At 44.8% G+C, this 71,921-nt stretch overlaps 2 protein-coding genes across 5 annotated transcripts in view; both read right to left on the bottom strand.

The window, feature by feature from the left end:
- RBM24 (RNA binding motif protein 24) overlaps nt 1-2,334 on the bottom strand; it is an 11,442-nt gene extending 9,108 nt beyond the window's left edge. The window contains exons 1-2 of one of the 4 annotated variants that reach the window (XM_045002924.1): nt 1,659-2,334; nt 548-671 (exon numbers count right to left, since the gene is read on the bottom strand). In XM_045002924.1, the coding sequence (XP_044858859.1) occupies nt 548-671; nt 1,659-1,826 (292 nt within the window). In that variant the 5' untranslated portion in view covers nt 1,827-2,334. The remainder of the gene's footprint in view (nt 1-547; nt 672-1,658) is intronic. The other 3 variants (XM_045002925.1, XM_045002922.1, XM_045002923.1) reach the window with 3 other exon arrangements.
- A 50,541-nt stretch (nt 2,335-52,875) lies between these two features.
- STMND1 (stathmin domain containing 1) lies at nt 52,876-66,137 on the bottom strand. Its single transcript, XM_045004077.1, has 6 exons — nt 66,054-66,137; nt 64,486-64,666; nt 61,153-61,307; nt 60,441-60,450; nt 53,608-53,726; nt 52,876-53,151 (listed from the first exon to the last, which is right to left on the bottom strand). Exons 1-6 carry the CDS (start codon nt 66,135-66,137, stop codon nt 52,876-52,878), a joined length of 825 nt encoding a protein of 274 aa, XP_044860012.1.
- Nucleotides 66,138-71,921: the final 5,784 nt, after the last annotated feature.

Here is a 71,921-nt window from a genome sequence, read left to right as displayed (position 1 = left end):
GGACAGGGCATGAAATCAGTGAGTGGGTTTTGGATCTGATCTGGCCTTGAGATAAATCCATTCCTTTTTTCATTCAGTGCAATAGATTCCATGTGTTTTAGAAGTTCCCATTAGGAGACCGACTGTGTTAATAAGACTGGGCACATCTAGAAGTGCCTGTATCCTAGCAATAATCTTTTACCTCAATTATGCTGTACATTGTGTTTGTCATTTTATTCATAATATAGTGTCCAACAAAATGGAAATTCTGTATGGAGGAAATTTCTCAAAGGGGACATGCATTCCTCTATGTACAGTACACATGCACACCTTTAGTTTTTATGAAAGCATTTTTACAGCTAGCCAACAAGTTATGGATTACATACAACATTAAAACACACACACACACACACACACACACAATACTCCATGGAAAGTGGTGGCATTGCCTGAGAGAGACTTTTTTTTTTTTTTTTTATAATTTTAACTCAGACTGAAGTTTTGTTCTTCTCAGAAACTTTGTTGAAGGGCAGGGGAGGGAGAAAAGAGAGAAAGAGACTTTCCTCACCTGGTTGCATTATCCTTGGTTTTGCTCCCAGGTATGCCAGGTTCACATTGGCCTTCCTGCCATCAATGATAGGATTGGGATCTTTGCAAGCCCTTTCAGCAGCTGCTCTATCAGCCATGGTGACCTTAACAATATACAATGCTATGAATTAAACCACCTTTTCCATTGAAAAAGAAGCAGAATTCACCTTTTCACTAAAACAACCAGCTTCCCCCACCAAAAAAGACAGCATGGAAAATATGAAGCTTCATCTCCCTAGATGTTTTTGGTACAAAACTAATGGGCTTGTTTGAATAATTAAGATAAATCGGGTTTGTTTACATGAAGAGACTGAACTTTAACAGGAATTAATGAAAGGCCCAAGAAGTTAAAATGCATTAGTTAAAGCACATTAAATCCCCTTGTGTTAAGGTCATTCAGAAATAAAGGGACCTTAGTTCTTCAGCTTAAAACTCATTGAAGTACAAAAAATACCTTTATTTTCCATTGTTCTGTGCTTAATTGGTAAACAGACACAGAAATCAGGTTATTTTAAGCTTCCAGTTTGCTGCAGTATAATATCAGGGATGTGTACATGTATAGGAGCCCCCTGTACTACCACAGATAAAACTTCTAAGTCATATCAGTAAACAACCAGCTAGCCTAATTTGTTACCAGAAATCTGCACCTAACTTTTCATGTGCAAACGACGATCCAAATCCCCATCATTAGGGATTCCCGATCCTTTCCCCCTCCCTCAGAAAAATTAAATAACTCCTCAAAACACAGTACCCTCCCCCCCCCCCCTCAATCAGACAAACCCTTTATCTAGAGCTGCCCTCTGGATCTACGGTGCAGCAGCATGCTGGCCTTTGCCTCACAAGAAGTTTCTCTCCGGATTCAGGCGCTTATCCGGCTTCACCTGTCTTCCCACCCCCACAGGCGAGACAATGCTGGCTTCCCAGCTTGTTTTAGTTTCCCCAGAAAGCGGTCTGATCCCTCCCACCCACAAAGCGGATCCAAACTGAAAAACGATGCAACGTAGCCCCAGTACCACCCAGCAGCAAGTTTCCACCCGCTGGAAGCAGCAGCGGCAAAAACGATCCCCCAGAGAAACACCCCCACGACTTACAAATCCGTATCCCCGGGACTTGCCGGTCTGCCTGTCGGTGATGACTACGGCTTCCTCGATCTCCCCGAACACCTCGAAGTACTTGCGCAGGCTGGAGTCGGTGGTGTGATAAGGAAGGCCCCCGACAAAGATCTTGGTGTAAGTGGTGTCCTTCTGGGTCGTGTGCATCTTCCGCGTCGTTCGCTGGCCCTGCCAGCCGGACAGCTCTAGGCAAACAAACGGGGAGAGTAGTGCGCGCCTGGGTGCGTTTACACGTGGTGGGAGAGGGGCTTATTCCGGAGTGAAACCCCTTTTTCAACTACACTGCGTTCCCTTTTGCAAACCAATCCGCCGCTGCCGCCTCCTCCTCCTACTTTCAGGGAGAGAGCCCCGCAGCCTCCAGCAATTTTGAGGTAGGTGTTAGAAGAGGAGGATGGAGAAAGTCCAGTCTGGCAGCGGCAGCAGCTACTGGAGAGAAATGCAGGGCCCGGACGCTAACAACGGAGTGGCTTTTCCCTGTTTGCTTTCCCCTAAAAGCCGGGGCACCCTGGGATCCTCCGCCTCCCTCACTAGGGGCGGGCCCTTCTCCGCCTATTGGCCCGCTTGGCAGCTGGAGCGGACACACAGCTGTTGCGAACAGCTGGGGGGCTGAGTCTCTTCTCGTGTGCCCGGCAGCAGGGAAGGACCCGAGAGAAGCGCTGCACGCTCAGGTTTCCGCTTCGGGACAGGAGCCGCCCGAGCAGGAGAGGCGGATTCTCCCGGCCTGGTGTGAGTGAGAAGGGCCCTGAGGCTGCTCTGTGGCAGGGCTCGCTCACACCCTGGGGTGAGGTTTCTGCTTCAGCTGCCACTGTCCTGCAATATCGCCGCTCCCGCTCCTGTCTCCCCTGGCGGTGGGAGCATTGGACGCTGGTAGAGTAGCTTCCTCGGCCCTTCTCTTCACTCGCCCCCTTTTCCTTTAGCAATCACCACTGGAGAGAAAGAAGAGACCTAGAGAGCGCTGAGGGGCAGGGATGGGGGCTCAGAGCCCCAGGGGTGTCTATCACAGTCACAGGACTCCTCCCTGTGCCATACAGGTAGGGGAATTCGAGGTGGGAGATTGGTAGTAGAGAGGCAGGAAGGGGGAAAAGGTTATAGGAAAGAAAAGGACATAACAGGAAAGAAAGGTGAGTGAAAGACAGTTGTGCATCAGCGTAGTAGTGGGAAACCAAAGCTATTCACTTCTGCTCCCCCACACCCCTCTTAGTACTACTATTGACACTTCCCTCACTCCTCTGTGCTTATTTGCCCCTTTGGCCTTTTTATTTGAACCTGCTCTTGCTATAAATAGAAGTCACCTATCAATGTGCAAGTGGGACTTTATCGTCAAAATGGTGTCTACGTTGATCTCTCTGTAGCTTCCCTTACCGGAGTATGTGTGTGCCCTTTAGGATTAATGTACACAGTTTACCTGTAGAGGACCTCTAGCCCTTTCATTCTGCAGGCTGCTTCACACAACAAAGCCTTATGGCCCACCTCCATTCCAAAATTCTCCTACATCAAAATAGGTGGTTTTCAAAATGCTCCCATCCACACATCAGGAAGAAAGGCTCTGCAGACCTTTTGTGGTCTGTGATCTGCAGTTTAAGAAGTCTTTCCCTCTCTCTCCAGTGATCAGGTGTTCATGGTTAAAAAAGCTAGATAAATTCATGGAGGACAAGTCCATCAATGGCTATTAGCCAGGATGGGCAGGGATGGTGTCCCTCGCCTCTGTTTGCCAGAAGCTGGGAATGGGTGACAGGGGATGGATCACTTGATGATTACCTGCTCTGCTCATTCTCTCTGAGGCACCTAGCATTGGCCACTGTTGGAAGACAGGATACTGGGCTAGATGGATCTTTGGTCTGACCCAGTATGGTTGTTCTTAAGCCAGTTGGTAAATAGCCATATCTGTTTCCTGATTCAAAATATTAATGAACTTCCTGGGTAGGGAATCTGTTTGTCCCTAATACATGTTGTTTTTTTTATAATTACTTAATGTATGATTTACCTTGAGACAGCAAAGAATCCTGTGGCACCTTATAGACTAACACGTTTTACAGCATGAGCTTTCGTGGGTGAATACCCACTTCTTCGGATGCAAGCAGTGGAAATTTCCAGGGGCAGGTGTGTATATATAAGCAAGCAAGAAGCAAGCTAGAGATAACGAGGTTAGATCAATCAGGGAGGATGAGGCCCTGTTCCAGCAGCTGAGGTGTGAAAACCAAGGGAGGAGAAACTGGTTCTGTAATTGGCAAGCCATTCACAGTCTTTGTTTAGTCCTGAGCTGATGGTGTTAAATTTGCAGATGAACTGGAGCTCAGCAGTTTCTCTTTGAAATCTGGTCCTAAAGTTTTTTTGCTGTAGGATGGCCACCTTAAGATCTGCTATTGTGTGGCCAGGGAGGTTGAAGTGTTCTCCTACAGGTTTTTGTATATTCCCATTTCTAATGTCTGATTTGTGTCCATTTATCCTTTTCCTTAGAGACTGTCCAGTTTGGCCGATGTACATAGCAGAGGGGCATTGCTGGCATATGATGGCATATATTACATTGGTGGACGTGCAGGTGAATGAACCGGTGATGGTGTGGCTGATCTGGTTAGGTTCTGTGATGGTGTTGCTGGTGTAGATATGTGGGCAGAGTTGGCATCGAGGTTTGTTGCATGGGTTGGTTCCTGAGCTAGAGTTACTATGGTGCGGTGTGCAGTTGTTGGTGAGAATATGCTTCAGGTTGGCAGGTTGTCTGTGGGCGAGGACTGGCCTGCCACCCAAGGCCTGTGAAAGTGTGGGATCATTGTCCAGGATGGGTTGTAGATCCCTGATGATGCGTTGGAGGGGTTTGAGCTGGGGACTGTATGTGATGGCCAGTGGAGTCCTGTTGGTTTCTTTCTTGGGTTTGTCTTGCAGTAGGAGGCTTCTGGGTACACATCTGGCTCTGTTTCCTTATTTCCTCATGTGGGTACTGTAGTCTTGAGAATGCTTGGTGGAGATTTTCTAGGTGTTGGTCTTTGTCTGCGGGGTTAGAGCAGATACGGTTGTACCTCAGTGCTTGGCTGTAGACAGTGGATCTTGTGGTGTGCCCGGGATGGAAGCTGGAGGCATGAAGGTAGGCATAGCGGTCGGTAGGTTTTCGGTATAGGGTGGTGTTAATGTGACCACCACTTATTTGCACCGTGGTGTCTAGGAAGTGGACCTCCCGGGTAGATAGGTCCAGGCTGAGGTTGATGGAGGGGTGGAAGCTGTTGAAATCATGGTGGAATTTTTCCAGAGTCTCCTTCCCATGGGTCCAGATGATGAAGCTGTCATCAATGTAGCCTAGGTAGAGAAGGGGCGTGAGTGGACGGGAGCTGAGGAAGCGTTGTTCCAGGTCGGCCATAAAAATATTGGCATATTGTGGGGCCATGCGGGTGCCCATAGCGGTGCCACTGATCTGGAGATATATATTGTCATTAAATTTGAAATAGTTGTGTGTGAGGATAAAGGCACAGAGCTCAGCAACCAGTTGTGCTGTGGCATCATCAGGGATACTGTTCCTGACAGCTTGTATTCCATCAGTGTGTGGGATGTTTGTGTAGAGAGCCTCTACATCCATGGTGGCTAGGATGGTGTTTTCTGGAAGGTCACCAATGCATTGTAGTTTCCTTAGGAAATCAGTGGTGTCACGGAGATAGCTGGGAGTGCTGGTAACATAGGGTCTGAGTAGAGAGTCCACATATCCAGACAGTCCTTCAGTGAGAGTTCCAATGCCAGAGATGATGGGGCGTCCAGGATTTCCGGGTTTGTGGATCTTGGGTAGTAGATAGAATAACCCTGGTCGGGGTTCTAAGGGTATGTTGATTTGTTCCGGTGTTAGTGTAGGGAGTGTCCTGAGTAGATGGTGCAGATCAGCAGAGCCAGATGTGTACCCAGAAGCCTCCTACTGCAAGACAAACCCAAGAAAGAAACCAACAGGACTCCACTGGCCATCACATACAGTCCCCAGCTCAAACCCCTCCAACGCATCATCAGGGATCTACAACCCATCCTGGACAATGATCCCACACTTTCACAGGCCTTGGGTAGCAGGCCAGTCCTCGCCCACAGACAACCTGCCAACCTGAAGCATATTCTCACCAACAACTGCACACCGCACCATAGTAACTCTAGCTCAGGAACCAACCTATGCAACAAACCTCGATGCCAACTCTACCCACATATCTACACCAGCAACACCATCACAGAACCTAACCAGATCAGCCACACCATCACCGGTTCATTCACCTGCACGTCCACCAATGTAATATATGCCAGCAATGCCCCTCTGCTATGTACATCGGCCAAACTGGACAGTCTCTAAGGAAAAGGATAAATGGACACAAATCAGACATTAGGAATGGTAATATACAAAAACCTGTAGGAGAACACTTCAACCTCCCTGGCCACACAATAGCAGATTTTAAGGTGGCCATCCTACAGCAAAAAAACTTTAGGACCAGACTTCAAAGAGAAACTGCTGAGCTCCAGTTCATCTGCAAATTTAACACCATCATCTTAGGACTAAACAAAGACTGTGGATGGCTTGCCAATTACAGAACCAGTTTCTCCTCCCTTGGTTTTCACACCTCAGCTGCTGGAACAGGGCCTCATCCTCCCTGATTGATCTAACCTCGTTATCTCTAGCTTGCTTCTTGCTTGCTTATATATACACACCTGCCCCTGGAAATTTCCACTGCTTGCATCCGAAGAAGTGGGTATTCACCCACGAAAGCTCATGCTGCAAAACGTCTGTTAGTCTATAAGGTGCCACAGGATTCTTTGCTGCTTCTATAGAACCAGACTAACACGGCTACCCCTCTGATACTTAAGAGACAGGTGCAGTTCCTTTGTGGCAGTACCTTTCACTTCTAGTAGTGTCACATACAAAGTTATTCTATCTTGTTTCTTTTTGAGTTAGAAATAAAAAATATGTTAAAAAAGAAAAACTCAGCATAGACCGATATACAGAACTGGAAGGTTAAAGTGTGTTGAAAAGCATTATGGAAGAGACATTGTATTGCTATAAGTGCCACTCAATCCTAGCAACACTTCTGTAGTCAAAATGCTGTCTACGTTGACCTAATCACAAACTAACAATCTGATCATAAACAAATTGTGTTTGGACTGAATGTACCTGTTTATAAAACGTTTCTTCTTGGAAGCATTTTTTTTAAAGTAAGAAAATTTTTACCAGCTTTTACGTTAGAGGAACATGATCATTACTGGCATGAGATAGTTATCTTTGTATGCTTTTGGCTTCCATGTCAACTTGGAACATTACTTAGTGCTCTGAGACCCATGTCCAAACTTTTCAAGTTGTACATTTCAAATTGGATAGACTTCTGGGTATGTTGAGTTCTTTTCCCCCCAAGGCTTTGGAAGCCAAAGTTGTAGAAGACATTTTTGAATCATGGGGCCCTATTGTAATACCCTATTTTTTTTTAAACTCAAGCAGAACTCCTTATGGATGCTAAGGGGGAAATCGGCTTAAAAACTGACAGTATGACATGGCCTCAGGGGCTGTGCACATGCAGCCCTTTTTACCTGTATCCAGAGCCATCCCTAGGTTATGGCGAATCGGGGCAACTGCCCCAGGCCCCATGCTTTGTGAGAAGGTGGGTGGGGAGGTGAGGCTGGGGGCAGATGGGTGGGGGGATGAGGAGGAGCCACCCCCCAACCTTCCCTTCCCCCCAGTGCCTCCTGCCTGTCGGTGTGACTCACTGATCAGCACCTTCCCCTGTGCCTATTGCTGATCAGTTGTTTTGCAGCATGGGGGGGGGGAGGGAGGGGAGAGGAGCAAGGGCACAGTGCACTTGGGCGCGGGGGCAGGGTGGGGAAAAAGCAGGGCGAGGGTGGGAAGGGGTAGGGGAGGAGTGGGGATGGGAAGAGGCGGGGCTGGGCTGGGACCTTGGGAGAAGGGGCAGGGCCTGGGCATACTCAGGGGGGAGCACCCCCTTGGTAGATAGAAACTCAGTGCCTACGTCCCGGCCCCACACACCCCTAGGGACGGCCCTGCCTTTGTCATGTTCCATTGATTTCCTTGAACCTTCAGATAGGAGGAGTCTGCACCTGCAGATCCTCATTCAGCCTTGTGGTCATAATCTTTCCACTTAATTGAGGACATAAGGTGGGATCCATGAACAGACTTAGGCATTGCAAATGCTGAGTGTCACAGTGCCTAACTTTTAGGCACTTATTAAAATCACAGGAACTACACTGTGATCCACAAAGGTGAGTTAGTCACCCGGGCTTGCTATACAATGAATTGGAGCCAACATTCTCTATTTTGCAACCAGGATCCCAGTTCTGCAAACACTCTTGCACATGTGTAGCTTTAAGCACATGAGTTATCCCATTGAAATCATAAGTGAGGTGTAAAGTGGTGTTAATGGTACTGCTCATGCACATGCTTAACGTTAAGCACATATGTAAGTGTTTGCAAGACCAGAGCCTCAACTTACCACCTGAAAATACCAAGCAAAGAGAAAAGTACCAGGGGCTAAGCTTAATAAGGGTACAACATTCAGCAACACTGTCATATTAACTTACACAGCATGATAAAAATTCCTTTTGATGGGTACAAGATTTGAACAATCTCCCATTGGTTGATGAGGCTATATAACAGGGATGGGGGGGAAGTATCCACTTACAGTGTATGTTCCATAGTATAATGTTTAATAAAACAGAGCACACCAGGGAAAAGATGTCAAGTCTTGCTCAGAAAGCTTCTGCACTGGATTGTTTTCTTTCTTCCTTTTAATAGATCATAGTAGTTTTACTAGAGAGGCCTTGACCCAGAACAAATGTCTTATTGGAGTGAATTATTTGGGGCTGCGATGGGGAAATGACTGAATCAGAAACACTTCCACAAAATAAAGACTTTTTATATTAAATATTTTGCTCTCTTGAGTCAACGGGCTCATGTTTAGAAAGATCAGTTGTTTATGGTCTGTTTAAAGTTATAATCAACCTACTGACCATCCATGATAGGAACTGGCTAACTCGCACTCACCAAACACCCATGACAAGCAAAAACTAGGCCACCTGTGAGCAAGTGAGTTCTCTCTCATGCACCTGTCTCAATCGGGGAAGGTGTAAGTAAATCCAAGGAGGGAGATGCTGTATTAATTCTGAGGGGTGATGGGCAAGGGGAATTCAAGATTTGTCATTGGTTTATCTTTACAATATTTGTTACAGCATGCTCCTAGAAATATAGCATGGTTGCTTTTTGTTATAAATCTAAATAAATATACATAAAAGTAACAGGGGGCCAGTTTCCTATGCAGTTCAAGTTTCTGATAATTTCCTCTTTCCTGAGAAGCAATCATTTTCCATCTAAGCCCAGCTTAGTTCTTGTTTTCTCTGTAACTCTTGCCATGAGAGGACACCTTTGTTGTAAACCCCTCACTCAGGCATAGGCTTTAACTTTTTCTATACCCATGACTAGATCAGTCTCTGTGGGTACGTCTACACTGCAATAAAAGAGGCTTGGCACAGCCACGGGTGGCCCAGGTCAGCTGACTCAGGCTCACAGGCTTCAGGCTGCGGGGCTAGAAAATCGCTGTGTAGATGTTTGGGATTGGGCTAGAGCCCAGGCTTTCAGACCACACAAGGGGGGAGGGTCTGAGAGCCTGAGCTTCAGGCTGAGCTTGAACAGCTACACTGCTGTTTTGAGCCCTGTGAGCATGAGTCAGCTGACTGAGGCTCTGAGACTTAGTGCTATGGGTATTTTATCACAGAGTAGATTTATCATCTGTCTCCTATCCTTGCCTTCCATGCAAAGATCCGCCTGATCTTTTTTGTGGGGTAGTTTTTTAACTTTTGTCTCTCCTGCAGCTAACAAGTTCTCATATAATGGATTATTTATGCATTTATATGAGGTGCGGAGGCATTGGCTGTCACCAGCTTTTCTGTTTCCATCAATCACACACTAGCTTTGGGTGCATAATGAAACTTAGCATAAAAAGTTCAGCAGCATCCTTCCTAAAAATGTCACCTAGTAATAGAACTGAACAGGAATTTTCTAACTGAACAGGGTTTAATTGGAAAAGGACTGTTCTGGTCATCTACTCTGATCACCAGTATAACTCAGGACATAAAATTTCACCCCATGATTCCTAATTTAGGGATACTAAAGTTTTCAAATCTGCAATAAGGGCTTCCTGAGGGGTTTTGAACCCAGGATCTTTGGTTCCATAAGAATTAGGTTGCTTAGGCATTAAGCCAGATATTGTTCATGATGAGGATTCTTCTACAGGGAATTTCAGCTGGGTTTAGGTTTCTCTTAAGCAAGGAAACAATCCTTTGAGATGCACTTGTTTTCTTATAGAGTCACCAGAAATATCTTTCATATCATGTGAACTAAATCACAGAGGTTGCTGGGATGCATCCAAGGGGAGAATTGAGCCTTATCAGTTTTAGACTTTTGAACCCATTTCACACATGACCTTTGTTTTGGGGGAAGACAATGAGTAATGTCCTCCCTTTCACTGTCAGGCCTTTAGCCAAGTTAACAAGTTTGATTTGTTAATATTATCAATTTAAAACTGAAAATAATTTAGTCACCAATAACCCCCTAAATGTTGATTCATGCCCATATATTTTATAATTTATTCTGCAGACATCTGTGGCTCTTGTTTTCGTAATTGCCAGTAAACAAAGGTATATTTATTTTAAACAGAAACCTAATCCATGTTATCATTTGATTGTCTAATACAGCTATTAAATATTAATTGTGTGTTGATTAAAGTAGATATTTTTTTCTGAAACAAGTATAAGGATTATAATAATGGTTGAATAGTTAAACATATACAAGCAGGGGTGGCACCAGGCACCAGCACGCCAAGCGCGTGCCTGGGGCGGCAAGCCACAGGGGGCGCTCTGCCGGTCGCTGCGAGGGCGGCAGGCAGGTTGCCTTCGGCGGCATGCCTGCACATGGTCCGCTGGTCCCCTGGCTTCAGCGGGCCTCCTGCAGGTGTGCCGCGGGACTGGGGACCTCCCGCAGGCAAGCCGCCGAAGGCAGCCTGCCTGCCGTGCTTGGGGCGGCAAAATACCTAGAGCCGCCCCTGCATACAAGCTACAGGGTATTAATAGACTAATGTTTAAACAAATGTAACTGTGTAATGCTATTTAGCCTTAAGATCTCTATTATACAGGAGGTCAGACTAGATGATCACAATGATCCCTTTTGGCTTTATAATCTTATAAATCTATGGAGAGAAATCTGAGTTTGGGCTAGCACATTCACTGGAGCAGATGGACTGGATGTTGGGTCTTCCCTGGTAACATAACCACTGGATTATAGAATCACTCCCACACTTGATCCCTTTCTCTGGCTTAATGACTCTTTAGTTAACCTCAGTGGAACAGCTTCAACAGGAAAGAGTGCTGCATCAGACTATCCCATAGCTCAGTGGTTTGAGCATGCTCTTGAGGTGGGAGGACCATTCCCCTCCCCTGTTCAAATCCTTTCTCCTTCTCCAGCAGCCTGAGGAATTGAACCTGGGTTGCCCATCTCCCAGGTGAGTGCTCTAACCGCTGGACTGTAAAAGTTACAACATAGGGAGCACCACCTTCTCCTTTGGCAGTGTTGCATGGACTGACGCAAGTACCTAACTCATTCTCACCAGAAATGGCTTAGGTGCCTAGGCCGTCTGATTCCAGGAGAAGGAATCCTGGTTATGGATTGCAGCAGTCTAGACTTAGGCACCTATCACCATGTGAGGGGAGGGGGCTTAGAAAACACTCTTGTCCTTGATAGGACACTCCCACCGGCTAGTTTAGGTAGTTCCCTGCCTTGCATGCTGGCTTTTGTGGATCTCATGCTAAGGCACCTGTCATTCCCCATTCATTGTATAGGGAGCTTAAGCACCTAACTCAGGCTTTGTGGATCACAGTTTATGCCTGAGAGTTTCTAGGCACCTAAAAATTAGGTACTACAAAGCTGGGTGTTGCAGTACCTAAGTCCCTTTTTGGATCTGGGCCACTCTTCTTTTTGACTCTCTGGTCCTGACTATTCTCTCTCACTTCACGGTTATGTCCTTAAAGGATTTATTTTCCCATCATGCCCTTTTTGTGACTGACCCTTTAAATCTGACAGAACCACAGCCCTTCCCTCCCTAAGGTAGCCATTTTGAAACTGGCTTCTGCTTCCTAAGACTCCCTCTCCTCTACCTGTTATGTACTCTGTGTTCCTGTTGATTTTCCTTTCTTATTACCAAGGAGATGGCATGTTTTCATAGTACTACCGAAAATAACAGCAACAACCGTATCAATGATAGAAATACAGAGGATGGGAAGAGTAGAAATTCACTAATTTCACTTCAATGGCTACATATCTTGGGTAATAATTAGACATAGTAGTAGTAATGTAGGGGCTAAGTTGTATTCTTGATTACACCTGTACAAGCTAATGGAAATCAATGGGGCTGCACAGAGACGACAGCAGAATTTAGTCCTTGGTGTGAAATATACTTGGGAGATTAAGTGGCCCCAGACTGACATCTTAACAGTGGTGCAATGCAAATATTGCATAGTGTGTCCTCTCTGTGTTGCAGAACCCAGATACAGCTGAGTCTGTCTGTGTAGATCCCCTTAACAGAGAAATCTTTCACAGCAGAGTGTAAATTTTACTCATTGAACCTGGTTTTGAGCTCATTCTGTTCAACTCTGCTGACTTCAGTGCTGCTTCCCTCCCCCACCGCTGCGTGAAGTGGTTTCTGTCATATAAAGCATTTATAGTTTGATTCAGTGGCTCTCAGCACCCCCATTATACAATTTGTTCCTGCACCTCTGCCCTGTGTGGTGTTTGTTTGAGGAAACAGGACTCATTTACATCTTATAAATGTAGAGTTGCCAGGTGTCTGGTTTTTACCAGAAAGCCCAGTTGAAAAGGGACCCTGGTGTTGGTACTGACCGCGCCACTAAAAGTCCGGTCAGTGGCGCAGCGGGGCTAAGGCCAGCATATCCGGCTCCTTGGCACAGGAATCATGGCCAATGGGAGCTACTGGGGAGGTGCCTGCAGGCGTAGGCAACATGCAGAGCCCCCTGGTTCTTCTGCCTAGGAGCCCCGCAGAGACATGCCAGCTGCTTCTGGGAGCTGCCTGAGATAAGGACTGCCCAGCTGGAGCCTATATGCTGAATTCCCTTCTGCACCCCAACCACCTGCTCCAGCCCTGAGCCCTCTCCAACACTCCAAACCCTTCGGCCCCAGCCCTGAGCCCCCTCCAACACCCCAAACCCCTCATCCCCAGGCCCACCCCAGAGCCCACACCCCCAGCTGGAGCCCTCACCCCCTCCCACATCCCAAGCCCCTGTCCCAGCCTGGTGAAAGTGAGTGAGGGAGGGGGGATGGAGTACATGGGCAGTTAATTTAGATACTGCTGATGTTGCTGAGGTCCTTGATATTAAAAGCACAAACCTGTGGCTGATGATAACGTAGTGTAACTTAAATAATTGATAGTCATGCATCTGAAGATATAAATTAAAAGGCTGTCTAATGTTTCTTTTGGGAAAAGCAATAACATAGTTTAACTGAAGAAGCCCCAAAGGCTATCACCTGCAATTAATCATTTTTACGGAGGCATTTTATTTTATTCTGTCAGGATCACTAGGAGTAGACAGCTTGCCAGCTTACCAAATGTTACCAGCTACTGAATTCAGTGGTATCAACGTAATTGTATCGTCAGCCTCTTTATTTATTTATAAACACCATATGCCTGTCATGTCCGAGACCAGTGGATGTCATGTAATCATTCATTAGGATGCTGAAAACAACAAAGCCCCCCTGATTTTATTACACTCCATTCATTCTTGCCAATGCTTTATTTCAGCATGTGATAATGACCTGTGGGACATTTGGTATACAGTGTCACAGTATAACCAAATTAATATGTCTTGGATATTTGAACCAGTAATAATGTCATCAGAATGCTTGTGGCCTAAACCCTTACAATTATTATGTAGGATTGAGGACAAAAATCAAATACTTCCTCTTTTGTTTTCCTAGGAAAAACACAATCTTGGCTACTGGGAGTTGTATTTCTGTTACAGTTCCATAATGCCCTGAAACTGTGAAAGTATTCAACTGGTAATGTTAGACATTGCTTTGTCTTATCATCACATTTGTGAACAGTAAAGTCCCACTAAAAAAGGGAACAAAATGTCTAATCAGCACTCTGTTCAATATACATTACACAGGAGATAATCTGACTTTATGCTTGCAAATCTTAAATCCTATTATAGGTTGACTTGGTATCTGAAAAGTACACTTGCATTTTTATGTTAACATCTATGCGCAGGAGACATAAAATCATCATAATTTTATCCATTTTCCTGCCAATGTACAATTACTACCTATAGTATGTTCTCAAGTGCGTTGGCAAATTTACTTGGAAATTACTCAGTTTACAAGGCTTCCACCACTTTTCTTGGGAGATTATTTCTCCATCTTCACCGACTTTATTGTTTTGATTTTTTTTCTCTGATATCCATTTATCTAGCACCTGTTGCTGTAGCAGCCAGGTGATAATTAGCCTAGTTTTTTCTGTTGATCATTTTAAAGTTAAAGCCCCTAAACATAGATTGACAGGCCCTAGATTTGCAGCCCAGTGGGAGTCTTGCCTCGATAAGTCTGCAGGAACAGACTTAAGGTACGTCTACACTACCTGCCGGATTGGCGGGTAGTGATCGATCTATCAGGGGTTGATTTATCGCATCTAGTGTAGACATGATAAAGTCGATTCCCGATCGCTCTGCCGTTGACTCCGGAACTCCACCGCGGCAAGAGGCGGAAACAGAGTCGATGGGGAGCGGCAGCAGTCAACTCACCACCGTCCTCACGGCCAGGCTATTCGTGTAACTGAAGTTACGTATCTTAAGATGACACCCCCCCTCCCTCAGTGTAGACCTAGCCTTAGAAAGTTCCAACTATTCAGTGGCCAAAATTCAGAGCTATTGAAACTGTGGATGAAAGTCACCATGCTAGTATATGGCGATGTAATAGGTACTATGGGTGTGGCCTGAGATGTAAGATATGCCTCTAGGGGATTCAGAACACAGATAAGTAGGTGTAACTGGAGCAAGTTGTAAGTGGGGAAACCTATTGTATGGACTGAGGAAAAAAGGTGAAATGTTCATCATTACCCAAATAATAGGGGGCATGTGGGATGAGATGGACATATGGTGGTTCAGTGCTAGTGCAAGCTAGAGGTAGGTGGATGTCTAATGCCTGCAGAAAATAAAGCTGCCCCAAGCTGGTGTAACTGCGGAAGAGATCACACCACAGGCTGATCCTGGCAAAAATTCAAAGCTTCCATATGGTTCCACCCACATCATGTCACAGGTTGGGTGTTAAGAGAATGATCATTCCTAAGATCTGCAAAGGGAAATCAAGCAGCACAGAGGAATGAGTAACCTCAAATAAATGTGGTCTTGCAAACCAGCTGAGGTGCCAGCTGGAGAGTGAAAGGCAGAAGCTGAGGCTGGGCACTCACCACACACCTGCCTGTCCCAGCCACAGGCAATTGAGAAAAAGCTCTCTTAACAAATCTAAACGTCATTTTGAGACACCTGAACATTTATTTGCCACGTATAATGATAGCTGGATGGCTAAATACAATCCTCCCTCCCCCAGTCCCACTCGCATCCAAAGAATTGCATGCACACTTTCATTTTGGTAACTGACAGAGCAGTATGTGCTCAGAGCTGCCTGCTGGGGCAGACGCCCGTAGGCTGCACCACCACACCCACGTAACTTGCTCCATGGCTGCATTTTGTATATGCAGAATGAAGAAGCCTGAGATCAAAAATACTGTGGGTGAAATTCTCAGCTGCTATAAACTGGTATTAGCTCCAGCAAAGTCATGGAGCTATGGCGAGTTACACAATATGAGGATATGATGAGATAACTGCCTCGTGGATGAGGGGAAAGCAGTGGACATGTTATTCCTTGACTTTAGCAAAGCTTTTGATTCAGTATTCTTGCCAGCAAGTTAAAGAAGCATAGGCTGGATGACTGGACTATAAGGTGGATAGAAATCTGGCTAGATCGTCGGGCTCAACGGGTAGTGATCAATGGCTCCATGTCTAGTTGGCAGCCACTATCAAGCGGAGTGCCCCAAGGGTCAGTCCTGGGGCCGGTTTTGTTCAATATCTTTATTAATGATCTGGAGGATGCCATGGATTGCACCATCAGCAAGTTTGCAGATGACACTAAACTGGGAGGAGTGGTAGATATGCTGCAGGGTAGGGATAGGATACAGAGGGACCTAGACAAATTAGAGGATTGGGCTAAAAGAAATCTGATGAGGTTCAACAAGGACAAGTGCAGAGTCCTACACTTAGGAAGGAAGAATCCCATGCACTGCTGCAGATTAGAGACCGAGTGGCTAGGCAGCAGTTCTGCAGAAAAGGACTAGGGGTTATGGTGGATGAGAAGCTGGATATGAGTCAGCAGTGTGCCCTTGTTGCCAAGAAGACTAACAGCATTTTGGGCTGTATAAGTAGGGGCATTGCCAGCAGATTGAGGGACATGATCATTCCCCTCTATTCAGCATTGGTGAGGCCTCATCTGGAGTACTGTGTCCAGTTTTGGGCCCCACACTACAAGAAGGATGTAGAAAAATTGGAAAGAGTCCAGTGGAGAGCAACAAAAATGATTAGGGGGCTGGAGCACATGATTTATGAGGAGAGGCTGAGGCAACTGGGAATATTTAGTCCGCAGAAGAGACGAATGAGGGGGGATTTGATAGCTGCTTTCAACTACCTGAAAGGGGGTTCCAAAGAGGATGGATCTAGACTGTTCTCAGTGGTACCAGATGACAGACAAGGAGTAATGGTCTCAAGTTGCAGTGGGGGAGGTTTAGGTTGGCTATTAGGAAAAACATTTTCACTAGGAGGGTGGTGAAGCACTGGAATGGGTTACCTAGGGAGGTGGTGGAATCTCCTTCCTTAGAGGTTTTTAAGGTCAGGCTTGACAAGGCTCTGGCTGGGATGATTTAGTTGGGGATTGGTCCTGCTTTGAGCAGGGGGTTGGACTAGATGATCTCCTGAGGTCCCTTCCAACCCTGATATTCTATGATCTGGCCCTGTATCAAGATTAGACATAAAGGGATGTCTACACAGCTGCTGAGAGCAAGTCTCGCAGCCTTGCCTTAGCGGGTTATGCGAAGATAGGGTGACCAGACAGCATATGTGAAAAATCAGGATGGGGGTGGGGGGTAATAGGAGCCTATATAAGAAAAAGACCTAAAAATCGGGACTGTCCCTATAAAATCAGGACATCTGGTCACCCTACGCAAAGATAGCATGTGGACCTTCTGGCTTGGGCTGCAGCTCAGGCTCTGAAGATTAGGGGGGCGGGGGCTTCAGAGCCTGAGTTCCAGCCTTAGGTGAACATCAAAACAACAGCTACACAGTTACTTTTAGTGTCCCAGCTAGAGGCCCACCAATGCAAGTCTGTCAACCCAGGCTGAGGACTCACTCCCAACAGCTATGTAGACATACCTAAAGGCTAGTGTGCAGAAATACATTATGGTGGTAAATGACAGAAGTCACTAAACCCAGTGTATTATAATTGCAGATGATTAAATGGATAGTTAGCAAAAATTACCCTCAAATCGGCCTTGTAGCATAGCATATATCTGTGCTGGCCTAAATCAGGTATTTAGTTCAGGAAGCAGAAGGTGAATGTGTATGCACTTTGTACAGAGAAAAATGCATAAAATGCATGGACCTATGCAGCCAGCTATCATGTTGGTGGCACACAACTGGGGAACCTCTTCTGTAAGTAATGGTCACCTGCCCTGTGAATCCCACCCCCACTGCCGCTCTTGATTCAGCAATTGACTTTCATGCAGTTGCATCCTGCTCTACAATCTGTGCTTTATGGCCTCTGCAGAACTGACTTCCATCTCTACCTTAGAAACCGACAGGCTCTTATTTACACTTATAGGATGCCACATCCTCATTTCCTGACTTTAGCCTGTTTTTGTTTTAACAGAAGGAATCAAATCTTTTGAGGGACTTCTTGTATTGTTTGTACTATGCCATCCTAGCAAATGGAACTTAACTGTCACTCAGCCAGCCAGGCTACTCAAATATAGGACAAGATTGTCATTTGCCCTACAATCCCACAGGTGTGTGTGTGTGTGTGTGTGTGTGTAAGAGAACATGCATTGTTCACTTTCTCTCCTGCATGGGCTACCTGCCTGCTGGGTCCCAGTGTGGGCTGGGGGAGCAGTCTCCACAGGGTAGTTACATCTCTTCCCATGCAGGTTTCTGGACATGAATGGGAATAGATGGAATCTTGTATCTGTTCACTCCTTTCTCAAACATGCTGGCCAGTGCAGCTGAGCCAGCACAGAGGAGCTTCTGATATTACTTCTCCCTCGGATTAAGGGAAGGCACTGTGATTGAGTCTGCTTACTCAGCAGATTGTACAATTTCACTCTAGCCCAGGGATGGGCAAACTATGGTCTGTGGGCTGGATCTGGCCCCTCAGGGTTTTGGATCCGGCCTGTGGGATTGCCACCCCTGTGGCGCTGTGGGTCCCCCACCGCTCCTGGAAGTGGCCGGCACCACATCCCTGTGGCCCCTGGGGGAGAGGGGGCAGAGGGCTCTGCGCGCTGCCCTTGCCTGTGGGTACCTCCCGCGAAGCTCCCATTGGCCGGGAATGGGAAACCGCGGCCAATAGGAGCTTCAGGGGAGGTACCCACAGGCAGGGCCGGCTCCAGGAGTTTTGCCACCCCAAGCAGCCCCAAAAAAAAAAAATGTCGCGATCTGCGGCAATTCAGCAGGAGGTCCTTCTCTCCGAGCGGGAGCGAGGGACCCTCCGCCGAATCACTGCCGAATACCTGGATGTGCCACCCCTCTCTGGAGTGGCCGCCCCAAGCACCTGCTTGCTAAGCAGGTGCCTGGAGCCGGCCCTGCCCACAGGCAAGGGCAGCGCGCAGAGCCCTCTGCCAGCCCTCCCGCAGGGGCCACAGGGATGTGTTGCTGGCTGCTTCCCGGAGCTGCACAGAGCCGGGGCTGGGGCAGGCATGCAGGGAGCCTGCCCTGGCCCTGGTGCGCACTGCTGCCACCCCAGAGCCACTCCAGGTAAGTGGTGCTGGGCTGGAGCCTGAACCTCACCTGTATCCCTCCACCCAACTCCTTGCCCTGAGTCCCCTTTCTGCACCCCACCCTCCTGCCCTGAACTCCCTCCCACACTCTGCACCCTCCCTGCACCACTACCCTGAGCCCCGTCCTGCACCCCAATCCCCTTCCCTGAGGCCCCTCATACACCCTGCCCCAATCCCTTGCCCTGAGCCTCTTCCTGCACACCACACCCCCTCCCACACCCTGTGCTCCCTCCCGCACCCCCACCCCCCGCCTGAGCCCTACGTTCATGGCCCTGCATGCAATTTCCACACCCAGATGTGGCCCTCAGGCCCAAAAAGTTTGCCCACTCCTGCTCTAGCCCATATTGAGCTGATTAGTGATGATGTAGGAGTAAGAAGAGCATAGATGTTACATTTCAGCCAATTGTTTGTAAGTTCATCTATGTTTTCTGCTCTGGAGGTATCTACCGTATGTTATCACTCTAATATTTGTCATCTGAGCCCTTTCTTTAATCTCTAATTTATTTTGCAGTCTCTTGTTTTCTGTAAGTAAAAATATGTCCAAAACAACAGTGATTGCAAGATGGTATCTCTTTTGGGGCTACACGGAAAAACTCTTTTCAGCAATATTAACATCTTATGGCAATACATAGTGCCTGCAGTTCAAAAGGATCCTGTAGTGCTATACAGTCTGTATGAAATCACTCATCCACCACCTCAGTGTAATCACTTTTATATAAGCAAATATGACACCAACATTACATTGTTTAAAGGAGAGGCGCTGAAGAATTAACTTCGCCATTTGAAAGATAGTGATTTTTTAGGTAGACAGAATTATCAGTGTTGAAATTTGTCCAGGACACCAAAGTTAATGCTCTTACCCTGGGGGATAAAATAACATGGCATCTTTCCATGCCCCCCAAAGGTTAGAACTTCTGTTGTACATTTTATCTGAAAGATGACCCCTCCAGCAGCACATCGTGCTCCCTAGCACTGTGCTAGAGCATATTTTCAGAAGTGACTCAGGGTGAAAGAGCACCTTGCACTAATGCACCAGGGCTTCCTGCAGCACTGTAGCTTTTTCTAGAAATCTCAAATCCAAATGCTGGCAAGAATCCAACCCTGCTAAGCCTATAAGATCCAATGAGATCATGGCCCAAAGTGTTATGGCTTCAGAACCGCATGCTCTTCCACAAGCAATAAAAGTAGGCATTCTGAGCCTGCTGCCATTGAAACGGTTGGAATTTTGTCATCAGAGTTTGGCCTAGAGTAAATTAAAGTACAATTTAAATGGCAAGATAATTCATATTACACAACCAAAAGACAAAAATAAAAGGGGAGTTCTAGAAAAGTGAGGTTATATTTTGTAGCTGTCCTCTCCTTAATTACTCTGTTTGAATTTACACTGACAAGGGTACCGCATGGGCCAGATCTAGGCCTCTTTTAAGTTAATAGGTTTTGTCATCAGCTACAATGGAGCTAGTGTGTAGTATACAAAGGACAACGTCCTTACAAAATGTTGCTGTAGAACACAATGTGTTGGTGTAGATTATTTGTTGTGTTAAATACCTGTGTGGACACACTTAGACAGAATTAAAGTGGCCTTAATTTGATTTAGTTTAATTCACTATTGTACTGAGCATGCTACTGTATGGAGCAGAGACTTGGCCGATGACAGAGGCTAACAGAAAGAGATTGGAGGCTGCCCATCACAGGTGGCTGAGGAAGATATTACTCATTTCATGGAGAGACAAAATAACAAATGTCAGAGAAAGAGAGCTGATAGACCAGGACATGTTAGAAAATATCCTCAAAAGGTTCAGAGTGGTTGGGGTATGTATATTGTATGAAAAATGGGAGACATGGTAAGCAAGCACTGAAGGGGGTACCCAACGGAGGAAAGAGAAAGTGAAGAAGGCCAAGGAAGAATTAGCAGGAGACAGGGACAGAGGATATTGAATGTGCTGGCATCACCTGGGAAGAAGTACCACAATTAGTGAGCAACTGTAATCAGTGGAGGAACTGGACTGTCCAATGTGTCAATGGCACAGGGTGGGTCTAAGGTAAGGTTAATTCTGAATCACCACAGTAAATTGGATCCCTTCAGCACTTATACCTAGGAGTTTGTTTTAAAGACTACTTAGCTCTCATACATAGAATATTATACATTCCATAGTGGAGATAGGTTACATTAAACAGAATCAAGAAGAATTAGTAACACGATGAAATGTTTGTGTTAAAATGTGATGTTGTTGTTTATTTCCATGGGGAAGCAGATTGGAGGCTTTAGCCTATTAAGTGTTCCCTGGCTATTTTTTCCCCTACTTCATCTTCGAAGCTGAATAGGGAAATGAGATACAAGCATAAATAAATCAACAAGGTTTCTCAACACCAATAAACTAAACAAATGAAACATTATACTAGGTGGTGTTTACTTATTGATGGCATCTTCATGAATGCTCCTCTTTTTGGAGGGAAGGGAACATTTTTGTACTTGTTTAATTTTCAACTATCTTACTCAGGTTTTGTTAACATTGTAAAAAAGGGGCTTGAATAAAATATAGAAGCAAAATTTAACACAACTTAGAAATTCATGTGAAACACCGGGCAGGAAGAGGAATTGTTTAAGGAGGTATAACATAGGGGAAATAATTTCATCCTATTGTTCTTAGTTAAGGAGAGGAAAAACTAGGTAACAGGAAGGCTGATCTTATGGTTGAGGCATTGGTCTGGGACTCGGGAGATCTGGGTTCATTTTTCAGCTCTGCTAGAGACTCACTGTGTACCCATGTGCAATTCACTTAGGCCCTGATCCACCAAATACTTGTGCACATACTCTTACCCTTAAGCATGTGAGGAGGCCCACCAAAATCAGTGAAACTCATCATGCGTAAGTGTTTTTAGGATTGGGGACTTTATCTCTCTGTGCCTCAGTTCCCTGCCCTTTGTCTGTCTTGTTTGTTCATAGATTCCAAGGCCAGAAGGGACCACTGTGCTCATGTAGCCTGACCTCTCATATGACACAGGCCAGAGAACTTCCCTCAAATAATTCCTAGGGCAGATCTTTTAGAAAAACTTCCAAACTTGATTTTTAAAATGGTCAGTGATGGAGAATCCACCACAACCCTGAGTAAATTGTTCCAATGGCTAATTACTCTCACTATTAAAAATGTACATCTTATTTACAGCGTGAATTTGTCTAGCTTCAACTTCCAGCTGTTGGAACATGTTATACCTTTCTCTGGTAGATTGAAGAGCCCATAATTAAATATTTGTTCCCCATGTAGATACTTAATGACTGTAATCAAGTTACCCCTTAACCTTCTCTTTGTTAGGCTCAAAGGGCTCAACCAATTTAGCTTATCACTATAGGCATGTTTTCTAATCCTTTAATCATTCTCGTGGCTCTTCTTTGAACCCTTTCCAATTTATCAACATCCTTCTTGAATTAGAGCATCAGAACTGGACACAGTATTCCAGCAGCAGTTGCCAAATACAGAGGTAAAATCACCTCTCTACTCCTACTTGAGATTTCCTTGTTTATGCACCCCAGGATCACATTCGCTCATTTGGCCACAGAATCATACTGGGAGCTCATGTTCAGCTGATTATCCACCATGATGCCAAATCCTTTTCAGAGTCACTGCTTGCCAGGAAAGAATGGGCTACATTTTTTGTTCCTAGATGTATACATTTACATTTAGCCTATCCAAAATGCATATTGTTTGCTTGTGCCCAGTTCGTCAAGCTCTGTATCAGTGACCTCTGTTCTCTTCATTATTTACCACTCCCCCAATTTTCATGTCATCTGCAAACTTTATCAGGGATGATTTTATGTTTTCTTCCAGGTCATTGATAAAAATGTTAAATAGCTCGGGGTCAAGAAACAATTCTGGCAGGACTCCACTGGAAACACACCCATTCAATGATTCTTCCCTGTTTACAATTACATTTTTAGACCTATCAGCTAGCCAGTTTTTAATCCATTTAATGTGTACCTTGTTAATTTTGTATCATTTTAGTTTTTTAATCAAAGTGTCATGCAGTATCAAATCAAATGCCTTACAGAAGTCTAAGTATATTGCATTTACACTATTACCTTTATCAACCAGATTTGTCATCTCATAAAAAAAATATGAAATCAATTTGACAGGAGCTGTTTTCCAAAAACCCATGCTGATTCGCATTAATTACATTACCCTCTTTTAATTCTTTATTAATTGAGTCCAGTATCAGCTGCTCCATTCTCTTGTCCAGATTTGATATCAGGCCAACAGGTTTATAATTACTGGGGTCATCCTGCTTACTCTTTTAAAAATTGACACAACATTAGCATTCTTCAGTCTTCTGGAACTTCTACTAGGAAACAGGCTGCATTGTACAGCACCTGGTACAATGGGATTCTTGGTTGGGGCTTCAAGGTGCTTCTCCAATTCCACCCCTAATAAGTGTCAGGAAAAATGTCCTAGCTGCGAAATCTAGTAGGCTGTGCATATCCCCAAGGGAAGTCATGAGAGTTTTATTATCTGAGTCATTTACAATTAGACTGGGCAAAGTACAAGAAAGTACAGTCTAGGAAACCATGCTGCCTTGGCAAGGACAGTCTCTAATGAGTCATTTTCATCTCTAATTCCTATTCCAATCTGTGTAACTTCTGCTCTCACTGAAGTCAGTGCATCTCTAGAAGTGTCAGCCCTCATAGGGTCAGGTGCAGCAATACCTATGGCAGACTTTGTCACTGGGGGAGAAGGTATGGGAATCTTTCAGCAAACCTTTCCAAGCTCCCTGCAAGTTGAGATGAAGCTTATGTGCCTCCAGCATTTGCAGATGACTTAGACATCTACTGGGACATGTACATTTGGATACAATGCAGTGAAGACTTTTGCCAGCAGTGAGTTACTGCTGCTCACATCATCGTATGCTTAGGGTCAGTGTTCTGTGGTAATCTGCTTTGTAATTCCATGGTAGTACGTGTAGTGCTTTGTCTTTGTCCTGTCTCTTCCTACATTTTTCCAGACCCTGCGTCCTTTGAGGGAATGTAAAGCTCTTTGATGACCTTCTGCATTTGGACTTTTTTTTGGGTAAAGTCTGTCACCATCTGCAAGAGGGAATCCAAGGGGCATCTTCAAAACCGTTTAGTTTTTGTTCCAAACAGCTTTCCTGAAGGGGCTTGTGTACAATCACAGAACTATAGAAATGTAGGGCTGAACGGGACCTTGAGAGGTCATTTAGCCCATCCCCCTGCACTGAATGTCCTAAGCACAAAAAAAGGGCAAGATGCCTCTTCAGCCAATATCACTAGAGATAGAAGAACAGGTTATGCCCTCCAGGTGCAGATCTCACCCTTGCAGCACAGAAGTCACAATAGTCTCCAAAATGTCCCCAGACCTATGGAGAGCCAGACTCCGGGGCCTGGAGATCCATATGAGGGGACAGGCTGGGGGTGATTGTTCAGCCTCCCCATCACTATCTCCTCATTGGAAATCCACAGAAAAGTTAATGCATCCTGAGATTGCATCATGCTTCCCATGAAGAAGTCCGTGCTGGGGGACTTTTGCTCCCTTTCATTTTCAACAGGCAGTAGGAGGCAGGGGAAGCCCTGGCAGAATCTCTCCCTTGAAACCTTGCTGCCAAGGAGGTGGTTTCACAGAGCAGATGGAGAAGAAAAAGAGCAGGTGGACCTGGGTCTCTGGCAGATGCCACTTGATTTGGGGGGAACTTTGGGTTCTGGGGGCCTGGAACCCCTTTCCCCAGTACTGGGTATGTGGGGACAACAAATCTTCCCCCCTCCCCTGCCACAATGATCTGGGGAAAACTCTAAACCCCAGGATTTTCCTCCCCAGAGGTGTTTTTCTGTGAGCGAGACCAGTCCAGCCCCTGGAGATCATTATGCACTTATGATCTTTTAAATTCTGTGGAGCCTAATCCTGAGGTCTTTACTCAGGTTTTACTCAGCCCTCACTCAGGCAAGGTTGCACTGAGTCTGCGAGAGGTGGTCTGAGTAAAGAGAAAGCAAGGGCTTCAGGATTTAGCCCTGTATTTTAAAATCTCTAAGTGTACCTGTTGCCATGATAACTAGTGACTTTTGTCCTTGATGCCATTTTTAGCAGAACTTTGGAACTTTTGTATGACACGAGAATTTGCTTAATACAAAAACCAGTGCCCTCCTGCATTTGCAGTGTTCACACATCTATGTGCAGAGGACCATTGTGTCTGAATTAGTTTATGAGAAAAAGGTGAAATAAGCCAAATAAAATAAATGAGAGACGTGGGAATAAACATTTGTCTGCCTTTGCAAAGCCAGAAAGGACAAGTAAATTCCATAAAGCAAGGACTGAGACAGTCACAGAAAGACTATGCTTTGATAACACAGTAGCCAGAGTAGGAGCTGGAAACTTGCAGTCGTGGGAAGCTGACACCTCCAGCACTTTATGTGCAAGAGGCAGTTGTCCATCAGTTCCAAAATGACTCTGTGCATACTGTTATGACAGCTGTTGGAAACTGTTACGTCAGTGTACCCTTTCCCCCTCTTCGGGAATAGGAGATGCTATGCTATTTTGGATACGTTTAGTACTCTGCTTGGTCTGGATCACAAGTGAGTGAGAAACACTGATAATTTTAACCAAGTATTGCACAGACCTGTTTGTTTCTGACAAACATTTCTATAAGGAGACCATGGGAAGGATGATGATAACTTCTCTTCCTCCTCCACCTTCGTTTTCTCTCTCCCTTTCCCTGGCAAATAGTGCTGCTTTAGGTCCAGGTTCTGAGGCACTACTCCCTTCCAAAAGAAGCGAGTCTATCTGAGTTCTCACTTTGGCACCTGGTGGTCACTTCCCAAGCAATTTCTTAAGGCAGGGGTAGGCAACCTATGGCACGTGTGCCAAAGGTGGCACGCAATCTGATTTTCAGTGGCACTCACACTGCCCAGGAACTGGTCACCAGTCCAGGGGGCTCAGCATTTTAATTTAACTTTAAATGAAGCTTCTTAAACATTTTAAAAACCTTATTTACTTTACATACAACTAGCGTTTAGTTATATATTATAGACTTATAGAAAGAGACCTTCTAAAAACGTTAAAATGTATTACTGGCACACAAAACCTTAAATTACAATGTATAAATGAAGACTCAGCACACCACTTCTGAAAGGTTGCCGACCCCTGTCTTAAGGGATACTGTCAGTTTGGTACCGTCTATTACAAAAAATGAATTAAAAGTTGTTTCAGCTTCTACCCCTGCCTGAGTCCCACTGCAGTGCTGTGTTTTAACCATCACGTTTCCTGCTTTGCTCTTCCCTGTTGGTCTGTGATTTGCAGAAACAATGGGAGAAAGTGACTCGTTATACATGGGAATTAATAAAACTGACTGTACAAAATAAACAAACTGAATAAAATAGAGAAATTATCTGATCTTTCAATTATAGTAACGTTACCCCTAAAACATTGCAGAGAAGTATGATTTCCCCCCACTCCAAGTATGTAATTTCTCTTTTCTCCTCATTAGCGCAAGGAAAAAATGTCATCTGTGTCTCAGAAATTCAGCATAATGTAGTAAGCGGATGGGTTAAAGAAAAGTCTTCTGGTCGGCCTTAGCCCTGCAAGGAAAGTTGATTATCACTTGTTGACAGGAATGCAGGGCATGTCAAGTGTTCTTACCATGTCTATTTTAAATTGAACTAGAAGTTGTATTTTGAATTAGGACAGAGTTAAAATGCAAGGATAATAGTTCTGTCTTGCCTGGTGAATGAAAACTAGAGCACGCATGGTAGGGGCAGATTTTACTGTGTCAGGGGTATGAGGCTCTGATTTGATCAGTGTCCAGATGCCCTAATTTAAAAGACATCTGTGCTATTTTGAATGAGAAAATATTGATTGCAGTAACTCCAAAGAACTAACATAAAATTACTTGTCATCGATAACTGATTTAACTTCTTGCCCATTTTAGTGCAGTTATAAAGTATCCACCTCCTTTTGTTTAACTCAGTGTTTTACATGCTGCAATTCTATAATTTAGAGGCATCACATTGTTGCTTATGCTGTAGGTGTTAAATACTTAGTGGGTCTAAATTTCCTCAGATATACGTCAGTGACTGACGCTATTGAATTCAGTAAGTTACTCCAAAATAAAGTTGGTGTAAGTATGGTCAAAAATCAGGCCCCTCAGTTGAGTTTTCAACATGCTGAAATTAATTGGCCTCCTTCAGGTCTTTCTGAAGCAGCAGCAAAGAGCATCTTTTAATACCTCTTTCCCCTCCTGCGTAGTACCTGGCTGGCTTGCTCACTGCGTCTTTACCTTGTCCCATTAGCTGGAGTCGGTGGTACAGACCCACAGAGTATGTGTGATTGGCACAATCTTTCAAACTGGCTGGCCCACCTGATTGTTTTGGTTTGAAATGAGAGTTTTCCTTCTATCTGGACTGCTTGCTGTGGCTGATGAGCCCCTCCTGCCTGATAGAGGCACAGAGAAGTGAAGTGACTTGCCCGAGGTCACCCAGCAGATCTGTGGCAGAGCCAGGAATACAACCCAGGTCTCCTAAGATCCAGTCCTGCACCCTCTCCACTACCACTCTGCCTCAGTACCTGGCAGTAGTCACTATTTGATTTTGATATCTGAAGGAAATCTGGCACAGACAATGGCAGGTTAAAACAGGATTCTTGAGCATCAGGCTCTAGACCCTGTGTATGAGAAAAACATTGAGCACTGCTCTCCAGGCATTTGCCTCCTCTGGGTGGGAGCAGCACCTTGCAACACTGCTCATTTTTCACCCATGATGTCCAATCCGATCAGTGCTCAGCTCACTGTGCTGGAAATCAGATTGAGTGGTGGAAGAACGAGACGGTCAGAAGGCCAGAATGTTTCTGAGATGAGGGACACTGAAATGTTGATGGATTCAATATCCATTTGGTTTTAATCCAAGTCTGAGCTCAGAGGCAACACATTCTCTTCACCATGGAGACATACCTCCAGATAGACAGCTGCTTTGACATTTCAGGTTGGGAAATCTGCCCTCCGGGTACACATCAGATGCTGATACATGATGTCTTGACTGCTACACTCATGCGTGTCTGTGAGGCTGATATGCCTGTTCAAAGGTGGTATGCCAGCACTGCTGTGGTGTGGGTGCCAAGAAAAGATGGCTGCCTTAGGAAGCCAGAAGAGCACTGCAAATGCCACCTCTGCTGTAGCAAGTGTGTTCTCTGCATTGGCATGTTACGTTTGCTCGCACCTGTTAACACTTGTGTGCTAATAAATGGCCTCACTGTACAGGAAAATAAGACATAGGGCTTGTGATTACTTGTGGTTGCCAACAAACACAAATTGTACTACTGTAGGCACCTAGAAAACCCACTGAGTGTAAAAGTGTACAGTAAATAAAAGCTTTCATGGGCACTGTGGGCTTGATCTTTAAAGCTGCTAAAGACCTGCACCTCCCAGTGGCTTTAACTGGAGTCTTGGTGCTTAGCAATTCTGTCCTCAGGAGTTTAAATCAAGAACATGGCTGATGATGGCACCATATAATAGGGAATCAGTGCCTGAGTAGACAAGCGACTACTCAGAAAAATGATTGGACAGAGAGAGGATTAAATGCCGTAGTGCAAATTGTTAACATGTCTAATGTGTACAATAATTTAGGATGTATTGCTAAGCAGGCTGTTTCTGTACTGGTATTGTATCTACAATGTCTGCTCCATAGTTCTGCCTGCTTCTGGACAGCCAGGCCTGCAAAATATGTTGTAACAAATTCATTGTTAGCACAGAGGAGATGATGGTGGTTGTGGAGCATACCTTCTGTTTGTGCTTCTTGGCACATGTGAATAGAAAGACTGGTGATCATGTACAAGTTTAAACAATACTATTATTCTTTTGCTTTAAAACGCTGCCATCCCTCTATGGCAGTGTTTCCCAAACTTGGGACGCTGCTTGTGTCAGGAAAGCCCCTGGCAGGCCGGGCCGGTTTGTTTACCTGCTGCGTCTGCAGGTTTGGCTGATCACGGTTCCCACTGGCTGCGGTTCACTGCTCTAGGCCAATGGGAGCTGCTGGAAGCGGCGGCCAGTACGTCCCTCGGCCCATGCCGATTCCAGCATCTCCCATTGGCTGGAGCAGCAAACCGTGGCCAGTGGGAGCAGCGATCAGCCGGACCTGAGGATGGGGCAGGTAAACAATCTGTGTGTGTATGGTGAAATCAACCTTTACCGACATTTACCAGTAAGGTGTTAAATCCTTCAAAGCTTAGTTATCTCCCATGTTAACAATAAGTCAGCCTACCTATTGCGAACTTTTATTTGATAATCTTCACAGCCACGTCCAGTAAATCTCTCACAATCAAAGTGATTTTGAATTGAATCAATTAATGGTGGTGGGGTCATACACAAATGCTTTATATTATAGAATGGGTCAGTAGTGAATTTGGGACTAATGTTCACTGATCACATTTGACATCAAAAACTGAAAAACTCTGTCAGACAAAATAGCATACTGGATTCAGGATACTCAGGTTTAGTTAAAAAAACCACTGTTGCTTGGGTTTGGGTTTCTTTCTTTCTTTCTTTCTTTTTTTTTTTTTTTTTTTTTTGCGGGGGAAGTGAGGGGGGGTTGTTGATGGGAATCAAAACTGTAAATTTCCTCATCAGTTTGCAAGTATAGCCTAGTTTATAGAAGGGGATTAAGTTGCTGCATCATTTTTCCAGGGAGTCTCAATCCCCAGTCAATGAACGTAAGAGCCCAGTCCTGCTAATGCAGAACCACATGTGTAGTCCTGTTGAACTCAACACTGAGGCAGCCTGCGCTTTCCCCCCTTTTAACCACCTCCCTTTCAGTAGGAGTGAACTTCACCAACAAGGAGCAAATGCATTAAAAGCTGTTCTTGGATCCAGACTATTTCAAGGAAAGCCTGGGACAATCTTTGGCTCACAGCATACAAATCTCTAACTGTGTGCTCCTTGCCCTCAGAAAGCAATAAGAAAATACATTTAGTTGGCAGAGTGCAGTGATTTCAGGACAGATGAGTGCGGAAAGAGGAAAAAATATGCTTAGAGCTTCCCTTCTACTATGAGCCTGTGGGCCAGCTGGAACGTTTACAAGGCTCTAGGGTCAGCCAGCAGGGAGTTGCAATAATCTAATTTTAATTATGTGACAAAAGCATGAAGCATCATTTCAAGGTCTAACAGAGGAAAATGGCTCCTGCCTGCTAATAGACCTTAGATGGTAAAAGAAAACAAGCTATCCCACAGAATTTAGATGTTTCTCAAAAGATTAAATGGGATCTATCACAACTCTCAGGCCCCTTGCTGTTAGAACCCACACAATCACCAGGAAAAGCTTACAGATGTTAAAGTTAGTTCCCAGGAGGTGGTTGGGCAAAATAACAATACTGATGCCTCCCCACAACCACTCACCCTTTAAAAAAAATCCCCATAATCTGAAATGATCAGAAAACAAACTTCAATAATTATATTAAATGGGCCAGCATGAAATCCAGAATGTACACAAACCGATTTAAATGCACAGAGCTGCTTCAGTCTACATTCTCCAGCACCACAACATTCTTACTGCCCCAAACCAATAAAGCAGCTATTTTGCTGTTCCAAAACAAAGCACAGTAACAAATTAACAGAATTCAAATCCTCCTGCTCCACCCAGACCCCTACCACATGAGCATAAAAGGGCATTCTCTTTTGTATAACAGTAGGGATCTATTATCGACCACCTGACCAGGACAGTAATAGTGATGATGAAATGCTAAGGGAAATTAGAGAGGCTATCAAAATTAAGAACCCAATAATAGTGGGGGATTTCAATTATCCCCATATTGACTGGGAACATTTCACTTCAGGACGAAATGCAGAGATAAAATTTCTCGATACTTTAAATGACTGCTTCATGGAGCAGCTGGTACGGGAACCCACAAGGGGAGAGGTGACTCTAGATTTAATCCTGAGTGGAGCGCAGGAGCTGGTCCAAGAGGTAACTATAGCAGGACCGCTTGGAAATAGTGACCATAATACAATAGCATTCAACATCCCTGTGATGGGAAGAACATCTCAACTGCCCAACACTGTGGCCTTTAATTTCAAAAGGGGGAACTATATAAAAATGAGGGGGTTAGTTAGACAAAAGTTAAAAAGTACAGTGACTAAAGTGAAATCCCTGCAAGTTGCGTGGGCCCTTTTTAAAGACACCATAATAGAGGCCCAACTTCAATGTATACCCCAAATTAAGAAAAACAGTAAAAGAACTAAAAAAGAGCCACCGTGGCTTAACAACCATGTAAAAGAAGCAGTGAGAGATAAAAAGACTTCCTTTAAAAAGTGGAAGTCAAATCCTAGTGAGGCAAATAGAAAGGAGCACAAACACTGCCAACTTAAGTGCAAGAGTGTAATAAGAAAAGCCAAAGAGGAGTTTGAAGAACGGCTAGCCAAAAACTCCAAAGGTAATAACAAAATGTTTTTTAAGTACATCAGAAGCAGGAAGCCTGCTAAACAACCAGTGGGGCCCCTTGACGATCGAAATACAAAAGGAGCGCTTAAAGATGATAAAGTCATTGCGGAGAAACTAAATGGATTCTTTGCTTCAGTCTTCACGGCTGAGGATGTTAGGGAGATTCCCAAACCTGAGCTGGCTTTTGTAGGTGACAAATCTGAGGAACTGTCACAGATTGAAGTGTCACTAGAGGAGGTTTTGGAATTAATTGATAAACTCAACATTAACAAGTCACCGGGACCAGATGGCATTCACCCAAGAGTTCTGAAAGAACTCAAATGTGAAGTTGCGGAACTATTAACTAAGGTTTGTAACCTGTCCTTTAAATCGGCTTCGGTACCCAATGACTGGAAGTTAGCTAATGTAACGCCAATATTTAAAAAGGGCTCTAGGGGTGATCCCGGCAATTACAGACCGGTAAGTCTAACGTCGGTACCGGGCAAATTAGTTGAAACAATAGTAAAGAATAAAATTGTCAGACACATAGAAAAACATAAACTCTTGAGCAATAGTCAACATGGTTTCTGTAAAGGGAAATCGTGTCTTACTAATCTATTAGAGTTCTTTGAAGGGGTCAACAAACATGTGGACAAGGGGGATCCGGTGGACATAGTGTACTTAGATTTCCAGAAAGCCTTTGACAAGGTCCCTCACCAAAGGCTCTTACGTAAATTAAGCTGTCATGGGATAAAAGGAAAGGTCCTTTCATGGATTGAGAACTGGTTAATGGACAGGGAACAAAGGGTAGGAATTAATGGTAAATTCTCAGAATGGAGAGGGGTAACTAGTGGTGTTCCCCAAGGGTCAGTCCTAGGACCAATCCTATTCAATTTATTCATAAATGATCTGGAGAAAGGGGTAAACAGTGAGGTGGCAAAGTTTGCAGATGATACTAAACTACTCAAGATAATTAAGACCAAAGCAGATTGTGAAGAACTTCAAAAAGATCTCACAAAACTAAGTGATTGGGCAACAAAATGGCAAATGAAATTTAATGTGGATAAATGTAAAGTAATGCACATTGGAAAAAATAACCCCAACTATACATACAACATGATGGGGGCTAATTTAGCTACAACGAGTCAGGAAAAAGATCTTGGAGTTATCGTGGATAGTTCTCTGAAGATGTCCACGCAGTGTGCAGAGGCGGTCAAAAAAGCAAACAGGATGTTAGGAATCATTAAAAAGGGGATAGAGAATAAGACTGAGAATATATTATTGCCATTATATAAATCCATGGTACGCCCACATCTCGAATACTGTGTACAGATGTGGTCTCCTCACCTCAAAAAAGATATTCTAGCACTAGAAAAGGTTCAGAAAAGAGCAACTAAAATGATTAGGGGTTTAGAGAGGGTCCCATATGAGGAAAGATTAAAGAGGCTAGGACTCTTCAGTTTGGAAAAGAGAAGACTAAGGGGGGACATGATAGAGGTATATAAAATCATGAGTGATGTTGAGAAAGTGGATAAGGAAAAGTTATTTACTTATTCCCATAATACAAGAACTAGGGGTCACCAAATGAAATTAATAGGCAGCAGGTTTAAAACAAATAAAAGGAAGTTCTTCTTCACGCAGCGCACAGTCAACTTGTGGAACTCCTTACCTGAGGAGGTTGTGAAGGCTAGGACTATAACAATGTTTAAAAGGGGACTGGATAAATTCATGGTGGCTAAGTCCATAAATGGCTATTAGCCAGGATGGGTAAGAATGGTGTCCCTAGCCTCTGTTCGTCAGAGGATGGAGATGGATGGCAGGAGATCACTTGATCATTGCCTGTTAGGTTCACTCCCTCAGGGGCACCTGGCATTGGCCACTGTCGGTAGACAGATACTGGGCTAGATGGACCTTTGGTCTGACCCAGTACGGCCTTTCTTATGTTCTTATGTTCTTATGTTGTAGTATCAGCATAGGGCTTATGACAAACATACAAGTGAACAGTTTTGATTCCACTCAGTAGTGCAAACATTAGCCAATTTGTTACATTACATACTACAAGATGAATCTACAAGCTTCCTAAAGGATTTTACATTTTTGTTGCGTCTCAGATGTTTCAAACTTGTTTAAGGAGAAGCAATCAGGATCTTCTTCCCTTTCTTAGGATGCACTGATCACTTTTTATACAAGTTTTTTTCCTTAATTGCTTGTCCAGCAATTGTTCCCTCCCCCGCATGTGATGTGTTTATACTACCTGTTTTGCTTTTTTTCCCCTGCTGATACATGGGAGGTTTGTGCTCCAGTTTTGTTATTACATGATACCCGTCTAATAGTTTCTGACTATGAGACAGAATGTAAGCCTTTTCTACGTGTATTATTAGAACTATTTATTTATTCCCATCAACAAGTCATACCCAATTATATTACCAATCTCCTGGGCTTCCGAGAACCTTCCATGTAATAGCATATACTGTATCTGAGCTTGATGAAGTGCTCTAAGGCTATTCCTACTGCTACACCAATTACTCAAATAAGAGGAATATATTGATTACTATGACAGCTCTACCCTGTAGGATTTACATTGCTTATTATTTGTTCTCACATGTGCTAATCAATCAAGTGAAATAATGCATTGCTAAATTAGTGCGTAGCTTTGTCATTCAAGAATCATTAGCGCATTGTTATCAATGTAAAAAAAAGAGTGAGTGGGGGAAAAAAAGTCTTTTCATGAATCAGAGCAATCACCCATTTAAAATAGCTGCACACTAAAACAATATTTATCATGTTAGGCAGATGCAGAATTTGGTGTGTGTGGTCAGTGCACTGGCTTAGGTCTATTTTTAACTGGCTTTGTAAAACTGTAGAGAAAGTGGATCAAAGTATGCAGCATTTGTCTTCTAAATAGCCACTTGGAGAAAGTGCTAGGTAAAGTGTTTCTTTTAAAATGGGATGGGATAGACAGCGTTGTGAAGTGGGTGTAATACTTGTGTATGTGCCATGAAGATTATTTAATTTATGTCTATAGAGGAATTTAAGACTTTTGAGCTACTGCTGAATATAAATCTTCTTCTTACAGACTTAGTCCATCTATATGGGGCTGGCACTTTGAGTCCTTCTCTATTCCAGTCTGTCTTGAAGCAGTTTCTCGCAAACTTCACTGTCAATCAGATTCTTTGTATAGCACCCATCCATGTAATTCTGGGTCTTCCAACCCTTCTCTTACCCTCCACTTCTAAATTTAATAGTCTGTTTCCTATATATTTGTCTGATCTTCTTTTCATATGCCCAAACTACCTAAGCATGGATTTCCTCAGCTTTTCTATAATTGGTACCAACTTCACACTTGACAGCATTCATTCCAAGTATGGTCCATCCTTGTAACTCCAACCATCCAGCTTAACATTTTCATTTCCACTGCATTCAAGATCTGCTCCTGCCTCTTCCTCAGTGCTTAGCATTTGGATTCAGATAAAAGTGCAGGCCTAATTACTGTCTTGTAGATCTTACTTTTCAGTTTGATAGGCATTCTCCTAACATGGGTCACTCCACTCGCTTCTCTCCATTTAGTCCGTGCCTTTCCTGTCCTGCTAAGTACATTGCTGAGTTCACCAATTTCCTGTACTATCAAACCTATGTACTTGATCTTCTCTACCTTTGGTAATGGCTGGCCTACTGGATTTGTTGTCCCCAGTATCACTGTCTTCCTGCAAGGTGGTATCAGCCCGTATACTCTGTGTTACTTCTGCTGATTTTCATGCTGTTTCTTTCAAGTACACACCTCCATCTCTCTAAACCTTCATCCACTTCCTCTTTGCTCTCCTGCAGAAGCACTGCATCATCTGCAAAAAGCCACTCTGGATATTTTCTGTAAGTGCATTGAGCACCAACGTGAACGTCTGGATATAAAGGTAAGGTATAAGTCTCCACAAATTACTTTTGGGCCCATGGTGCTGTGCATCACTCGGTGGCTGCTGATGTGCTGGTCAAGTACACAACTTGGATTTTGTTAACTTTATTCCTTTATCTCTGTATCTATACACCACATTTGTTTTTTTAACACAAAGTGCAATTGAGGGCTCATGGACCTCAGACCCAGATCCACAAGTCTCCAGGCAGTCCTCAGTCTGCAGCCACCACCTTGCAGCTTACTGGTACCAGTGAGGAGTGTGGGCTGAGGGACCCCAGCTTGTCATAGGCACCACCCATAAAATGCCTGATTGGTGGAGACATCTGGCTTCTCCAATGAGCTCAGACTAGCTATTTAAGCCAGAAGGAAGCACGGGAAGTTGTCTGAGCAACCTGGTGAATCTCTGCCTGGCTGTTGTATCGGATCCTGCCTTCTCATCTGACTCCTGGGTTCTGGCTTCCTCCCTTGTTCCTGCTTTCTTTCAGATCCCTGCTTCTATGCACACTGCCAACTCTGACTCCAGCTCCGACTCTTGGCTTCATGTCTGACTGTGACACCAGCTCTGGTGTTTGCCTTGACTATGGCTCTGAACTCTGGCGCTTGACTCCTGCTCCGACCGCTAGGCCTGACCCCCACTGCCCTCATCACTAGGTCTGACTGCCTATATCATGGGCCACAACTGATGGTGTGCTAGGCGCTCATATTAGAGTTGCTCTTTTGTGCCTAGTCTAGACTAGGATTTAAAGTGTGGTCTAAGAGACCCCTGAGCTTTGAGAAAGGGCCGAGCTGGAGTTCAGTTTTGTGTCTCAGGTCCCAGCCCTGCTATCTAAAAACTGCAATGGTCCATTATGAATAATGAAAAAATAAAGACATTTGCCCACTGCTCCACCTAGTGTTATGTTAAGTAAACTACATGATCACTTACTATTATTTTTCCTTTTTAGTATATTAATATCCCGAGGTAGTCATGGGATGTAGAGTGGCAGACAACACTTCTGATCAGTAGGTTTCCTTGCTAGTGAGAGCTATCTGTTAGTAAACACCCTCTCTCACTGGCTTCCTTTCACCTGTCACACTGCTTTAGTGAGTCAGCATTTCCAGAAAGGTTAAATAGCCCATGAAGGGAGCTAGTGCTTCCAGGAATGATTAGGGGATGGGGGGAAAAAAGCAAGAGACATGCTGTAATTTCTAAAGGGTAAGTAGCTGGTCATGGAGCAATCAGGTCTTTTGGGTAGCTCTCCTGTGTCAAGAGACATGCATCTCTGGGGCTAGAAGGGGATACAGTACCAATGGGGGGAGGAGAAAATTGATTTCAGCTGGTGTAACCCACGGTTACCTATTTCCCTTTGTGCCAATCCATAGAGGAGGTGAGTTGGTTACCGCCCCAGCTGGAGAGCACTGGCTCTTTAGCTCAGGCTCTAGCTGCCCATGCTTTTAGTCTGAAGGGCCCTGGTGCCTCAGCCAAGATGGTGGCTGTTGCACCACAATGAAGGAGGTTTTAATGTCTGAAATGACTTCTGACAAAAAACAATACTGTAGTCAAGCAGAGCCAAGATTTTAATCAGAAGCCCTAGAGAATAGACTAAGGCCTTGTCTACACTAGAAAGGGTTCGCCTGTATAGCTATACCGGCAAACCCTCCTAGTGCAGACACAAGCCAGCAAAAGAGGGCTTCAGCAGGTGTGCCTTTATTCCAGTTCCCTGAGTGGAATAAGCTGGTGTAACTGCATCTATGCTATGACTTTTGCCAGTACATAACTATTGTAAAAAAACTCATACCCCTCACCGACATTACTATATTGGCAAAGGTTTCTGGTGTAGACCTGGCATAAAGCTATCGTTTTGCAATCCTACAGACTGATCCAGAACTGGAGGGCAGGGCCGGCTCCAGGCACCAGTGTAGGAAGCTGGTGCTTGGGGTGGCCAATTCAAAGGGGCGACACTCCGTCCAGTATCGGGGCGGCATGTTCAGGTCTTCGGTGGGAATTCGGCGGCGGGTCCCTCATTCCGTCTCTTCCTCTTTGAGCTGCCACCGAAGTGCCGCCGCTTGTCTTCTTCTTTTCTTTTTTTTTTTTTTTGCTACTTGGGGTGGCAGAAAAGCTGAAGCCAGCCCTGCTGGAGGGTCAACCTCAGCCTAGTTCAAGTATGACTTAGGCTAACCTTGCTAAAGCATCTCCAGGAGATGATACAAGTGATCTCTCTTCCTGAACCTCTATAGTTCTAGGTCCTTCCAAGGTACAGACAGAACCCCAGATAAGGGAAGCAGTCACGTCAGCCCAGCTGAATCACAGGACAGGAAAAATTCGTTATGCTGTAAAGATTTTGACTTGGAGCAGAGTCTAACTGTTCCACCTGACCTATTTTTATAAGGAAATATTTGATTGGGTTTTGCTACATTTACTGATTCATATTTATCTCTTATCCCTGCTACACTTTAGTGTAGCACCAATTTACCCAAAGCTTCTGGAGAAGAAGAATGGAACTAAAAGCTGCAACAGGTGTTCAGGCATTAAAAAGTTTTAAAATCACTTATTAAAAAGTAAATAGAATCCAGAAGGAATAAGAGAAAATAAAATATGTAGATTATTGTGTGGGGATGTAAGGGATAATGAGTAAACCTGTTTCACTATTTATATATCAGTAGGATCTTTATTTCAGAGTAATTCCACAAAGGCAAAATTCCCTTTATATAATGAAACTCTAGGTAAGAGTGCTAGTGTTAATTGGATAAAAAACTAATTGTGGTTGAGTGGATTTGCTGGTACACTAGGGTAAGTTATGCTGACCTGCTCTGTTCTCTAGGATACTTGTTCATAAAACCCCCCTACAATACATAAATAACCATCCCAGAATTTGCACAACAGCTCTGTTGGTTTGTGTATGGAATAACGCTCCCAGAGTTAACTAAAAGTTGGTCACAACATGGAGAGTAGTAAGGAAAGAGTGCGGTTGAACCCAGATATAGTATCTTCAGAAGAACTACACTGATGGCTGGAGCAAGACTTCCTTTTGCTGGTGCCTTCCTAATTAAAAGGAAAAAGAGAGGGAAATCAGTGAGCCAATCTCAGACGCGGCCGGGATTCAAAGGGCTCTGGGCTGCCCGCAGTGGCAGGGAGCTCTGAGCCCTTTAAATCTCAGACACGGCCAGGATTCAAAGGGCTCTGGGCTGCCCGCAGCTGCGGGCAGCCCAGAGTCCTTTCAATCCCAGCCATGGAAGCCCGTGCGGTCCAGCATGGCGTACTGGCTCTTGCTGGTACGCCGGACCGGACCGGCTTACTTTCACCTCTAGTCCAAGCCCCTTCTCACCTTGTGCTAGGAGGAGAAGTGCTGGTTTCTCTTTGAAGTATACCCAGAGGAGATACAACATCAACTCTTCTGAAGGAAAACCACCAGTTCCCAGCAGAAGCATCCAAGTTGTATTAAAAAAATTAATTTAGAAACCCAGATTGGCTTAAGGCTCTCAATTCAGATTTTTAATGTTGGGTCCGTCTGTACCAGTAGTGGCATGTCAAGGCCCATTATTCTATTACACAATATTGCCCTGATCATGTTATAAGTTTGGTCTTGCATGCATAGACAGAACCACACACAGAATAAAAACTATTACAGGTGTGCTCTATAAATGATATGCCTATATAAATGTAAATAGTTAACAGGTAAGATGCCAGTAGATGGCACTGAAGAATAAGTAGCATAGTTCCTGCTTTCAGTAGATCAATAAAGCTTGTCGTTGTGTACTGCAAATTACTTCTGTGCAGCTCTTGACATGGAGTTCTTAACAAAAAACGTGTTATGAAACCACTTCATCCCTGGGACCAGATTCAGTAGTGCTTCATTCCTGGGTTAGCTTTGTTCTTTAATTCTAGGCAGTGTTAGGGGTCTGCTCAGTTCTTGGTATAATTCAGAGCAGCCACAGGGCTGTTGTAATGTGCCCTTGCTTTTAGCAGTCCTTGATAGGCTATTACATCAATCCAGAATAGCCAGAGTGCATTGACTTCAATGGGGCTACTCATGTGAGTAAGGTTATATACTTGCTTAAATTGGGAATAATTCATATTTTCAATACCGTATGTTTCCAATAGGAAGTGTTAATTGAAAAATGGGCTATTGGGCCACAAAGCACAACTGAAAAGGCAGTCAGGCTCATGGAGATATAGATAGAGGGGGAAGAGGTCCCACTAATCCAGAGAAACTAAAAGGAGAAAAATGAATTCTATCAATTTTACAATTAATATAATGAGAATTGTAGTGAGAGGGTTGTTATATTCTTTCTCTTGCTATTTTATCTCATACTTCTATATGAACTACTCTTCATAGTGGAAGGATACATGGTCTGAAATTGTTTTAAAACCAAAGTGCTCTGTGCTAGTAGCAATAAGCTACACAGGTGCTTATTATTGGTGCATGTCTTGGGTGGCTGAAGGCATGAGAGGGAATGCACCAACAGCTATTAATGCACACCCTCTTGTTGCTTATTGATGTAGCCCAGACTCTGCCACTCTTCCATACCCACAATTGTCACATTTCCTCCCATGGGACTACACATGGAGAAAGGCATGGCTCAGCCCAAGCAAGGCTGGCAGAATCTGGTCCCCAGTGTTGCAATGATATGCTCATTCTGTTCTGAATGGGAGCAGGGAAATCTGCGAGGAAGTCTCTGTGATCGCTGATGGGTTCAATTACAAGTGAAGCTAAAGAAGTTTATTTTCACTCCCCATTAATGAAAGATTAGAAGGATGGCATTTATATTTCAGCATACAAAATAAGATTACATATAGTTCGCTTGGAGTAGGTTAGAGGATGGTGCAGCATTGAAGATGGAAAGTGAATCACAATGGACGTAATCACTCTAGAAAGTAATATGACTGATTTGGGGACTGATGGGCAGGGCCGCCCAGAGGATTCCGGGGGCCCGGGGTCTTCGGTGGCAGGGGGCCCTTCCGTTCCGGGACCCGCTGCCAAAGTGCCCCGAAGACCCGTGTTGGGGGACCCCCCGCCGCCGAATTACCGCCGAAGCGGGACCCGCCGCCGAAGTGCAGCCCGGTCTTCGGCGGTAATTCGGCAGAGGGGGGCCCCCGCCGCGGGTCTTCGGGGCACTTTGGCGGCGGGTCCCGGAACGGAAGGGCCCCCCGCCGCCGAATTACTGCCGAAGACCGAGCTGAACTTCGGCGGCGGGTCCCGCTCCGTCTTCGGTGGTAATTCGCCAGCGGGGGCTCCTTCCGCCCCGGAGCGGAAGGACCCCCCCGCTGGTGAAGACCGGGAGCGAAGAAGCTCCTGCGCCTGGCACCGCAAGAGTTTTCTGGGCCCCCCGGAGCGAGTGAGGGACCCCGCTCCAGGGGCCCCGAAAAACTCTCGTGGGGGCCCCTGTGGGGCTCGGGGCCTGGGGCAAATTGCCCCTCTTGCCCCCCCCCTCTGGGCGGCCCTGGTGATGGGGTATATAATCTATCCCACAATGGACAACAAGGGGTTAAGAAGCTGCTCTGGTCTCAGCCACCTGCAAGCATTAAAAGGCTGGAGGAGAAGCTTAAAAGTGGAGCAGGGCAGGTGGCTTGTTGGCAGACCAGGGAAGAGAACAGACCTGCAACCCTCAGCTCCTGAGGAAAGGGCTAACTGATGTCAGGAGCTTCCCTGACAACCACTGCCTGAGGGCTGCTCCCTGAGGAAAGAGAGGATCAGACTAGGGTGACCGGATGACAAGAATAAAATATTGAGACACATTGGGGGTGGGGGGGGCAGCCACAGGCTCACAGCCCCCACCACACTGGAGCCACAGGGGAAGGAGGATACCCAGCCTGAGGAAGCTGCAGGTTGGGGGCACATGGCCCCGGCTTCGGGAGCAGCCCCGCCGCAGGTTGGGGTGAATGGCCCCAGCCCCCACCACAAGCACACAGCCCTGGCTCCTGCCTGCAGCCCCGCCGCGGGTGCAGGGCCCCAGCGGCAGCCCCGCCGCTTACCTGGGGGATGGTTCCCACCAACTGGGAAGCACCTGGTAGGTTCCTCTGGCTCCTAGGGTCAGTGGCAGCCGGCGGGGTCTCCACTCCACATGCTGCGCCTGCCACAAGCACTGGCTCCAGCTGCCATTGGCTGGAAGCTGTGGGAGTGGGACTTACTTGGGGGTGTGAGTAGCACATAGTGCCCCAGGGTCAGGGGCAGCTGGGGTAGGGGGGTGGAGGGTCTGTGCCTTGTCTGCATCTGCAGCTCCCATTGGCCATGATGGAGCCAGTGCTTGTGATAGGTGCAGCACGCAGAGACCACCCCCGTCTGCCCCTGTGCCTAGGGGCCGCTGGGTCCTGCTGCCTGCCGTTTCCTGGGAGCTGCCCCAAATCAGCACCGCCAGGACCCCAGGTGAGCGCTCACCAGTGTACTCCTCCAGTCCCAAGCCAAAATATTGGGACAAATGGTGTCCCGACCATACATTGGTTGGGACATAGGGCAAACAACTAAATATTGGGACAGTCCTGATTTTATCGGGATGTCTGGTCACCCTAGACCAGACCCTGATACCCCCTGAGAGGGAGGCATTCCCCTCTCTCTCTTACTAACTCAGTTTGTTCTAATTTTCCTTGGGGTTTTTTTGTTAACAGACTACTCTGGAAGGGTAGAGACTTGGAAATGATCTGGCCAGAGGGCCAACTCACAAGTAAGAAGCAGGCCTCCACAAAGGCGGAGCAGCCTCCAGCAGGAGACCCCAGTGGAAGGAGAGCTGCTATGCCAGGGGTGGGCAAACTTTTTGGCCTGAGGGCCACATCAGGTTTCATAAATTGTGTGGAGGGCCGGTTGGGGGAAGGGGTTGTGGCCCAGCCCCCACCTCCTATCTGTCTCCCCCCAGACTCCTGCCCCATCCACACACCCGTGTCCCCTGACCCCCGGATCCCCCCACCCCATCCAACCCCCCCTCTCATTCCTGACTGCCGCCTCTGGAATCCCTGCCCCCATTCAACCCCCTCCCCCCTGCCCCCTCCCCCCCGACACCCCCGACCCCTATCCACACCCCCGACCCCTGACCACTTCCCGAACTCCCCTGCCTTCTATCCAACCCCCCCTGCTCCGTGCCTCCTTACCTTGCTGCCTGGAGCACTGGTGGCTGGCAGCACTACATCTGCGCCGCCTGGCTGGAGCCAGCCACACTGCCGCCACCACCACGCAGCACAGAGCACCGGGTCAGGCCTGGCTCTGCAGCTGTGCTGCCCCAGGAGCTCACAGCCCCGCCGCCCAGAGCATTGCACTGGCGGCTCAGCAAGCGAGCTGAGGCTGCAGGGGAGGGGGAACAGCAGGGGAGGGGCCGGGGGTGAGCATCCCAGGCCAGGAACTCGGGGGCTGGGCCGGATGTGGCCTGCGGGCCATAGTTTGCCCACCTCTGTGCTACGCCCAGGGGCGGCTCTACAAATTTGGCCGCCCCAAGCAGTCATGCGCGGGAGGCGCCCCGGAGCCGCGGACCTCCCGCGGGCATGACTGCGGAGGGTCCGCTGGTCGCGCGGCTCGGCTGGACCTCCCGCAGCTGCGGGTGGTTCGCTGGTCCGGCGGCTCCGGTTGAGCTGCCGCAGGCATGCCTGCGGGAGGTCCAGCCGAGCCGCGGGACCAGCGAACCGTCCGCAGTCATGCCTGCGGGAGGTCCACTGGAGCCGCGGGACGAGCGCCCCCTCCGCAGTCATGCCTGCGGCAGGTCCGCTGCTCCCGGGGCTCCGGTGGACCTCCCGCAGGCATGACTGCGGCAGGTCCGCCGGCCCAGCCTGCCACCCCCCCGGGAAAGGGCCGCCCCAGGCGGGTGCTTGCCCCGCTGGGCTCTGGAGCCGGCCCTGGCTACGCCATGCCCAACCACGAGCAGGCACCAGATGTGAGTTGACCCCTTCACAGGGACTCAGCCGCTTTGCCCTTAAATCTGCTTATAAAGGAGAGATGGGCTCAAGTTTCAGAATTTTGAATCTAGATTTTGGACACCCCAAAGTCTGAGGGAGTTCAGGTGCTAGTGGGTTTGTTCTTGCCATTATGAAGTTGGAGGTCATTTGCCAAATTCACATCCTGATCTAGGTACATATTTTAACCCACCCCCAAGGTGCTTGGAGCTGGTTCTCTGGTGCAGCATTATACAAGTGCTCTGCAAATTCATTTACATGTCCACAAGTGAAATAGAAGTTTCAGACTGGAATAGCCAAAAAGGAAGGGAGTTTAAAACAAGACATGTTTTCCCTCAGCGTGGTTGTAATTGAGACATGCAAGGATAAGATAAAGAATAATAAATCACCCACATTCTGAAGAGAAAAAGAACTAGGTCAGAGAGAAGTACAACACGAGATGAGTAACTGAACAAAGTGAGGAACGTGGGAGAAAACCCCCCCAAACAGGCATGCATATACTTGGCAGAAGAGGAAGAATATTAGTGTAAAGGGAACAGCTCTAGCCAAGTCCAGAAAAGAGCTACTATTGTCATCTGCCTAGAAATGAACTTGCCAGTCAATCAAAGCTGTTGGCCTGAAAATTTCAAACAATGGGAGCCAGATTCTGCTCTGTTACACCAGTGTAAATCTCAGAAAATCCCCACTGAGAGCAATGTGTACACTAGATTTACACTGATGTAACTGAGGGCAGAACCTAGCCCAGGAACTTTGTTTTCTTCCCCCGTCCTGAACTAGTCACCTTAACAGCACATACAGTACTGCCTTTTAATAGATGTGCTTGTTGTAGGCAAAATATAGCCAAATGGTAGGAAATTGCCTATTGGAGGGCTAGGACTAGAAATAGTAATTCAATAACTTAAGTGCAATTTTCATTTAATTTTCATTCTTCTTTCTATATTCCTGGGCCTCTGTTGTCTTTGTCTGTGTAGCAGGGTGAACCTCTGCTCCTGCTGTGAGGGGTTTAAAAAGCAGCCTGGCAGGGCTTGAGAGCTGCTGCTCTAGGCTGGGCTGATTGAGAAAGTGGCTGCAGGTGAGGCCACGCCCCAAACTGAGCCACAGGCCTTATAAAAAGGCCAGGGAAGCCAGAAGCTGGGATAGTCTCTCTCTGCCTTCAGAGAGAGAAGGGCCTAGCTGCAAGGGGCTAAAGACTGGATACCTGAGTGAAGCAGGGCTGGGGAAGGCTGAGGAGCTGGGGAGCTCCAGCCTAGAAAGCCCCAGGCTGCGGCCTAGCAGTGGGCCAACAGGTACTGGAGGTTGCAGAGGGCAGCCCAGGTGTAGGCCCAGGCAGCAGGTCCAAACCCTCCTTGCCAGTGATGAGTAGGCTGATACTTCAGTCTGTCCCAGAGTGGGGGGTTAGACAATGACTGGCAGTAGCCAAATACTGAGGCAAGGTGGGGATAGAGGGTGAGGGTTCCCTAAGGAGGGGAGACCCAGAGAGAAAGGGGTTACTGCTAGGGAGCAGCGCCCCATGTAACAGGGCACTGGGTCCAGGGAGGGACACGGGGGGGGCCTGAAGACAGGTGGATCACCAGCCTGCAGAGGGTGCTCCAGTGCTGGAACAGAGCTAATTCCCGGAGTCACCAGCAGGAGGCGCCGCGGGGGTGAGTCCAACCCATTACAGTCTGGTGTCAGGTAGCAAAAATAATGTTCATTAATTTCTTTAGCTAAATATCCTTGAAGAACGTGATTTGTGCTGGAGGACAAATTTTGTGTGTGTACACATTTGGTTTTTTCCAATTAAAGTTTTGAGCAATACCCTCCCTTCCTGTACAAAAACACATGGAAATGATACATTTAATGCCAAATATCCATGCTGGTGATGGTACAGCAACTATGCTGCATTCTTTCCTTGAGAGAGAGAAGGATTAGCGGTGCTATAGCCAGGGTCAGAAAACCTCAAACCTCTGCAAATCCCAAGGATCCAAACAATCCTGACCCTCACCCAACAGAATTTGGGTCACCTGTGCTGAATGCTTACTTGCTCTATTGCTGTCTTCTGCATCCCCTCCGATGGCAGTCACTGAGCTGCCATTGGGCTCTGGTCTGCAACTACACACTACTCTCAATAAGGGAGGTAGAAATAGGGTGACCAGACGTCCCGATTTTATCGGGACTGTCCCGATATTTGCTTGTTTGTCCCGCGTCCCGACCAATGTTCGGTCGGGACACTGGACAAACAAACAATTTTGCCCTCCGCTCCCGTGCACAGGCGGAGCCGGAGGGGCTCTTGCCCCCCGGCCCGACTCCGCCCCTTCCTTCCCCCATTGGATCCCTCACCAAATCCCTGCCCCCAGCCCCGCCCCCTCACTGCCCCATTGGATCCCAATCCGAACCTGGGGAGGAGATGCCCCTGTGCAGCAGCCTGGGCACACGGGCCATGGCTGGCTGGGGCCGGGAGCGCTGCAGTGCAGCGCGGAGGCTGCTCCAGTGCAGCGCGGAGGCTGCTCCAGCCCTGCAGTCCACGGGGCAGCATGGTGGGTCCAGGGGCAGCGCGGAGCAGGCAGGGCCCGGGTGAGCGGCGTGGCCCGGGGGTGTGGGCTGCCCGCCGGAGACATGTGGTGGAGAGGGGCTGCGGGGGCGAGATCTGTCCCAGGCGGGGCGGCTGGCGCGAGGAGCCGGCCAGGGTCCCCCGAACCGATAAACTTCCCCGACGCTGCTGGGGAATCCTGCGCCTCTCCCGCTCGGCTGCGCTCCAGCATCTTGCCCTGCCGGGAAGGAGCTGCTGGAGTGCAGCTGAGCGGGAGAGGCGCGGGGCTCCCCGCCTGCGGTGGGACGAATCTCATGTGCCCGGGGTGGGAGGCTCCGCGGGGAATGCAGTGCGCGCGGCTGGGGCGCTGTGTGCGATCCGGCGGCGCGGCTGGGTCCTGCTAATGCCCCCGGCCCCTGCAAAACTGTTTTTTTTTTTTTTGCTCTGCCGCCATTTTTTTTGCTCCGCCCCCCCCCCCCCCCCCCCCCCCCCCCCCCCGTGTCCCGATATTTCATCCCTGTGATCTGGTCACCCTAGGTAGAAACAATGGATCAGAAGCTAATGCTACAGGAGTTTCTGTGAAATTCCAGAAGGAAAGTTGTCAGGGGAGATTATTCCTATTCTGGATAGGAATAATTTGTCAAAAGGAGACAGGGGATGCTTTGCAATGGGCTGTTGCTGGCCAGAATAAAGGCCAAAAACAAACTTTTGCAGCACTGGTACATGTCCAAATGGTGCTGTCCCATGATTTGGTCCTAAATTTTGTTGACTATTCAAAAAATGAGGAAACTCATGATATAAAACGACCCCAGTGCTTTCTAAATGTGTTTGCTAAAATACTTACAAACTAGTCAGTATAATTTCTCTGGAACAGAGTGCCACCTGCTGGGGAGTGAGAGCGCTAATCGATTCCAATCAGCATTAGAACTGCAAAATCAGTGCAGAGCTTGCTGCTCATTGTATGGAAGCAGCTACAGTCCTGGTGGCAATCTCTGTGATATTTAGTATCTTGTCTTTTAGCAAGAAAAAGAGGAAATAATATAGATCTCCTGGAGTATTATTCATGTCACATACTGTGTGATTTATATTGTCCCTCACAATGAATCATACCAGAGATGCTGTGTTGAGGAGGTGGTTAGCTGAGAGAATTAGCTCAGAGCATGATAGGAAGTAGCTATGGCCACTCAGTGCTACTAATCCAATCTCTCTGTATTTCGAGTGTTGGTTTGCAGCATGGCTGCTCTCGCTCGAGCTAGGCTAACAAGAGGAGTTAACTTGAGCTAACGGTTGCTTGCAGTGAAGACAAGCCTGTAATCTTGCTATGTATTTGGGGGGAGGTGAGTAAGTGCTGGGCTGAGGAGATCACTCTTTCTCCACAGTTGTTCTGGGGTAAGAGGACAAGGGCATCTATGCTCCAGGGGACACTCTCTCTCTCCCAGCTGACAGCTAGCACTAACAGACAAGAATGCTGGGGAAGGGGAGACCCATGCCCTTATTACAAAGCTGGTACAGTACTGCACATGTGCACTTGCTCACCTGATGTCATTCCCAAGGCTTCAGGAGGCAAGGTTTAGCAGAAGCATAGAAGCAACACAAATGCTGCCCTTTGACCTGAACTACTGGGTCTGGTTCATGGTTATTGCTGAATTGTGCAGTGCATTGTTGTCTTTGGCAATGGGCACTCCAATTACTTAAACAGACGAATAATTTTAAAAGCTTAGAGCTATGGCCATGAGACAGTGTTAATATGCTCTGTGGTGACACCTACTGGTAGATTTCCCCTACATAGAAAAGAAAGGAGGTGGGGGAAGAGAGTTGCTGTTATTGTTCTCCCTTTGGCCTGAGCAGTCAGCCAATATTCAGGGCCTTGCAAGATTGTTTTCATTAGGATGAGAAATTTATTATATGAATCAGGTATATTCTTGGTGTAAACTTGTTAATTTTCAAAATATGTACACAGCATCCTGTTTCCCTGAACATGGTAGAAACAAATAACAGCAGGCAGTTTCCTTGCTCAGAAATACCCAAGTCTGCCACTCCAGCGAGCATTGTGCCCAAGAAGCCCTGGGCGTTGTCTTCCTCTCAGGGTCATGCTCACGGCTCCTTCTCCTCTCTTTCTGTCTCCAATCCATGCAGGCTGCAACCAGTACTCTACTCTAGTCCCTGTGTCTAGAAGCGGCAGGAGGCTCCCCGGGCCGCCCCTTCCCCCCGAGGCTCCGCCCCTGTGCTGCCCCCTTCACCCTGAGGTCCTGACCCTCCTCCACCCCTTCCCCCCAAGGCCTTGCCCCTCCACCGCCCCTTACCCCCGAAGCCCTACCCCTCTACCGGCCCTTCCCTCTGAGGCCCCACTCCTCCTCTGCCCCTTCCCTCTGAGGCCCCGCCCCTCCACTGCCCCTTCTCCCAAGGCCCCGCTCTCGTGCTGCCCCTGCTCCGCCCCTTCTCCCCGTGCGCTGTCTTCATGCCTCCTCTTCCTCCCAAGACCCTGCACCCCGCTCACTCCTCTCCGCCCTTTCCCCTGTGTTGCTCGCCCTTATGGCTGGTAAAAAAATGGGAGGGCATATTAACAGAATACACTTTAACACTAAACAGGGAATAAAATGAGTTTGAAGCAGACTCATATATGTATATGTTCCTGTCTAAGTTAAATCTTCCTATTAAACAGATGACCCCCTACAACTGTCAACTGTGGTCACTGAAGGAGGAGTTAAACATCTTGCCTATAGAGACACTGATTTGCTTGCAGTTCATTCTAGAGCAGGTTATCTTTCCTTTGGGGTTTGTATTTTTTTTTAACATGGTGAAAAATGAACCTTTCAAGATGTAAAGCCAATTTTCTGCCTAGCCTTACTTGGTTTCCATTCCTGTGATCTCAATATTGCACCCACAAATCAGGGACCAAGATAAGAAATTGCAGACACACGTAAGTGTGGATACAAATTTGCTCAAAAACACTGAGGCTAAATTCTGAAGATCTGGCCTTTAATGTGCAATTTTGACAACACTGAATGTTGGCATCTAATTTATAGCAGTTGTTTAAGAACTCTTCTGAATTCTAAAGAAACATCTATGGTGTAAATAAATATCTACAGAGTGAGTTGATGAATGATTTCTTCAAAAGTTATGTTCCATTCTCTACACTTACCAGTGCAGAAGTAAGAAGGAAAGAGTTGGCAGTATTACATAACCATTTACTGTTAAGCCCCAAAGCAAACTAGCTTCATCCTCTTTGTAACCATTCTTTTGTGTATCAAGGGCCCAATCCATCTTCCACTGAAGTAAATGGAAAGATTCAGGTTGACTTCATTGGGAGTTAGATCAGGTTTCAAATAATCATTTACATAATTCAATAAATAAATAAATAGCATTTTAAATCTTTATATATACATATATGCACATACATACATATTTTTCCAAGAGAGATATTTAAACTTTATTTTGAAATGATTTCTAAGTTCAAATAAGTTTTAAAATGTGTTTCATACCTATGAATTTACTTGTGTTTTATTCACATCTGGTATATTTAAAGCATCTTCCATTTATAAGAAGGGTATAAAAAGCTCAGCAGTTTCTTATAAAAAAAATATTTTTTTTTCCAAAACATGCATTATTAAATTGTGGCGTTTGATAGAACCTCCTGAGATAGATACCAAAAACAGGTGTCATAAATATTTATTTAAAAAATCTATGCATTTTTCTGAGTCTTCATTCTGATCATTTCATAAAGTGTTTGTATTCTGCTAGTAGGCTTTCTTGAAAGACTTTTTAGCATTGCATATGCTGCATTGTTACAATCATTACAACTTTTAACTTTTACTGCCTTGTACTCAAATAGACTACTACTATAAGAACACACAAACATAACACCTGCCAAACTGAGTCAGACCATGGTCTATGTTACCCAGTATCGTGTCTCCAACAGTTGCCCATACCACAACCTCAGAGGGGAATGTACAGAACAGGGCAATTATGGAATGTTCCACTCCTGGATTCTGATAGTCAGAGGTTAGGGTTGCCCCAAACATGGTATTGCATCCCTGACCATCGTGGCTAAGACCACTGATGACCCATCCTCCGTGAACATATCCAGTTCTTTTTCTGAGCCCAGTTATACTTTTGGCCATCACAACATTCCATGGCAATGAGCAATCTGGGTTAGATGTGTGTTGTGTGAAAACATACTTCCTCTCATTTGTATTGAACCTGTTGTCTATTCATTCCATCGGGTGACCCCTGGGCTTTGTATTGTGTGAAAGGGTCAATAACACTTCTCTGTTCACTTTCTCCATTCATGATTTTATAGACCTCTATCACATTCCCCTTTAGTCATCTCTTTTCTAGGTTGACCAGCCCTAGTCTTTTTAGTTTCTCCTCAGTGGAAGTAGTTCCATCCCCTGGATCATATTTGTTGCTCTTTTCTGAACTTTTTCCATTATATCCTTTTTTAAATGGGGCGACCAGAATTGGACACAGTATTCAAGGTGTGGACACACCATGGATTTATATAGTGGTGGTATGATATTTTCTGTCCCTTTCCTAATAGTTCCTAACATACGGTTAGTCTTTTTGGCTGCTGTTTTTGTTTTGTTTTGTGTTTTAAATGTGTGGGTGAAGCAATTTGGTTAATTAAAACCAGTGTTCTAAGTGAGGATTGAATTCACTACCTCAGCTGGTCTCTAGTCAGCACTGCTCTATAAGTACCATGCGCTAACCCATTGTGTGACAGGAGCACCCATTGAGCAGAAGTTTTCAGAGAACTATTTATGATAACTCCAAGATCTCTTTCTTGGATCCCAATGGCTAATTTAGACCCCTTTGTTTTGTATGTATAGCTTGGATTATTTTTTCCAATGTGCCTTACTTTGCACTTGTCAGCATTGAATTTAATTTGCCATTTTGTTGACCGATGACCCAGTTTTGTGGAATCCCTTTGTAATGCCTCGCAGTCTGCTTTGGACTTAACGATCTTGAATAATTTTGTATTGTCTGCAAACTTTGCCACTTCACTGTTCACCCCCGTTTTCCAGATCATTAATGTATATGTTGAACAGCACAGTTCCCAGTACAGATTAATACTATTCATAGTTGTCTCTTTAGGTAGTACTTTGTTTGGCTCTCTCCTCCTCCCTTGGCTCCTTCAGGGTATGTCTTCCCTGAAGAGTTTAAATCAGGTGATTGGGCATCTGTGTCTGAGCACCCGGGTTAGCCTGGCCTGGTAGTGAGCAGCCACACTGCACCGCCCTGCTTGAGTTACTATGTGTCCTCACTGGTGCTGCACTTTCCCATGTGTGTGTCATTAGAACTTCTGGCAGCATAGCCCAGGATTTTTAGCACTGTCTTCGGGAGTCCCAGAGGGCTCTGTCCTTGGCTCCCTCTAGACATAGTTCTTGGGTGACCTCATCTGCTCAAATCAGTTCAGTCATTCTCATTTTGCTAGGACTCTCCAGTGTATTTCTCCACACTGGAATTGTGTCCGTGTTTAGTCTTACCTTTGTGATTCTTTCTGCAGTTGCCATCTTGGATGGCTTGTTATTAACTGAAGATCAGCATTTCTGCCTCTGTATTGCTACTGTTCACCACTGCTGAAAACTTTCATCCTTTTGGCAACCCATTCACATGACACTAGGGTAATCTTCTACCCTTCCCTCACATCCAGTCCATGACCAAATCTCGCACTTTCTCCCTCCATGATACAATAGTTGACATAGACCTGGTCAAGCTCCCCCTTGTTGGACACACACCAGGCTGCTGTGTTTGGATCTGTGCACTAGATTCTTGTGCTTTTCAGCTCCCCCAGGTCTGGGTAGGCTCCAGGCACTGTTTCTTTCTTTACAGCTGCAGCCATCCATTTGTTCTGCTTGGGCCACAAAGCTCAGTTGTCAATGGTCCTTAGTGATTGGCCCATTTACAGGCAGACCCCCAGGCACCAGTCCCTCACTCCTTGCCACAAGAAGTATGATTCAAGAATACAGTAAAGACCATCACAAGGGTTTTAAACATACAGAGATCATAATCTCAAACAGAATTCAGAGATAAGTCCCCTTGAACCCTCACAATAGCACACAAAAATAGCCCTTCTGCTTTCCTGATGGCTAAATCATGTACCCTAATTATCTTCAGCCCCAGCCCACTGATTCTCGCTGGTGCTTTCCTGATACCCACATTGCCTCCCTCCAGTCAGCGCAGAATGTTGCCACTAAAACCATCGTCCTTTCCTGTTGTTCAGACCCTGTCATCCCTCTATTTAAATCCCTTTGCTGGCTCCCCATTGCCCTGCACATTAGGTTCAAACTTCTTGTTCTTTCATGAGGGCTGTACCCCACTCTGACCTTGCCTTCTATCTAATTCCACCACCCCTGAGCTCTGCTAGTTACAACTCCTACCCCTTAATTTGCCTCTCTTTAAGGCAATGCCCACCCAATCCGTATTTGCTAACCTGCCACTCTCTTCTCCCTCACATCATCCCTAAACAAAGAAATCTCCCACATGCCTTCTTGATCAATTAAAAATATCATTTTAATGGAAGCATCAAGGTGTGCAATGCCAAGACGGAGTAATGGGGTCACTACTTTAACCCGAGCACTTCCTTGCCCCTCCCTCCTCATTTTTTTTTCCTGTTACTTTCAATTGTTGTCACACCTACAATTAGGTTGTAAACTTGTTGTCACAGGGTAGGATGCCCCGGGAAGTGGACTTAGCCCCCACCTGCGACTAATCAGCTGCTTCCTAGCTGGTGAGAGGAAAGGCCAGTACGCAGCTCACTAAGGGGGAGCTCTTGAGAGGCTCCTGTAGGAGACCCTGGGTCAGGGACAGGATCTGGAAGGGGGTTTGCCACACACCAGCTAAGTGAAAGAGCTGGCTGGGGATGCCTGCTGCATAGGCAGCAGGAACAACAACTCTGAGGCCAAGTGGCAGGACGTGGTTTACCTGTCGTGATTGATGTTGAACTATGATTGTATTTGAACCATGGATGCATCCTTCAGAACAAAGGAGGAAATACTGACCCTGGTGGGAGCTTCATTGATACACTGGACACCAAAGTGGCCCACTCTCTAATGTGAGTGGGGAAACTGAGGCAGGGCAGATTCTGACACTGGGTTTGGCGAGACCCTATTATATTTGTCTTTTATGTTTATTGTAGAGTGTCAGCACAATTGAGGGGCTAGGGCAAAATATTCTACTTCCTATTTGCAGTCCTCTTCTGCACAAACTCCATACCTGTGTAACCCAGCAAATTTCAATTCATGCTCTTAACTTTAGGAAGGGAAAATGCAACCAACCCTCAGTGCAAAATGAGAGAAAGTCTTATTGTTTTTTTCATTAAACATAGATGAAAATCCAGGCAATGATTGGAACAAATGAGTTTTGAATAGGACTCCTGTGTTTCAAAGACTGAATGTGTTTGAGAGAGATTTTTTCCTTGTCAGAATGCTTCATTTAAACTGGTGTTATAAGTTGTATCAGACTCCACAGCACCAAAGTGTTCTGAATTGCTGTTTACAATTTCGACAGCTATTTCTTCCTTCTCCAGCAGAGTCTCTGTCTCCAGGTCAAATGATAAAAGCTGAACAATGTTTGTACCTTCTTGACCTTCTGAAGTTGAATAGCCTTCCTCATTCAGCTCAGCTATATTTTGATGGGCAATTGCTGGAAAAGGTCTGCCACTCTGAAGTCTTTCTTTCAGTTGCTCTTCTTTAGTCTGAAAAATACATTGCTTTGTAATGGGGGGCGGGAGGGGAGTAGGAATAAACTGTATTTGAACACTCACTTTAACAGTTGCTTTTACCTTTCTGTCTGAGTTTAACTGGAATTTTACTCCAACTGATTCAGAATTTGGCCAGTTTGCACAAAAGAAATAAAATGTCTCTCAAAACCACTGGGTTTTCTGTATTTTGCTGCAGAACATGGAAAAATGTTATTCTAGAATTCTCCTTTTTTGTCCCTATCTTCAGCACAATTGTCATACTCTGAAAACCAGAAAGCTTAACAGCCCAGTCCTGCAGACATCTGTTGTTGAGAGGGATGCTCCTTCCAGTGACATTGATGTGCATGTTTTACTAGCATTTATCAGAGGTGCAGCCACCACTAGCTCAGATTTTAAATGGGGGGTGTTTTTTAGAAGACAAAACAATCCTATGTAGCAAAATTAAATTACCTTTCTTCTTTCTTCGGCAGAATTTTTAATGTCCTTCATTGTTAAAGCATTCACTTTCTTCTTTTCGATCTTAAGCTTTTCCAGCTTGGCTGGTGGTTTCTTTAGTGGCTTTTCCAGGGCTTCACTCTGTGGAAAGACATTTTAAAAAAATGACAATATCATGAGTGTAGTGAGAGCTGGTGCTGGAAGGGGCTAAATCTCATTCCACTTGTGCTGTGTCCCTTCCTGCCTCTTTGTGCAATAATTAAGTGGTTAACTTGGACATAAAAAAGGCTGGAAGTAGTAACATATTAAAAAACTAAAGACCCAGTTATGCAGCTTACTCCTGTTGGTGATCACTTACTGAAGTGAGTAGTTTCACTGTCGTATCCATATTAATAAGGACTGTACAATCAGACCCCACATATTGGGAAGATTAAGCAACTGACACTGAAGAGGCTTATAAAAGATTTTGTTGTATCTTTATAATCACATAAAATTGTTTTCAATATGTGCAAATTAGCAGCCCAATCTTGTAGCTATCTATTGCTGAGTGTAGTGGTTGCTGCTGTGACACTGAAGTTATGTTTGACAACCTCAGAGACGGAATTCTGCTGTTTATCCTTATAGGAGGCAGTTGTGCAACCCACACTGCCCTGTCGATCTGTCTCAACCCTCACCAGGTGTGGGCTACCTCCAGGATGAAAGTTCATTCTTCCATGCCTGTTCTCACTGTGACCTCCCCGTTGTCAATAACAGTGGGGTTACTTTGTGATGGGAAAACTGGATGGGGACCAGTTATCCATTTTCCAAACAGATATCAAATTGCAACAAGTTTCTATAACTATTGAATTCAAACTAATAACTTCTGGTGAAAAGCTCTATATTCTGTTACTAGTCCCCTGAGTCATCCAGTCACCGGATTCTATCACAAATAACTCTGCAAGTCAGGCTTCCATGCCAGAAGAATCAAGTAATGCAATTAATATGGAGGATGATTCACTTAATGCGACTGAGGTGGATGAGGAAATCAGTAGGTGACTATAATGGAAGAAATTTGATCTACTGAAGAGACGTTTTGCATGCAAACGACGACCAAAAACTCATGAATAATGACATGTTCAGTTGTCATAAAAACCTAAAATGGGACAAAATGAAGTTCTGAAAATGGTGGTCTTATCATTAATGAAGAAGGCCATTCTAACAGTGTCCAAAAGTGGAAACACTGGAGTACCAGGACCTGAAACTGGGACAGAGATTGGGTCTGATACTGGGTTTGTGGAGGCCCTGTTAACTTGTCTCTTATTTGTATTGTAGAGTGCCAGCACAGCTGAGGGGCTGGGGCAAAAAATTCCACGTCCTGTTTGCAGCCCTTCTCCTCCCCACAAACTCCATGCCTGTATATCGCAGCAAGTTTCAATTCATACTCTTAGCTTTAGGAGGGGAAAATGCAACCAACCCTCAATACAAAATGGGAAAAAGTCTTATAGTTTTTTCATTAAACATAGGTGAAAATCCAGGCGATTGGAATAAATGAGATTTGAATAGGACCCCTACGTTTCAAAGGCTGAAAGTGGTTGAGAGAGATTTCTGCTTGTCAGAATGCTTCATTTAAGTTGTTGTTATAAGTTGTATCAGATTCCACAGAACCAAAGTGTTCTGAATTGCTGTTTACAATTTCGACAGCTATTTCTTCTGTCCAAACTTAAGTGTGGGGACCATAACAATGGTGAATGTGGAATACATACTCTAACTAAACAGGAAATTCTGACAGCAGAACACTTCCCAACTTGCCCAACGTTCTCACAAATCAGGAGAAAGACCCAAACTTATCTCCCAGTTGGATTCCTCAGTAAGGGGACGTCATAATGGGCTTCAAGGAGTCCACAAGTGAATGATGCCAATAATGGACAAAGAGGAAATATTAACATGATTGAGGTGCACAGTCTATTGACAATTAGGAACTTATGATAAGTGGATCAAATACCTGCAATTTGCCCTACTTGAAATCCATAGCTTTCCGGTTAGTTTCTTCTAGCCTCTTTCTTAATGAGATAGTGTTTATTCCAAAAACAGATTTGGAAAGTGGGTATCTTGCTGCTAATGATTTAGTTATAATAATTTGTAAGTGTTCAGCCTTCCTGTATAAATGGCAAGGGTTGGGGGGAAATAGAGGACTATGAATTTTGGACAAAAGTTTAATGCGACTCTTCCTGAAAGAGGAAGAAACCTCTTCATAGATAAACTCAGCTAAACTCCGTCAAAGCACAGGGAGGAAAAACTGTTCTCTCTTAACTCGAGTATTGATTATGGTTATGTTTTTGTGTTGAAATGCTGAAACACCATCACCTGGGGGATATATCAACACAGTGCAACTTGGTTATCAGTATTTTAAGTAGCTCTCTTGATTCTATGATTCCTGTTAGAATTCAATTGACTAATTTATATTGCAGCAGAGAGAGTCTCTCTCTGACCTTGTCTACTCTAGATTTATTGCCATAAAATTTCTCATTGTCTCTATCAATGGTGTAGCTCCATTGGCGGCAGCAATGCTTAGAATACACGGCTATCTAGTCAGTGGGTATTTTAACCATGGGGTCACCTAGACCTGCTTTGTGCAGGGAAAGATAACGTGGTGATTAAAACATTGATGACTCCCAATATTGCTACCCCACAGGCGGAGCTGCATCAATAAGAGCAATATGGGAAATGCTATAAATCAGGGGTGGCCAAACTTACTGACCCTCCGAGCCACATACGACTGTATTCAGAAGTTCAAAAGCTGGGGGGGGGGGTGCCTGCCAGGGCTTGGGGCTTCAGCCCTGGGGGGGATGCCTGCCAGGCCTCAGGGCCTCAGCCCCCCAAGGGAGGGGGTCTCGCAGCCTCTGCCCTGTGGGAGTCACCTGCTGGGGCTCGGGGTCCCCCACAGGGATGAAGGCCTGAGCCCCAGAGGGCGTGCCTTGCAGGGCTGAAACCCCGAGACCCTCCTCCCTGCTGGGCAGGCAAAGGCGATGCATGGGAATTTTTGCCAGGGTTTGCTGTCCCTGCTCACTCACTTGATGCCACCGGGCCCCCTCCCTAAATGGCAGCTGCTGGAACCAGCAAGCTGGGAGCTGCGGTTGTGGGGAGAGGAGGTGGCAAACAGCTGGGAGCTGCAGGGAGAGCCACTGTTTTTGCTGCTGCCTTTCCCCATGAAGCTAAAGCAGTGGCCCCAACTTGTAGCTGTTTGCTGCACAGGGAGCTAACACCTGGTAGCTGCAGGAAGGGACCATTGAAGGTAAGACAGGGGTATGCTGGGGTGGGGGCATGACTCAAGATATTTAGGAGGCAACTTTAAATTGTGCCCTCCTCCCCCTCAGCAGGCACCAGTCATCTCTGTTAGCCCCACCATCCCGCCACAGGGTAGAAGCCTTGAACTTTGCCTCTGGTAGGCAGAGAATGGGGGGGGGGCGGGTAAAGGGAGGGCTCTGAGAGCCACACTTTAACTGCAAAACAGCCACAGTTTGGCCACCCCTGCTATAAAAGAAAGAAAGCTTAGAGAAGGCCTAAAAGATGTGTTAGCTGTTGAGACTAGGCATGTAAGCATAGAAGGGATGGGTTGCTGCTGGGATGGCTCAGTCTTCAATATTTCTGTGCAAAATATTCTTGAAACCAGCTGTGCAAGTCTCTCACAGCGGTGTCTTGTGCATGTGTGTGGTGCACCTCTTTCCTCTCCATCCATGATACTAGCGCTGAATCCAGATTTTGCAAGTGCCCCTTGCATTTGTGCCAGGGCAGCCCAAAACTTCATATCTGAGTACTCCCAAATGTTGAGTGATCAAAATCCAGTTTTAAATCATAGAAATGCAGTGCTGGAAGGCACTCTAAGAGGTGAGCTAGCCCATCCCACCACACTGAGGGAGAACCAAGTATACCTAGACCATCCCTGACTTTGGTTAACCTGTGCTTCAAGACCTCCAATGGTGGGGACTCCACAGCCTCCCTTAGAAGCCTGTTCCAGATCTTAACTATCTTTGTAGTTTGAACATTTTTTCCTAATATCTACCCTAAATCTCCCCTGCTGTAGATTAAGCCCATGACTTCTTGTCCCACCTTCACTGGACATGGAGGACAATTGATCACTGTCTTCTTTACAACAACCTGTAAGATATTTGAAGACTATTATCGGATTACGGGTTTGTTACAGAAGTGCGTGGGTGCGGTTCTGTGGCTTGTGATATGTAGGAGGTCAGACTAGATGATCACGATGGTCCCTTCTCTCCTTAAAGTCTTTGAGTCTAGGTCTCTCCTCAGTCCTTTTCTCAAGACTCAACCTTTCCTTATTGCTCAGGTTTTCTAAACCTTTTATTATATGTGTTGCTCTTCTCTAGACTCTATCCAGTTTGTCCACAGCTTTTCTTTAAAGTGTGATCCCCAAAACTGGACACAATACTGCAGTTGAGGCCTCACCAGTGCTGAGTATAGCAAGACAGTTACCTCCTGTGTCTTACATATGACACTTCTATTACTAAACCCCAAAATGATACTAGCCTTTTTCACAACTGTATCACGTTATTGACCCATATTCAATTTGTAAACCACTATAAAATCCAGATCCTTTTCAGGAGTACTACCACCTAGCCAGTTATTCCCCATTTTGTAGCTAGGCATTCAATATTTCCTTCCTAAGTGTAGTGCTTTGTACTTGTCTTTGTTGAATTCCATCATGTTGATTTCAGACCAATTTTCCAATTTATCAAGGTCATTTTGAATTTGAATCCTGCCCTTCAATCAAAGTACTTCTAGTGTCTCCCATCTTGGTGTCATCTATAATTTTTATATGCATACTCTCCACTTCATTATTCAAATAATTAATTAAAATATTGAATGGTATTAGACCCAGTACAGATCCCCGTGGGACCCCACTAGATACATCTTCCCAGTTTGACAGCAAACCACTGATAACTGCTTCTTGAGTATGGTGTTTTTTTAGCCAGTTGTGCATCCACTCTGTAGTAATTGAATCTATACCACATTTCCCTAGTTTGATTATGAGAATTTCATGTAAGACTGTGTCTAAAGCTGTACTAAAATCAAGATATATCACATCTTCTGCTTTCCCTCTCCGCCATCCATTAGGCCAGTAACCCTTCTCAAAGAAGGAAATTAATTTGGCTTGGCATGCTTTGTTCTTGACAAATCCATGTTGGCTATTACATATCACCCTATCATCCTCTAGGTGCTTACAAATTGGTTGTTTAATAATTTTTTCCAGTATTTTTCCAGGTATCAAAGCTAGACTGACTGGTCTATAATTCCCTGGGTGGTCTTTGTTCCCATTTTTAAAAGATAGGTACTATATTTGCCCTTCTCCGGCCCTCTGAGATCTCACCTGTCCTCCATGAGTTCTCAAAGATAATCCCTAATGGTTCTGAGATTTTTCAGCTAGTTTCTTAAGTACCCCACGGTGAATTTGATCAGGTTCTGCTGACTTAAATACATCTAACTTACCTAAATATTCTTTAACATGTTCTTTCCTTATTCTAGCTTGTGCTCCTTCCTCCGAGTTGTTAATATTAATTGTGTTAAGTGTTTGGTCACAATTAACCTTTTTAGTGATGACTGAAGCAAAATAGGCATTAAACAGCTCAGCCTTCTTGATGTCATCAGTTATTAGCTCTCCTTTCCCACTAAGCAGTGGACCTACACTTTCCTTCATCTTTCTCTTATTCCTAATGTATTTATAGAATCTCTTCTTATTGCCTTTCATGTCTCCTGCTAGGTGTAACTTATTTTGTCCCTTAACTTTTCTGATTTTGTCCCTACATGCTTGTGCTATTTCTTTGTACTCATCCTTAGCAATTTGTCCATGTTTCCATTTTTTGTAGGATTCATTTTTGATTTGCAGGTAATTAAAGAGCCCCGGATGCAGCCATATTGGTTTCTTATTCTTCTATCTTTCCTTCACAACAGGATAGTTTGCTGCTGTGGTATGATGTTGTGGTTTGGAACCTTCTCTGGTAATACCCCTTTGGGATTATGTTCCCAGTCAGCTACTTTACAGCTACAACGGAGTGGTAGTCTTGGAGTAGATTGCTCTTACAGGATGTAGTGCAGGCCAAGTTCTCCAATGTGACTGAGGAATATTTGGTAGTTAACGCCCTGGTGACAAATCTGTGTTCCTGCTGTCAGGCTGCTCAGGAAGGAAGCAGACTCAGCTCCAATTTAAAATATTAAGTGATAAGATGGCTAGAAATGAAACCTGCTCCCTCCAATAAAAAATTGATTTTAAAAAAAATATCCTTGAGGGAAACAAACAAACGTCAAAGGAGAACAGATAAAGGTTAGCTGAGTCAATAAAATGGAACATGTAATCTGAATGCTTGAGTAGCTATTAGTATGAAAAAAACAATAGAGCAGACAGCACTCAGGTTATGAACAAAAAATGCAACCAACTTTAGCCAGAGAGGGGATAAGAGGAATGCAAACCCCATTCAGATATACAAAAACCTGCTCGGGGGTGGGGGTGGGGGTGGGGGGCACTAGGCAAATCTAATCCTTCACACTCCACAGAAACCTTCAACGCAGATTGGAGGGCTGTAGCCGTCCACTCCCCAGCTGCTTGCCGGGGGGAAGAGATGTGCACAGAGCATTCTCTCCTTCCATACCCAGACTTGCAATCCGGATAAGCAAGTACCCAAGTACTTTTTCTTGTACAAAGCTCTAGTTCTTTAATTACACAAGTAGTCAAGACTAGAGCTGTGTGAATGGTTTGCCTCAAACCACAAAACTACTCAAAACTATCCTTGGTTTGGGTTTGAGCTATGTCCATGAACCAGCAGTGGTTTGATCACATTTTGTTTGAATCCACAAACTGTCCATGAGCTTCTTGTGAACTTCCCCTCCCCTACATGTGGATATCCATGAACTTATCTTGAATCTAGTCCCTAGAATAATGTTTGACAGGAAAAAGAAATTGTGCAGGTACAGGGGGAAAAAGCAGCACCATATTTTACTAAAATAAATAGTGATACAGATTTTGTTCAAATCTGGCTTTCATAAAAATGAATTTCATTTTTTTAAATAAATTTTGGATGTGGGATCTGACAGGAATTGTGGATTACTCAGAGACTCAGATATTTCATCCCCAAAATCTTGATTTAGCTGTAACTGTCAACCCCAAATAGTAAAAGACTGAAAGTAGATTATGTCAATTAACTTCTGCCACGTATTTTCTGATTTGAAAAACAATTCAGCGATATTCAATTTCCAGTGAGCGTTTCTAACAATGGGCAAGCAGCACAACTCCCCACCTAAGGCCAGCATGGGAGTGTGCAAACAAATTAATAGAAGTTGTGGTCAGAGTCTTCTGCATTAAAATAAGCTTCTTAATAGTATATTTCTCTATCATCCAACTTCTTATTTCTAAATCACGTAGGTCCCTCTCTTGAAAGGAGTTTTGTATAGAGCTGCACTAATTGCAATGGGCTCTATGTGGGTGCAGTGAAGGATCAGTATAGAGCTCATTGCATGATCAGGCCTTTAGTAATTGTCTAAGGTTTTGAATGGCATTGATAAGATACTTGCCTTGGCATCTGCTTCTCCATTTCTAAAAGTTGTACTTTGGCTCTTGATTATTCCCTGCATCATTAGCTCCTCAAGGATATCTGATGACTTTTGCCTCTCCCGTTCCTGTAAGTGCATCGGTTTATTGACAAATCCACCACTGAGTAACATGATGTCTTTAAAAAGAAAATGTTTAAAATTATTACTCGCACAGAGCTGAAATCAATTCGCCAATTTAATTTCAATGTCACTTCCAATCCTGTAACTTCTCCATGTATTTATTTACTGAGGGTGCCCAATGCACAAAGCCTTATGCGCCACTTAAACTCTGCATTAAGGTTTTAAGTGGTCTTAAATGAAGTACTGGCTTTGTGCTGGCCGTCTGCATGGGATGAATCCCACACTGTGGCCTCTTAGGTCGACATTCAGGAAAGCATCCCTATTCGGGAAAGCACTTGCATTTGAGGATATGCTGAGGTCCCATGGAAGTCAATATTTACATGCTTTCCTGAACCAGGCCTTAGTGAGTCTTTGTAATTCAGATTTTAAAATATTCATTGAGCCAGTTAGAGAGCTCTACCAATTTTGGATGAGATTAGATTATCCATTAGCAATGAGCTTTCTATAGACCATTGCACTCTATGAAATTGAAACAAAAACCTTTCATATGCTTCCAAGACCTATATTTGGTTGTAAGAAAGTGTACTCCCTTGCGTCTGATTACATTTGTTTTCTGCACTAATTATATGTTTATAAACAGAAATTAAGAATAAAAAATGATTTTGATAACCCTTCTAAGCTGCTGTTAGGTTTCCACACATTAGACATGAATGATAAACAAGGAACAGTTTGTTGCCAAGATAGATCAGGTTTGCAGCCCTTGGTTTGCAATTACACCATCTACATTAGCAAAAGTGAGGGCTTTTGTGAGATGTAGACTTGGACCACATCAGAATGACAGTTGTTTGACATCTGTCACTTTTTCATGAGTGGTGTGAAAATCCGATTGATGTATTTTATTGTGAGAAAACAAGAACAATAAGCCTGTATAGGGTTATTTTTTTTCAGAATATTGAGATCATACCTGCCCAAAGATGACTTTACCAGTCCTCTGTAGCTGTCACCCAAAAATCAGAGGGGGCCAGCCTTCCAACCAGCATCAAAAAATGTGTCAGCAAAAACAGGCTTATGTGCTCACAGACTAAGTGTGCTAAAAGGATATGTACTCTTTCAAGTTAACAAAGGGCCATATTGCGTAATACCCATTTAAAATTAACATTTTCCGAGCAATGAGTTAGCCACTCCCAAATTCCTTTTGAAGACTCTTTGTGAACTGTAATCTCAAAAGTATCATTGGTCTTTTAGTGTCTCTTACTTTATATTTCTACATGAGTGACACTATGAATAGCTTAGCAATTTTTGGCCAGTAAGTTTGCAGGCACACATGTGCAGGTAAGAAAAATCCTTTGCCTGCATGCTGTTGTATACATGTGAGCATACTCAATAGTGTGTGTGAAAAACAAGCATGCATTTGTGTGTTCAGCAAACTTTCTGGAATGCAGGACCTTGATGTCTTGGGAACATAGATTATATTTTGCTTTTCTGTAACAAAAAATTAGGAAATGTGTATAATGCTCATTATAATAGGCCCCATAAAAGTATTTTAAATATAGCAAGAAAAATGACAAAAGATGTAATCACATTGACATTTTCTCAACATATTTTACTTATTACTGTGATCAAAACTATGATTCATGATGTAAAATATAAAGCAATGTTTAATTGTATGATTTCAACAGAGTGGAGAGAGGGACAAATATGAAGTTAAACATAACTTCATAACTTTGTGGGGGGAGGGATAGCTCAGTGGTTTGAGCATTGGCCTGCTAAACCCAGGGTTATAAATTCAATCCTTGAGGAGGCCACTTAAGGATCTGGCATCTGGGGCAAAAAAATTGGTCCTGCTAGTGAAGGCAGGGGGCTGGACTAGATGACCTTTCAAGGTCCCTTCCAGTTCTAGGAGATTGGTATATCTCCAATTATTACCTTATAACCAAACAATGATGTTTATCACAAAATATGACTTAAAAGTATTAGTACTACAATCCATATTTATAAAGCACTCATCCCTCAGAGTATGAATGCTAGTAATAACCCTTTGTGCTTACATAGCATTTTTCTATTGAGGGGCTCCAAGTATTTTCAGGGAGGGCAAATAAAGTTTGCTGTAACGACTTTGACTTACATATTTCCTTAACTCTGTGTGTGTGTGTGTGTGTGTGTGTGTGTGTGTGTGTGTGTGTGTGTGTGTGTGTGTGTGTGTGTGTGTGTGTGTGAGAGAGAGAGAGAGTTAGTGAAAAACATGTTACCCCAAAACACAATTTTACCCATTTAGATTTATCAGTCTAGCTCTATATCTTACACAGAATGTTCTCAGGCAAATACAGCTGTTTAATTTTAATGTGGAGGAAATCAAGAGACATGGGAATGGAATTTAAGTTGTTTTTAAAAAGCAGCAAACTCTAGTATTTACTCTAGTATTTATTCCTTGGAAACACTGTTTTATTACAGACCTTGCTTGTAACAAAGAACAGTTACTTTAGCCTTTCAGTTTGACTAATTTTGTTTATGAAATTCAAACCATTCTTAGTACTTAGAAGGCAGGCAAATACGGGATTTAAACAGCAAAATAAGTGTTTTAATGTGTACCAACATCTGCTGTTAGTTTAGCAACTCTTAGCACTGCCAAAGTATCTTAAACTTATACAAGGGTCAAAGCTGAATGTTCCCTTTTGCACTTAGACAGTCTGGGGTAGATCCTTAGCTGGTGTAAAAATTTACATAGCTTTATTGCCTTCGCTGGAGCTATGACAGTTTTCACCAGCAGAGGATCTGCCCCTAAATATTTATTTCCGTTTTGTTCCTTAATTTCAATGTGAATTTAGTGCATGTGAAAGGCCAAATTACTCCCCTGCTTAACCACAAAACAGGAACAACACTGGCAGGGTCAATGCCAATATGTCACAACCCTGACTGGGAGTGCGGGGCCTTGTGTAGGAGCGACGTGGGAGTTAATTCTCCATGATCTATTCAACAAGCCTGCCAACCAGGGTGAAAATTACTGTCTATTACGATCGGGAGCATTGAGTCACACAGAGTTAAAACCAGTAATTGGATATTACTGACTTGGGCCGGATTTGAACAACTGATTAGGGAGTGCAGCTCTGCAAATGCTTGGAGTCAATGGGACATTACATTGCACTGTGTGGTAACTGTTTGCACAACTGGCCTCAAAGGGGTGAATGGCTCTGTATCGTCTTCCTTTTGGTTGCTATGAGGTTTTCGGTTGTTTACCTGTGTTTTGCCCGTTGTTTTTTTCTCTGGGAGAAGGTGACCTTTCTGGACCTTCCCCAGGTAAGTTTCCCCCACTGAGTTCATCTTCAAGTTTTACTCCACTGTCTAAGGTGCCTTTTGACCCGGTGGACACATCCCGAAGGGTGGAGCCAGCTGCTCTCTGAGATGGGTCATTATTAGCCTGCAAGAAAAAGAAATAAATACATGAGAAAGACACTTGGGGAAATTTAACCCCATTTATAAGCAGACAGTTCCTACAATAGCTCTATAAAAGCGTCAGGCTTAGAGCGGAGCAGAACACAGCTCTGTGCATCTGTGCTGCTCCCGAAATGTCCTGACAGTGAGCCACATTTTCTCATAGGTTATCAGCTGTGGTAATAAAATGAAGAAGAATTTCAAGAATGGAAGCAGTGACCTCACACCTGGCTGTGTCCTTGATCACATTAAAAGGTAAAGTCTTGAAACAATTCTAAATGAAGCTTTGTTTGGAACGATGTAGGAAGATGTGACCACAATAAACATTCAGGAGCCTTAAATAATCACTTACTAAGGATCCCATCTTACATGCCTTCCTCATTCTAAACTCAGTGGCAGCTTTGGGTGCCCAAGGAATGCAGGCTTGGGCCTTAAATGTATTTTATTTTTTATGCTTTTGGTTGTAGTCTCCATGAGCCTTAACTCCGCAATAGCAAGAAGGGCAACAATAGTGTGCTCCATTTTATGCCAATTAAGCACGATCCTTATGCTCCCAGCAAATGGCTAAGGCAGCCCTTGGTTGGGCAAAATTTCTGTGCCCCTCTGTTATACTGTGTCCATGACAGTGTGCAGTTGGTACTGACAAAGCTGGTGACAGGGCAATGCCTGCATCTGGACTCTCCCCATTACATGCTGCTTAGAGTTCCACTCTCCTGAACTCATGCCCTTTCTCTTTTTTAGCAAGAGGATGACACCGGACACATTTGCAACTTCCTTCAATGATTGGACACAAACCCTGTAAAGAAAGTTGCGCACCTGCTGCATACAGAACACACTATTGAACCCATTGAAACGTGACATCAGCTAAAAAAATTTTGCCTGCACGTGGTGGCGAATCCATTGTCCGCTCCCATAGCACAACATAATCTCTCAAAGCAGATGAGCAAATATGCAACATACCATCTTCATGTGCACATGCCACTCCAGAGTGCCCTCAGGCATTGTAATATATAACCTCCTGGGTCAGACTTACCTATACACATGTGATCATTCATCACTGATGTGGAAGGTGCATCTAGAGGGATCTAGCACCCTTAATTAGAGGAGTGAGGGAGAGCATTACAAAAACCTTCCAGTCTCCATAAAGAATTGTTAAAATCAATAAACCCGTATCCACAGACATACAGTGAGCCTGCCTTGTCTGTGCCCCTGCAATGCAGGCTTTTACCAGCTTGGGTGAGCTCTGTGTTAAGGGCTGATATAAAGAGTTGCCCAAAGGAAGCTCTTTCTTTCTTCCTACTTATCGACCTACACACCCACTCAGGCTTCTCTTGTAACACCCTGTTCCCCATCTGCTTGGGAAAAGTTGTTACCTGGGTCTTGGCTCCCCACCCATTCGGCAGCTCCTTGTCTGATGGCTGCAGCACCTCTGCCCTGCTGGAACTGCCGCAGCCCATGGTGTCCACCTTCTTCTCTTACTTTGAAGGTCCAGGAGGAGCTCGGCTGTGCATGGTCACTAGGGACTCAGGCAGTTGCCTGGGCCTGTTGCTACAATAAATGACAACACAAAAGGTTTCCTCCTAGAGTTTGGAAGATTGCAGTACACACACATCACCTATGTCCAGGTGATCTCACCTTATGGTGAGAGGGAACCTGGCTTCCCTGTGCCAGCTGCGGGCACTGGAGTGACAGCAGCAAGTTTCTGCAGGTCACACAAGAGGGCAGGATGCTTCCAGGCTTTTTAAAGGGAAAAAAATACTTTTTCATGTAACTTTTTCCCATACTGCAATTTCTACCTGGATTCCTCCCATCACCTGTGATTGTCCATCGTTTTTAGTAATGGCAAAGGATGCAGAAAATAAATGCCACCCAACCTAGAATTCCAAGGGTCATATTGTGGGTTATGTTACTGTAACTTGTTGGCAAAACTTCTACATTTCAGGGAGAGGTAGTGTAGTCCAACAGAAAAGGAGATTAGCGAACACCAAGGATAGAGCTTTCAAATGTAGATTGGAAATGCCAAAGAGCCTAATGATTGTTGTTTGCTTCTGTTACCATCCACAGGGTTAAGTGATTTCCACACGTAAAAGAATACACGGTCCTTGCCTCAAAAAGCTTATATGAGAAAAGGTAACAGAGAAGTGGTAGGGAAGAGAAGTACAACATGCAAGTAAAATGATGAAGGTGATAACCTGCTATGTCTTGGTAAAGCAATGTTTTGATAACTCATTATTTTGTTTGTAAAACAAGTGTATTATCTCCCAATATCCATAAAGTTGCTATAATCAGCCATTTAGTTTCTTGTGAGCACTGAGAATTTGCTCTTTGTTTTTAAAATTTCCTCTTTTTTTTATTTTTTTTGGCATATTTTGATCTCTTACTGAGAGCCAGTGAGGAGATTTTCACTTCTAGAGACCTGGATCACAAAATTAAAAAGGGTTTGTGGGCTTTTTCAGGTTCATATCACAAAACCCACTACAAAGATTTCCATAATTATCTCCTTTAGAACTGAAGTAGCAGGGGCATTCTGGGTAGATGGAACTGCCTGGAGAAGTTTACATGACACATGCGTATGTACTTTGCGTGAGTCAGTGGGGTTAGTCCATATGTGAGAATCAGGTGAACCCCAGAAGTAAAAGAGAATGCCTGCAAACTAAAGTTGCCAGTAACTGTGAATTCAGAGACCCTTGAGATGCAATCCCATTTCAAGGACATTCTCTCTCTCCTGATGGTAAATTCTGTTCTCCTTTTATATCAATGTAACTCCATTGGAGACTGGATTTTTGGGGCAGATTTTGGTTGACAGGGAGTGCAAGCTTAGCCCAATAAAAATATTACTTTTAGTTTTTCCAGCAAATGTTTATAGAATATATATGATCATAATATAATATGATTGCAATGTTATTTCTTATTAGTATATTAATCAGCATGAATCACAGTGTGCTATGCAGATCTGGTTGCTTGTTTGCTTTTGTGATTAGGCACTTGTAACAATAACAATGCAGTATCAAAAGATTTTTTAAAAATCCATAAACAATTATTTATTTAATCTTAGCAATAAGCCACAGATCTTTATATTTGCTCTTTCAACAACAAAATAGTAAAGTTTGAGAATAGAAATTGAATGTAAATAACTAAACACAGAAAGCTGATTGAACATAAGTTAAAATCTCAAGTTATTATATAATCAAAATCGGGAATGCTTTATGAATCATGCTTCTGCATTTTGTAGATCAAGTTATGCTTGATAGGGGTATGTAAAGAGAAAGTGAGATAAATGACAATAGAGAAGAAACAGTGAGTATTTTATATAGGCTGAAACAAATTGTGTTGCAGTTTGAATATGTCATATTTATGAAGTGAAAAGAATCTTGCTCATTAGTATGTGGACACTTAAAACCTGATCCTGGAAAGACTTAGGGCTTGTCTTCACTACCGGGATAAGTCGACCTAAGCTATGTGAATAATGTAGCTGGAGTCAAAGTATCTTAGGTCGACTTACCCCAGTGTCTTCACTGTGCTGTGTCGATGGGAGATGCTCTCTGGTCAACTTACCTTACTCTTCTCAGAGAGGTGGAGTACCAGGGTCGAGTGGAAGGCGCTCTGCTGTTGATTTAGCGGGTCTTCACTAGACCCGCTAAATCAACACTTGTTGCATCGATTACATCAGCATGGATCTCCCCTGTAGTGAAGACAAGCCTGTACACACATACTTAATGCACTCTACTTTGAAGTCAGTAGGAGCTGTAGGCTTTCACTAGGGATTGTGCAAATGGTCTTACAGGGTTTGATCCTACACTTATTGAAGTCGATACCAAAGTTCCCATTAATTGTCCTGCTCAACTCAGCATTGGTGAGGCCTCAGCTGGAGTACTGTATCCAGTTCTGAGTATCACACTTTAGGAAAGGTGTGGACAAATGGGAGAGGGTCTAGAGGAAAGCAAAATAAAAAAAGACAATAAGTTTAGAAAACCTGACCTATAAGGAAAGGTTAAAAATATTGTGCACATTCAGTTTTGAGCAAAGACGACCAAAGGGGGACCTGATGACAGTCCTCAAATATATTAAGTCCTGTTAATTTGCTAGGACAGTGATCAGTTGTTCTGCTTGCCCACTGAAGGTAGGACAAAAAGTAATGGGCTTAATCTGCAGCAAGGGAAATTTAGGAAAGTCTTTCTAACCATAAGAATAGTTAAGCTCTGGAATGGGTTTCCAAAGGAAGCTGTGGAATCCCCATCATTGGAGGTTTTTAGGAACAGCTTGGACAAACACCTGTCAAGGACAGTCTAGGAATACTTGGTCCTGCCTCAGCACAGGGGACTGGACATGATGACTTCTCAAGGTCCCTTCCAGTCTTACATTTCTATAATTCTGTAATTAATGAGGCTGGATCACAGTGTATAAATTTAAGCACATGCATAAGCTTTTGCAGGATCAAGGCCTTAAAGCATTCTGTAGAGGTGGTTGAAAAATGTGTGTGCATATTGGGGTGGAGGGGACGGGAGTTTTCCATAAGGATAAATACAGGATGCCTTCGTTTAAGAAGGTAAGTCCTCAGAACAGGAGGGCTTGTGTGAGGTACAGAAGAGAGAAAAGAAGAGTAAGGCCAATATTTAGCAGTGAGAAGGGAAAAAATGCAAACTACTTCTTTTTTAAAAATCAAAAGCCTTTTTATGGTTTGTCTTGTGAAAATGAAAACAAAAGCCAAATCTGTGGGATGTGAATGTTGGGGAAAAAATCACTGCAAAATCAAAAGCAACTTTTTAAGAAATTGCTGGGGTTGAGTGGAGGAAATTGAAATACAGTAGAACATCAGAGTTACGAACACCTCGAGAATGGAGGTTGTTTGTTACTCTGAAATGTTTGTAACTCTGAACAAAATGTGATGGTTGTTCTTTCAAAAGTTTACAGCTGAACATTGACTTAATACAGCTTTGAAATGTTACCATGCAGAAGAAAAAGGCTGCTTTCCCTTAATTTTTAAGTAGTTTACAGTTAACACACTACTATACTGTATTTGGGATTTTATTTTTGTCTCTGCTGCTGCCTGATTGCATACTTCTGGTTCCAAATGAGGTGTGTGGTTGACTGGTCCATTCATAACTCTGTGGTTCGTAACTCTGAGGTTCTACTGTATATACTTTATAAACAGTAAACACAATTTCCCAAGCAGTTTAGTGGCTTGCAAGCTGGTTGGACATATTGGACAGGAGTCAAGACTTCTCAAATGTATATGACTTTCGCCACCTCTCTCCTCTCATGTGCCCACAAGTCCCAAACCATACTGGAGAAAAATGGGTTGTGTTAAGAGGTGCAGTACACAACAAGTTTTATTGGTCCTGAAAGACTCAAGCACTTTGCTACATGTTCTTCAGCACGTGGTATGTTACCTATTAACTGATTTATGGCAGGGTAGTCTGCCCTCTTATGGGCAGTGGTGCCTAGGGGTCAGCACAACACTGTCATGTGGTGTGGCCCTTTACGATTCTGGGAGGTCTGATATATATACAAGGACCTAGGACATATTGGTAGAGAGGAAGCGGTCCTGAGAATAAGTAGTGTGTGTGGAAATCCCACTATTGTTTCTTTAAGGGCCCGGGACCAGGAGTCTCGCAGAGTGAGCAGAGCAAGGCTCCCCTCTCTCCTAGCCAGATGGGATGAGCTACAGGAAGGGGCCTATCAGATATGCTGCCTCCTAGCAAGAAAAGGCTTATCTGCTGTACCCTCTGAGCCTGACATTAAGGAGGAGATCTAGGGGCTGCTGTCATGAGAGGGATTGTTTGAAGTACAATTCTAACTCAAAGAAGGGGGCTGGGAGTCCTCCTGAACAGGGACAAGAAAAACCTACCTGGATTCTTATATGAACCCAGAGTGGGCGTGAACTTGAGCGAGTTACCCTCTGTAATTAATGAACCAGAGCTCCTCTCCTCCCCCTGCTAGCTTTCAGTTCTGCCCTCCTGGGCACCTTGTTGTAAACTGTTTCCCCACACCAGTCCATCACTTGTCCCATCAGCATTCAAATCAAGCGGCTTCCTTCTTCATGCTCATTGGTGGGAGGGAATGGTCATTGAGAGCACAGAAGAGACATGCTCCTTGCTCTCAGATCAGGTGCCTAAAATTTGAAGTCTGGACTGAGCATGTGCAAAATGTGATTTTTTTTTTTTAAAGGCTTTATAACTTGGCCAAATTTGGGTGGATTTTCACGGGCACCAAAAAGCACATCTCTCACAGAAAGGTCATCATTCTGCCAAATTTCAAAGTATGGTGGTTGCTAAAGCTTCTTAAAGGAAAGGTCACCAGAATTTTTTAACATTGAGAAAAACATGTATTTTCCCCATCCCTGGTCTTGGAAACAACTGAAACGTTTTGGCTGAATTTTTTCAAAAAAATTAGCCTGAGGCAGACATCTGGTGTGGAAAATTTCAGCCCAAACGGTTAAAGCTGGGAAAAGTTACAAACAACTTAAAACACGGTTTTACAATGAGAAGTGTCTGGCAACCTCAATAATAGGTGGCCCTGCCTATATGCCTGATTTAAATAGAATTAAGAGCATCCACACTGTGTTTTTTGCCTTAATTTGACTAAATCTGTTTTTAAGCGCAGTGCAACACTGAAAATAGACAAGACCTCAGTCAGCAAGAATGGGGCTCCCTCCCCAAGCTCATTTTCTTGGGGGCTCGGTGCTAACCTCAGTCATCCATATCCATGGGATCTAGGGGTTGGACATATTCCTGGAGGTTCATCACATGACATAATCTTTAATTAAAGATTAATCTTTAATTCCAGGAGACTCCAGGACAATCCTGGAGGGTTGGCAACCCTCATGGGATCACTGTGGCGGCAGTGAAAAGGACTTATAGAGACCTTGTCAGCAGCCTGGGGCAGCTCATGAATCCATCTTACTGAGTTGCCAGGATAAGTCATGCTGGGGCTGAGCTCCCCTCCAGGGCAGTAAGGGCCTCACATCTTTAAAGATTTGGCCCAGTGGGTGTGAAAGGCATTGAGAACAACCCCAGAGATGCTGAACACCTAACAGGGTGAGTCCTAAAGAAGGGTCTGGCCCCAGGTTTGACCTTTGAGAGAGCTCGGTTGCAGCTTTTGTGGGTGGCTGCAGCGTGTGCAGAACTGATTGTTGTCAGTGCAGCTGAAATCCGTTCCCTGGCTAGCACTGGCAGTGTGTGTACGTATTGTATATCAGTGCTGTATTTGATCCCAATGCTGTGTGTAATCTCTCCATGGTG

The sequence above is a fragment of the Mauremys mutica genome, chromosome 2 (genome assembly GCF_020497125.1).
Source record: "Mauremys mutica isolate MM-2020 ecotype Southern chromosome 2, ASM2049712v1, whole genome shotgun sequence".
Taxonomy (NCBI): domain Eukaryota; kingdom Metazoa; phylum Chordata; order Testudines; family Geoemydidae; genus Mauremys; species Mauremys mutica.
Note: the sequence above shows the minus strand (reverse complement) of the source record. Positions and strands in the feature narration are given on the sequence as shown.

Coding starts and splice junctions, on each gene's coding strand:
- STMND1 (XM_045004077.1), bottom strand. CDS start 66,137: ATGGGCTGCGGCAGTTCCAGCAGGGCAGAGGTGCTGCAGCCATCAGAC. Junction 61,308..64,485: donor AAACAACGGGCAAAACACAG/GTAAACAACCGA, acceptor TTCTTTTTAAAG/ACATCATGTTACTCAGTGGT. Junction 53,152..53,607: donor CTGCCGAAGAAAGAAGAAAG/GTAATTTAATTT, acceptor TGTATTTTTCAG/ACTAAAGAAGAGCAACTGAA.